The sequence below is a fragment of the Coffea arabica genome, chromosome 10e, assembly GCF_036785885.1.
Source record: "Coffea arabica cultivar ET-39 chromosome 10e, Coffea Arabica ET-39 HiFi, whole genome shotgun sequence".
NCBI classification, from domain to species: domain Eukaryota; kingdom Viridiplantae; phylum Streptophyta; class Magnoliopsida; order Gentianales; family Rubiaceae; genus Coffea; species Coffea arabica.
The window spans coordinates 28159560-28231648 of record NC_092328.1 but is presented as its reverse complement, the minus strand read 5'-3'; the positions used below and the strand labels follow the sequence as shown (position 1 = coordinate 28231648).

The window sequence follows — 72089 nt, the reverse complement described above, 5'->3', positions numbered from 1 at the left end:
CTTCAGGCTACCCTCCGAGGCCAGGGAGTTAGGATTCGAGAGCTGGAGGCCTCGATATTGGAGGAGCAGCAGCGGACGGATGCCTTCCGCGAGCAGGCTCAGGCGACGACCGGACGCCTTATGCGAGTAGTTGCGGACATACGAGACCGGACCGGCCACATCCTGACTGAGTACGAGGCACTAGTGGATGACGTGCTTCAGGACTTGGCCGGAGAAGGTCAAGCGCCTGTAGCTCCTGGCGCTCCTGGTGCTCCTGGTGCTCCTGGGGAGGATCCAGAGGAGGATCCTGAGGAGGAGCCGGAGGAGGAGCCGAGTGCATCCTCGGAGTCTGTGGGGTCGGTGTCTAGCCAGACGACCTGTTAGGATTTAGGACTGAGGATATTTTTGTGGGATAGTTAGGAACATAGTAGGACGACACGTTTCCTTTTGTTTTTGACCTTGACGTGTCACGGTGGATGTAAATAGGGGCTTTTGTTCTATGTTCCTTGGCTAGTATAGCATTTGACTTGCCTAGGTTGGCATTTATATATGACTTGTTTGCTATGTAAATAAAGTACTTGTTTATTATGTGTTTTATTGCCTTTATTTAGCCTTTTGCAACGTGTTATACGAGCTATACCTTACCTTGTTTATATGTTTATAGTTGCCTAAATCCCAAAACATGGAGGGTAGAAGAAGTCAAACCAGGGGAACTAACCGAGGACGCGGTCCTAGTCGAGACCGTGGGGGTAGACAGGCACAAGAACCGGTACCAGAACCGAGAGAGGAAAGAGAGGCAACGGTTGAGCCACAACCTGAACCCCAGGCTGCAGGGGGAGATCAGGTGGCAACTGCCATTCAACAGATGACTAACATTCTGGCTCGGTTAGTGGAACAACAGGGTCAAGCCCCTGTACATCAACCTAGGGACCCTGATAATGGGCAAGATAGGGCCTTAGAGAGATTCCATAAGTTCTCTCCACCCAAATTCTTAGGAGGGCCAGACCCGGATGGGGCCGAGAAATGGCTGGAGGCCATGATAAATATTTTTGCTGCCCTAAACTATACAGAGGAGAGGCAAGTCCAATTCGCTGTTTTTCAGTTCGAGGGGCCAGCTAGGGCTTGGTGGAACGTAGTGAGGGCCAAGTGGGAGAGAGAGGCGACTGCATGGACCTGGTTAAACTTCGTACGGGAATTTAACGAAAAATACCTTCCACCCATCGTCCAGGAGAAGCGAGAGGACGATTTCATTAAACTCCGCCAGGGAATGTTGAGTGTAACTGAGTATGAGACTCAGTTTACAAAGTTGTCCAAATTTGCTCCCGAACTGATAGCTACGGAGCAAAGAAAAGTACGGAGGTTTGTGCAAGGACTGAATGTGGAGTTACAAGAAGCCTTAGCGGCGGCCCAAATTAATACATTCACGAAGGTTCTGGAGAAGGCCCTAAGGATAGAGACTGCTAGGGGGCAAGTGAGAAATTTCCATGCTAAGCGGAGAGGGGCACCTAGTGGAGCCCAAGGGTCAGTACGAGGTGATCGGAGCATGCCACCTGTTAAATCCGGTCGTGGGGCTGGAGGTGGACGGTTTTTGAGCACATCTAGGGGAAGTGCTCCGAGAGGAAGTGCCCAGAGGGGAGGCCAAAGCGGTAGAGGCCAAGGTAGAGGTATTCCCCAGGGAGGCCAAACCTCCACTCCCCGGGTAACGTGTGGGTACTGCGGGAAACCGAACCACACCGAGGATGAGTGCTGGAGAAAGGCTCGAAAATGCCTGAGGTGCGGAGGTGTGGATCACCAGATAGTCAACTGCCCGTTGATCAGTGACACCCAGTCGACTGCCAGGTCAAACCCAAAGCCGACCAATGCTGGAGGGGCTAGGTCGAGGGTACCGGCCAGAGTATATTCGCTGGATCAAACAACCGTGCCTGAACCAATGAATGTGGTAGAAGGTACAATCCCTGTTTTTCACCGGTTAGCCAGAATTTTGATAGACCCCGGTGCTACTCACTCTTTTGTTAATCCTGCATTTATGCTTGGAATTGATTTGAAAGTTGAAAGGTTACCTTATGACTTAGAGGTAAGAACACCTACGGGTAATCAAATTTTGCTTGCGAATGAGGTGTATAGGAATTGTGATATTTGGATTGGTGAACGAAAATTGGTAGTTGACCTCATTAGTCTAGCCATCAAGGGGTACGATGTCATTCTAGGTATGGATTGGCTAGCTCACTATCATGCTCGGGTAGATTGTAGGATGAAAGTGGTCAAATTTTGTATACCGGGGGAGGCAACTCTAAAGTTAGACGTGAGGGGTATGATAGCCTCCTCTGCGCTTATTTCGGGAATAAGGGCTAGGAAATTGCTTAGTCGTGGGGCACGCGGTTACTTAGCTTTCCTGATTAACACTCCGGGAGAAAAGATTAAGTTAGAAGACATGCCAGTAATCAGTGAATACCCGGATGTATTTCCGGAGGAGTTGGAGTCTCTGCCACCAGAAAGGGAGATTGAATTTAAGGTTGACCTAGTACCCGGAACTACTCCTATTTCGAAAACCCCTTATCGTATGGCACCTGCTGAGCTCAAGGAGTTAAAGGTGCAATTGCAAGATTTACTAGAACGAGGGTTTATTCATGAGAGCGAGTCCCCGTGGGGAGCTCCAGTGCTATTTGTTCAGAAGAAAGACGGGAGTTTAAGGTTGTGCATTGACTATCGAGGGTTGAATGCAGTAACTGTTAAGAATAAATACCCATTACCTCATATTGATGAGTTGTTTGATCAGTTACAAGGGGTTGTAGTGTTTTCTAAGTTGGACCTGCGACAAGGGTACTATCAATTGAGAATTAGAAAGGAGGATGTGCCAAAAACGGCATTCAACACTCGATATGGGCATTTTGAGTTCGCGGTAATGCCTTTTGATTTAACCAATGCCCTAGCGGCATTCATGGATTTGATGCATCGAGTGTTCAAACCTTACTTGGATAGGTTTGTAGTGGTGTTCATTGATGATATCTTAGTGTATTCGAAGTCAAGGGAGGAACATGAACAACATTTGCTGATAGTCACTACAAGAAAATTGTTCATTAGTGACAACACAAAGTCATCACAGAACATACAAATATCGTCACAAATACCTTTTATTGACGACTTTTTGATCGTCACAAAGTCGTCACTAAATCCCCGTCGGTAAAAAGTAAACAGTGACGACCTAAAATGTCGTCACTAAATAGTTCTCATTAGTGACGATTTTAAGTAGAGCATTTTTGACAAAAGATCAAGTCGTCAATAAAACACTTCCAGATTGTCGTCACTAATGACAACTATTTAGTGACGACCTGAAATGTCGTCACTAAATAGTTGTCATTAGTGACAACAATCCGAAAGTGTTTTATTGACAAATTGACCTTTTGTCAAAAATGCTCTACTTAAGGTCGTCACTAAAAAACACCGAAAGCCATTGTATATAACTATTTTACTGACAACAATTGTCGTCACTAATTAAATTGCTAGTTTTTAATATTATCAATTGCTAGTTTTTAATACTTTTGTGAAAATATTGATAATGGTTGAGAAAATTTTGTTACATTACTGCAAGTGATAAATGTACTTTTGTTCTTTTTCAAACATTTATTTTAATGTTTAATTTTGTTTAAAACTATTGTACTAGTATAGATTTGCAAGACAAAACTTAAGTTCTCAATAGTTAAAAAATTCATTACAGAGAAAACACAAAGTTGTAGTTGCAAAATGTGTATAAATTACAGATATTTTAATGTGTATAAATTACAGTTTATTTTAATTTTTAATTTTGTTTGAAACTATTTTACTAGTATAGATTTGCAAGACATAGATTTATGGGTAATTTCTTTTTTTTTTTTGCTTTCACATATTTAATTTATGTTAAATACAAAACCTACCAGTTTCCCTTTCATAAAAATATTAGTGCAACACTTTTTGAATTTTACTTACAAACATTTATGTATTTAACATAAATTAAATGATTCAGAGTGAAATGCCCATAAAGAGCAAAATATTTGTTCATGTAATGGAGGAAACCCACAAAGAGTTGGTACTTTATGGGCCATTTCTTTTTTTAAAAAAATTTAATTTATGTTGAAAAGATAACCTGCCAGTTTTCGTTTTGTAAGAAATCAGTGTAACACTTTTTGAATTTTACTTACAAACATTTATAAATTTATCATAAATTATATGTTTGAAAGTAAAATGCCTATAAAAAGTTGGTACTTTGAATAGATAATGCTCATTTGCCCATAAACTACACTCCCTGAAGGCTATTTTATTAATTACTTTGTAGTACTTTGTTATTCCTTTGCTAATACTACTTGGCATGTAGTACAAAGGATAAATCTGGCATAAATTTCTTATTCCATTGATAAAAAACCTGCCTGCCTTATAACTATTGTAATGAAAGATATATCTTTAGAGTTTATAACAAATTATTACTTAAGTTTGAGAAAATTATAAAATATTTATGCATAGTTTATCAAGATACCATTCGCAATTTCCTAATAAAAAAATAGGGGCTAAATTGTAAAAGCTAGGGTGCCATAATAGAAATAATAAAATTGGTGTATTACATATGGGGGTTAAATTGCAAAAGTTTGAGTGCCATAGTAGAATTAATGAAATTGGTGAATTACATATGGGGCTAAATTACAAAAGTTAGGGAGTAATAATAGAATTAAAGAAATCGGTGTACTACATATGGGGCTAAATTGTAAAAGTTAAGGTATCATAATGGAATTTTTTACAACATTTGGGGCTAAATCGCAAAAGTTAGGGTGGCACAGTAGAATTAATGAAAGTGACTTAGAAATAAGTACTTTAAACAGTGACGATTAATTCTTGTCACTAAATCCGAATCGGTAGAGTGACAGTGACGATATTAGAAGTTGTCACTATATAGATCATTTTAGTGACAACTTTTTCAAGGTCGTCACTGAAGACTTAGTTGCTTTGAGCAATTATGACAACTCTCCTTGTCGTCACTAGACAACCACGTTTTGTGACGACTTTTGTCGTCACTAAAAAATGTTGTCACTAATGACCATATTTCTTGCAGTGTAGTTTGTGACGAAAATAACGGGTCGTCACTAAACATTTAGTTGCTTTGATGCAATTGTGACAACTTTAGGTGTCGCGACTAAAGAAACTCCTTTTGTGACGACTTATTGTCATCACTACAAAATGTTGTCACTAATAACTTTTTTTTTAGTGATAAGTGACGACAACAAAAAGTTGTCCGTAAATAGGCCAAGCAATAGTGATGATGTTCTTAATGTCGTTACTATTGTGTGTTCTAAACACTCCCGCGCTCTTGCCAAATCTTGGCGGGAATTTACTAGTGACGACTTAGAAAAGTCGTCACAAATGAGTTGGCTCCCATTAGAGGTTTGTGACGAGTTAGAAAGTCGTCAATAAAGGATCCACTTTTGTGACAACTTTTTTTCGTCACAGAGAAAAGTTGTCACTGATGACCAATTTTCTTGTAGTACTGCAAACCCTAAGAGAGCACCAATTGTTTGCTAAGTTCGGTAAGTGTGAATTTTGGTTGGAAAGTGTGGCGTTTCTAGGTCACATAATTTCAAAAGATGGCCTTGCTGTAGACCCGGCGAAAGTGGAAGCTGTGGCCAAATGGAAGCGGCCAGAAAATCCCACAGAGGTGCGAAGTTTTCTAGGTCTAGCAGGGTACTACCGCCGATTTATAAAGAATTTTTCGAGAATTGCGGGACCCTTGACTAACTTGACCAAGAAACAAGGAAAGTACATTTGGAATGTTAAGTGTGAAGGTAGTTTCCAAGAGCTTAAGAAACAATTGACTATGGCTCCAATTTTAGCTCTGCCCAGTGGGAGTGATAGTTATACGGTTTATACCGATGCTTCAAGAGAGGGACTAGGGTGCGTGCTGATGCAGAATAGGAATGTTATTGCCTACGCATCTCGGAAGTTAAAACCGCATGAACAGAATTATCCGACCCATGATTTGGAGCTTGCAGCTATAGTATTTGCTTTGAAGAAATGGCGACATTATCTCTATGGTGTAACTTTCGAGATTTATACGGATCATAAGAGCCTTAAGTACCTATTTTCTCAGAAGGAGCTAAATCTAAGACAACGTCGGTTGGTAGAGTTCTTAGAGGATTATGACTGTACAATTAACTATCATCCTGGAAAGGCCAACGTTGTAGCAGATGCTTTAAGCCGAAAGGCTCAACTAGCAAGTTCCATAGTGGGAGAGTGGAGCCTGTTAGAAGATGTCTATGAGTGGAAACCTCGTTTGGAACCAAAGAAGGTGATTTTTGGAAATATTGAGGTGAAGTCGGCATTGATGGAGCGGATCAAAGAGGGCCAAGTAAAGGATCCAATAGTGCAAAAATGGGTGGAAAAGGTGAAGAAAGGGGAATTACCTAATTTTAACCTAAGCCCTGATGGAATCTTGAAGTTCCGAAATCGTGTCGTTGTACCTAAGGATGAGGAATTAAAGAGGGAGATTTTGGAGGAATCACACCGCTCTAGGTATACGGTACACCCAGGGAATAATAAGATGTACCAAGATTTTAAAAGTCTGTATTGGTGGGAGAATATGAAGGCGGAGATTGCTCAGTTTGTACAAAAGTGTCTTACGTGCCAACAAGTGAAAGCTGAGCATCAAAAGCCATCAGGTTTGTTACAGCCTTTAGAGATTCCTGAATGGAAATGGGAGCACATAACGATGGATTTTGTATCAGGGTTGCCACGAACACAAAAGGGGCATGATGCAATTTGGGTAATAGTGGACCGATTATGTGACGCCCTGAAAAGTACGAGTGTGAGAACCCGAAAATTTTCTAATTTTCTAGGGTTTATTTTATTTAATCGCCCGCCTTTTCTACATTTTCTTTATTAGAAAAATTCCCAAGATAAAGTTTATGAGCAAAGATAGTTTTAAAATGATTTTTCTGGTATCGGTTAGTTTTTGAGAAATTAAGAGCGTATTTTGAACGTGGGACCCGCAAGTGCAGTAAATGCATTATATTTTTGATAACTTGTTGTAATTTTGTATTAAGTGATATTATTTTACAAAGTGTTAAGATATTTGTATTGGAGAGACAAAAAGATAAGTTTTAAACCTAAAGGTGACAAGTGTCACCATCTAATTTAATCTTGGACTTTGACCATTTGACTTTACCTTTACCTTTACCAAATAAATACAAAAAAATTGATCAAAATAAGCTTCATTTTGCAAGCTTCTTGGCCGAATGTTCTTGCTCAAGAAAGAAAGAAAAGCTCTCAATTTCTTCCTTCTATTTCTTGCTCAATCTTCAAATCCAACCAATAAAACTCCAAATCATTCCATAAAATCTCTTTGCTAAGTGGTCTTGAGGTGTTTTGTGGAGTTGTTTGGAAAGCTAAGGTGATTTGTTGCTCTATCTCTTGTATGGCTAAGGTGAGTTGTGAAGAACCACTCTCCTTCCTTAATTGATGTTCAATTCATGATTGGTGGTGGTATAAGATGCACTTTTATGGATTATATCTTGATTTTGGTTGAATTGGTGAAGTTTTATAATTTTTGGGGATTTTTCTGTTTTCATATGGATATGATTATGAGGTCATGTATGATGATTGGAAATGATGTTTAATGACTCTAGGAGGTGGAAAAAGTGATTAATTACAATCAATTTCTGTTTTGGAAGGAAAAGTGGAAAACTAGGTTTCAATGTTCTTCATTCTGTCCGAATTTTTAGCTCATAGATAGAGGCCGAATTGGCCTTGGCTTGAAACATGAAAGTTGTAGGAAATGACATTTTAAAGGTTCCTACAAAATTTCAGATCAATAGGAGTAGTGCAGAATGAGAAAAGTTGAAATTACTATTGCTGTTCTGGTTTTACCCGAAATTGAGAAGTGCGTCTGTAATGGGTTATTTTGGCTGGAATTGCTTCCGAATTGGTTGTTGAGGCCTTCTGACGAAATTTATCCCTGTTTCTTAGCTTTCAGCTGGTTTTGGAATTTCTGGATTTGGACTTGGATAGTCTGTTTTATGATGTTTCCGCTAGAATGCGTTCTGTGAATCTGTTTTTGTGATTCTGGTATAGTATCTTGCATTTTTGACCTGGTTACACTCGAAACTGGGTTGAGTGACCTTCTGCAATATTGTAGCCCTGTCTTTTAGCTTCGAAACGGTGTATCTTGAACCTTCATCCGACAATCGTAGTGCCTTTGGCACCATTACCGCAAAATGACATCAAAACCTATTTTTCTGGTTTTGAGCTTAACTTTCATTTCCGGACTTTTCCCTAGCTTGACTTGTCCTAGTACTACTTGGAGCTTTCTGAATGGCTATTGGATGAACTTGTTGTTGTGTGTGTACCTTTGGGATGGAATGAGGAAATAATGAAGCCATGATGGCTGGAAAAGTTAGCAAATTCAGGGGAAGTGCTGTCCGAACTTTGAAGGGATTTGTTTGCATTGAGTTTGTGATCTAAGACTTGGATTTGAGCAAGGCAATATTATATGATGGATGATTTCTGAGCCATGGAGGTGAGTGACCCCAAACTATTGTTAAAGCTTCTTATGAAATGTTTCTTGCATTATTTACTCGACTGCATATCATGCGTGCTTGCATGTGAGTTCATGACATGTTTTGGCTTGAAATGAGTACTTGGGGAGTCTTGTGCTGAACACCAACGTCTCCTCCGTGTGTTTATGTTCATGTTCATCTGGAGCTCAAAAGGGGCTCCCTCTTAATGTTAATGTTAATGTTAAATGATCTATTTGAGCGTTGGGTGTTCAAGTGCTATGATTTCCCTGGCTCACGAGAGCACTAAATGAACATTTGATCTCTGAATCCTGACATCATCGAAATCATCGAAATGCAACATTGTGAAATATATTTGCTTAATGATTTTGCTGGTTACTCGCTGAGCTTCTAGCTCACCCCAAAAATATTTTATTCCCCTCCACAGGGCTCAAGGCGAAGGAAGGACTTGAGGTACTTGTGCACGTGACTGGATGGCCTATGTTTTGTACAATTTGGATTTGGAAATCATTTTATGTATAGTTGAGAATTGTTTCCGCTGCTTTTGTGACATGTAATTATTGGAGACTTGGATGTATAATTGTGGACCATGTGATGTATATTGGAGATTTATATTGTAATATTTGAGGTTTATTCTTGTAATTCATTTGAGGATTGTAGTGAACGACTGAGTCCCGGCGAGAGCTGGGCAGGCGGCCCGCCGAACCCTCTGGTTCGCCTTAGGGGGAGTTGGGGCTGTCACAGATTAACTAAGACTGCACATTTTCTGCCAGTGAACATGAAATATACTTTGGAGAAACTTGCTAAACTCTATATGGATGAGGTAGTGAGACTACATGGGGTACCAGTGAGTATTGTATCGGATAGAGACCCCAGGTTTGTATCTCGATTTTGGCAGAAATTGCAAGAGGCTCTAGGAACTAAGTTGAACTATAGTACAGCGTATCATCCACAAACTGATGGACAATCTGAGAGAACCATCCAAACTCTTGAGGATATGCTGAGAGCCTGTATTGTGGATTTTGGAGGAGGTTGGAGTCAATATTTAACCTTGGTTGAATTCGCTTATAACAATAGTTATCATTCCTCTATTCAAATGGCCCCATATGAAGCCTTGTATGGACGACGATGTCGATCTCCAATCCATTGGGAGGAAGTAGGAGAAAGAAAGATTATAGATCCGGCTACAATACCATGGGTTGAGGAAGCCTACGAGAAGGTAAAGGTGATCCGCCAGAGACTTCAAACAGCCCAAAGCCGACAGAAGAGTTATGCCGATCATCGGAGAAAGGATTTGGAGTTTGAAATAGGGGATAAAGTGTTTCTTCGGATTACACCATTGAGGGGAAAGATTAGAGCAGGAAAAGGGAAAAAGTTGCAACCACGATACATAGGACCTTTCAAAATACTCCAACGAATAGGAAAGGTGGCGTATCGACTCGAGTTACCAGCTAGTTTGTCTAGGATCCATGACGTTTTCCACGTTTCTCAGCTTAAAAAATACTATCCGGATCCGACTCACATTTTGCCACCCGAAGATGTTAAACTTGACGAGTCCTTAACCTATGAAGAACGACCTACTCAAATATTGGATCGAAAGGTGAAGGACCTGAGAAACAAGCAGATTCCTTTAGTAAAGGATCTATGGAAGCATCATGAAGTGGAAGAAGAAACTTGGGAACTAGAAAAGGACATGCAAGAAAAATATCCTGACCTATTCACGACGAAAGGTATGAATTTCGAGGTCGAAATTCTTTTAAGGGGGAGAGAGTGTGAGGACTCGCAAATTTCTTATATTTTCCTCAAAAATGCCTTTTATTTGGAAATTATTATTTATTAAAGCCCTACTACCCAAATCATTCCACAATGAGTGTAAATAAACCTAGAAAGTAGAGTTTCACTTTTGGTTTCAAGATTGGGGCAAAATTAGGGTTTTCGCGATTTTTCGCCGGATGAATTTTCGGTACGGAGCAAGGATCAAATTTGGTGATTAAAAGTGACTTTTAAGTGAGAAATAATATGTGATTAGGAGCAATGATATAAGGTTAGTGAATGGGAAGTAAAAACCCTAGTACGTGTGTTTTTAAGAAAAACGGCGCGAACCGACGGGTACCGCGCACTACCGATTGAACGCACCACTTGACCACCACTTTCTTACCACATGAGCTCATTAATATTTGAGCAAAATATCTCCTTAATTTCCAGCTAGCCTTGACCGAATTTTGGGGCTGAAAATGCAAGAAATAAAAAGAAAATTTTGCTTGGTATTGGTAGTGACAAGTGTCACACCATTAAGGGTTTCTTGACCAAGACAATTTGTCTTACCTTCTTATCACCTTGGGCAGCCTTTCTTCTTCATTTTTCTACTTCTTGGCTGAGAGAGAGAGGGAGAAAAACCCAAGGGAGAGTTCATCATTTCCTCTTGAAATCTAGTCATCCAAGTGAGAAGAAAGAAAACTAAACCGATTAAAGTGTTAGTTGTGGAGTTGGGAAGCTAGGGGAACTAAAATTTTCCAAAGGAGGTGGAGTATCACTCTTCAAGCTTGTCTTTGAGGTATAAGATCTGATCATGGTTCTTGTTTTTTAAAATTTTGGTTTAAGATGTTATCTAGTTCATGTTTTGGCTTGATTACAAGATATGCAAGTTGTTGTGATGATTTTGGATGATATATGCAAGTTAGGGTTTAATAAATTTCTGCCTAGACTTGTTGTACAATGGGTATATGTTGTATATAATATTATATAAGGGGCTTTGGTAGTGTTGGAAGCAAGAAAATGAATAGATTGTCATGAAATCCCAAAAATTCCAGATTTCTGGAATTTCATGTTTACATTCTGCCCGGTTTTATTAGTCATAGTTAGAGGCTGAATCCGGCTTGTCCTAAAACATGAAAGTTGTAGATAATGGTATTTTATAAGTACCTACAAAATTTCAGCCCAATCGGAGCAATGTAGTTTGTGAAAAGATGAAAATACCCTCGCTGTTCTAGGTTACATTCCAGAGTTCCGCGTGGACAGTTTAGTCTATTTGGTTGTGTTTATTCACTATAATCCGTTGGGATTTAGCTATTTTCCAAAACATAAAAGTTTTATTATTCTGTCTTAGCTTTTAAACGCCTCCAAGAACACCTTAATCGGACCTTGGTAACCTGAGATATGACAATTCCAATGCAGTGCGGTTAATTAGCCGACTAGTTGGATTTTGGTTCTGTAAATTAGGAATTTGACTAGGTTGTATTGGAAACTGGACTAAGTGATCTTCATGAAAATTGTAGCCCTGTGTCTTAGCTTCGAAACGGTATAAGTTACGCCTCAATCCGATAAGCGTATCCTCGGATGTGTTATTTCCGCAACCACACGTCAAATCTGTCTTTTGCTAGATTACATTTCCGCACTTGTTATCACTTTGATTTTTGTTCTTATGTTGTTATGAGCCTATGGAACGGCTATTTACTTGAATCTATGATATGTATGACTTTGGGATTGGCTGAGGAAAAATAATGAAGCCATAAATGGCTGGAAAATTAGGTAAACACAAAGGGCATGCTGGCCAAATTTACGCTTGAGGACTAGAAAACTATACTTGCAACTTGAGTAAAGGTTAGAAGTGATTATCACTTGAACTATCGAGCACCTTTGCTACTTTGTTTATCGAGGGTTATACGTTAGGACTTGGCCGAACTTGTACTCTTAGGAAAATGATATGAATCACTATGAAACCGTTTTACTTGCACTTTTGACTCAAAAGTCATCTCCAAGCAAACATGTTATCAAATTTTTCAGTTTGAAAAGCGAGCAACTATTTCACGACTATTTCTCAAGTGAATTTCAATTTCTTGATTCTTAATGAACGAAACGCTTAAGTTTCGAACCTTAGTCGATTTTCAAAGTTCTCAAGTTAAGTTTTATCGCAGATTTGGACTCCAAACCCGGAGTACCACCCAGACACGAGCACTAGAGGCACTATTTTGGTGAGTGCTTCCAAATATCTGATTGAACTCGATATTTGCCATTTATCTTTGATCAACGTGAATACGTGATATATATGTGATTTGATAGAGCAAGGGTGTACTTTATCGCACTTGCCCTATACAAATTTGTTCTTGTTTATCGACTTTACTTGACTTGCTCTACATGCACATGAATTATATTATGCCTGGAATTCCAGAAACCCTGTGGCTAGTTAATCGAGTCGAGCCGGCAAGGGCCTGGTCGATTAGATAACAAACCCTGAGTCACTAGTAAGGTCGAGTGGAGTGTTATCTCCTCGGCAATTCGGTATACTCGAGTATTACCACCCGTGCTTCGTGTGGCGTGCGGGCCCGGAGAAGGGGGTTGATTGGTGGACGGAGACTGGCGAGAAGTGGAGTTTTCTTTCTGGACTAGTTATTACTTGAAAGTTGACGGAGTGTCAACTACTATTTAATCAAGTTGGGATGGAGCCGTGACATGAGCAACTGTATCTTTACTTGTGAACATGATCCACACATTTCTTGACTACTTGAAGTATTATCTCTTTACTTGAACTTGTTTGCTCGCTATTTCACTATTACCTTGTTATTATCTTGTTTGCTGGACAATTTGATATCTGGAACATCACTGAGCTTTGGCTCACCCTATTAGTTTTGTTTTCCTTACAGGGGTACGAGTGACGCGTGAGACGTGTAATGACTAGCGTAGTCTAGTTATTTTGACTTTTGACTTGTACTCGCGCTATTCCTCGAATAGAATGTTTTGTTATGGGATTGTATATACTTTGAACCGTTTGGGTATATTGAGGCTTTGTACCTTGATTTGGTATCAATATAAATTATAAGTTTTAATTGCGATGTTATTTATGGTACATGGATGTATGCACGCGATTCGTTTTAGATAGTGAGTGAGTCCTGGCGAGAGCTGGGCAGGCGACCCGTCGAACCCTCTGGTACGCCTTAGGGGGAGGAGGGGTCGTCACATGTACAATCCATGAGGGTTACTCCTTGACTTTGCCTGCTTACACTTTAAACATTTATCACAAATGTTAGCAATGTCACGCCTCATTTTAGGCCAATAGAAGTGTTCATACAAAATGTCAAGAGTTTTATCAATGTCGAAATGACCCATCAACCCTCCGCCATGGGCTTCTCTAACAAGTAATTCCCTAAGTGAACAGTTGGGAATACATAGGCGATTTTCTTTGAACAAGAAACCTTCATGCCTATAGAACTTTTGAAATGCAGCATGTTCACAAGCTTGAAACACATTAGAAAAATCGTCATCATGTGCATACAAGTTTTTAATGTGCTCAAAACCAAGTAACTTAGTGCTCATGTTAGTGATCAAAATATACCTCCTAGACAATGCATCCGCAACGATATTATCTTTCCTCTTCTTATACTTAATGATATATGGAAAGGAATCAATAAATGCAATCCATTTCGGATGTCTTTTATGCAACTTACCTTGACCCTTAAGGAATTTAATTGATTCATGATCAGTATGTATCACAAATTCTTTAGGCATAAGATAATGCTGCCACACTTCAAGAGCACGCACAACAGCATACAATTCTTTATCATAAGTAGGGTAATTAAGAGCTCCCCCACTCAACTTCTCACTGAAATATGCCAAAGGTCTATTATTTTGATGTAAGACAGCCCCTATGCCGATCACATTCAACTTCAAACGTCAAATCAAAATTAAGCAAAGCAAGAATAGGTACTGAAGTTAACAAATTCTTAAGCTTATTAAATGACTCTTCTTGCTCTTTTCCCCATTGAAACCCCACATTCTTTTTAATTATCTCATTCAAAGGTGTTGTAATAGTACTAAAGTCTTTAACAAATCTCCTATAGAAACTTGCAAGACCATGAAAAGACCTTACCTGAGACACATTGGTTGGAGTCGGCCATTCCAAGATGGCCTTTACCTTGGCGGGATCAACACTTATGCCATTTGCACTAACGATATATCCAAGAAAGTTAACTTCAGGAGTGCAAAAGACACATTTTTTCATGTTAGTAAATAGCCTATTTTCACGCAAGGCACTTAAAACAAGTCGCAAATGCTCAACATGCTCATCTAAAGACTTGCTAAAGATCAATATATCATCAAAATAAACAACAACAAACTTCCCAAGAAAATGCCTTAAAACATGGTTCATTAATCTCATGAAAGTACTTGGAGCGTTTGTTAAGCCAAAAGGCATCACAAGCCACTCATAAAGACCATACTTTGTTTTGAAAGCAGTTTTCCATTCGTCTCCTTCCTTTATCCTTATTTGATAATAACCAGATCTTAAATCAATTTTAGTGAAAAAGATTGCTCCATGCAATTCTTCTATCATATCATCTAACCTAGGAATATGACGACGATACTTAACAGTAATTTTATTAATTGCACGACAATCTGTACACATTCTCCAAGTCCCTTCTTTCTTAGGTACTAAAATGACTGGAACTACACAAGGACTAAGAGATTCACGAACCTGTTCCTTTTCAAGGAGGGAATCGACTTGCCTTTGGATTTCCTTTGTTTCCTCCGGATTTGCTCTATAGGCTGGTCGATTTGGTAGAATTGCTCCAGGAACAAAGTCGATTTGATGTTCGATACCTCGAATTGGAGGTAATCCTTTCGATAGTTCCTCCGGAAACACATGATACGAACGGCACCAACCTTGTGATGCAACCCGTACAGAAAGGCTAGGATCTAGAAGGCGATACTCACATTGAAGACAAACGAATGCAGCGGAATCACCTAAATCCATTCATCATGTGGTCAACGAACCTCGGTATTGGTAGAGGACGCCACAATCTAGCGCTGTCCTAGATTGATATGTCGAATTGAATACCAAAGAAATGAATCTAAGATATTCAAGGATGCTTCAATGAAGTTTTGAGAGAATCCTCAAGTGTTTTTATTAATCATCACAAAACTGAATAATACAACCGAAATTGACCTATAAATACTAAGATAATTACTATGACTAATGGGCCAAACTACTCACTACGTGGCCCACATGGCCTAGCTCATTGACCCCAGGGCTAACAACGACTAAGGTCCAAACCACGAGCTAGTTGGACCTCTTTATTACACTCTACTAAACTAATAATGGGCCATGGACCCCTTAGCCGAATCGTGGGGCTTCTAATCTTCAGTGATGGTCGAAACTAGGACAACAAGCCTAGCTTCATTGAGGCCCTCAATGGCCTTTGGCTCTCCACTCGACTCTCGAGCTGCACGAACCAATGTTTGTAGTGTCTTATTTAACCTCTTCGTGCGAGCTCGTGTCATAGGCCCCAATGGCACCTTCATTTGCTCCACTTGGATAGCTCTCTCGACCTCCTCATCATTCCCCACCTCTTGCGAAAGATTTGACCTCAAATCGACCTCATCATCGGCAAGATAGGGGCTCAAATCAGCAACATTAAAAGTAGCCGAGACATTATACTCACCAGGAAGATCGAGCTTATAGGCGTTGTCATTGATGCGCGCCACAACTTGGAATGGTTCATCTCCACGGGGTAGCAACTTGTTGTGAATTTGGACAGGGAAACGCTCCTTGCGCAAGTGTAACCAGACCCAATCACCTGGTTCAAACACTACGCAACGACGACCCTTTTTGGCATGCTTGAGGTACTGCTGGGTTCGAGTTTCAATGTTGGCCCTCGCCTGCAGGTGCAAAGCCTGGACAAACTCGGCCTTCTTCTTGCCGTCAAGGTTAGTATGCTCAGACAAAGGCAAGGGCATCAATTCCATGGGTCAAAGGATTAAAATCGTAAACAATTTCAAAAGGAGGAGAAAACTGTGTAGGACTATGAACTGTACGGTTATAAGCAAACTTGACATGTGGTAAACACTCCTCCCAAATTTTGAGATTCTTTTTAAAGATGACCCTGAGTAAAGTAGACAATGTGCAATTAACGACCTCAGTTTGGCCATCGGTCTGGGGATGACTGGATGTAGAGATTAACAACTTAGTCCCCAACTTCCCCCACAAAGTTTTCCAGAAATAAGATAGAAACTTAACATCCCTATCATACACAATAGTTCTAGGCACACCATGCAAACAGACAACTTCCCTAAAGAAAAGATCAACTATGTGAGTGGCATCGTCCGTCTTATGACATGGAATGAAATGAGCCATTTTAGAAAATCTATCAACAATGACAAAAATGCTATCATGACCCCTTTTACTCCTAGGCAGGCCAAGCACAAAATCCATTGAAATGTCAACCAAAGGTTCCAAAGGAATAGGTAGAGGTGTATACAAACCGAAGGGTTGAAACTTGGACTTGGCACGGTGACAGGTAATGCAGCGTGACACTACTCGCTCCACGTCCCGCCTCATGCGTGGCCAATAGAAATGTTCCTGTAGAGCACTCAAAGTCTTGGTGCCACCAAAGTGTCCCATCAAATCGCCTCCGTGAGCTTCACGGGTTAGTAACTCACGAATAGAACATAACGGAATGCACAATTTATCATTACAATACAGGAATCCATCATGGATGAAGAACTTACCTTGACCCGACTTTGCACAAGACTTGTAGATATCAGAGAAATCAGCGTCGGTGTCATAGAGTTCTTTGATAAGATCAAATCCAAGGAGTTTAGCATTGAGTAAGGCAATCAAGGCATACCTCCTGGATAGTGCATCGGCAACGACATTGATCTTGCCAACTTTGTACTTGATCACATAGGGAAATGACTCCACAAAGTTAACCTACCGTACATGTCTCTTACTCAACTTGTGTTGAGACTTGAGATGCTTTAACGCCTCGTGGTCAGTGTGGATGATGAATTCCTTAGGCCACAGGTAATGTTGCCATGTCTCCAGTGCATGAATCAAAGCATAGAACTCCTTACCGTAGGTGGAGTAGTTCAAGGCAGCACCATTCAACTTCTCGCTAAAGTACGCGAATGGTCTTCCCTCTTGGATCAACACGGCTCCAATTCCTACACCAGAAGCATCACACTCAACCTCAAAAGTTTTATCAAAACTAGGTAAGGACAATAAGGATGCATGTGTGAGCTTGTGTTTAAGGAGTCGGAATACCTTCTCCTGAGCTTCCCCCCCACTCGAACTTCACATCCTTCTTGATAATGGCGGTCAGAGGGGCAGCAATAGTACTGAAATCCCTCACGAACCGGCAATAGAAACTTGCAAGGCCGTGGAAACTCCGAACTTCACTCATGGTCTTGGGCACGGGCCACTCATTGATGGCTTGGACTTTGCTCTCATCCACTCTAATGCCCTGTTCACTAACCTTATAACCAAGGAAAACAAGCTCATTAGTGCAGAAAATATATTTGCCAAGGTTAGCGAATAACCTCTCCCTGCGCAATACATCAAGAACAGCTCGTACATGGGCTACATGTTCCTCAGGACTCTTACTGTATATTAGAATATCGTCAAAATAAACAACAACAAATTTACCTTAGAACGGGCGAAGCACATGATTCATAAGGCGCATAAATGTACTAGGAGCGTTAGTCAAATCAAAAGGCATAACTAACCACTCATACAGACCATACTTAGTCTTGAAGGCCGTCTTTCACTCGTCCCCTTCCTTCATTCGAATTTGATGGTAGCCACTCTTAAGATCAATCTTGGTGAAAATGACTGTACCATACAATTCGTCAAGCATATCATCTAAACGAGGTATAGGGTGACGATACTTAACTGTGATAGCGTTGACGGCACGGCAGTCTACACACATCCTCCAAGTGCCCTCTTTCTTTGGGACGAGGATGATTGGAACTGCACATGGGCTCATGCTCTCTCGAGCCCAACCCCTATCTAAGAGATCATCTACTTGCCGTTGGATCTCCTTAGTCTCCTTAGGGCCCATCTTGTAGGCCGGTCGGTTTGGCAAGGATGCTCCAGGAACAAAATCGATCTGGTGCTCGATCCCTCTGAGTAGAGGAAGTCCACTTGGGATCTCGTTTGGGAACACATCCTCAAATTCCTGCAACAAAGAAGAGATTTCAGGAGGTAAGTCATTGAGGGCCTCATGAGAGAGTAAAATCACCTCTTTGCAATATAAAACATAGACAACTTGCTTGGACAAGAGTAATTTGCAAACTTCCCTGTTCTTAGCAAGCAAGGCAGGCCGCTTCTCTAATCGACCAGATGTACCAGGGGTGGATGTCCTCTCGGCCGGTGCTTTAATGATTGCCTTAGGATCGGGTGACTTTTTAGCCACCTCTCATTCATGCTCCTGTTGCAATCGCAGTTGGTCTTCATGCACCTGCTGAGGTGTGAGAGGAACAAGTGTCATCTTCTTGTTGTGGTGCAAGAAGGAATACTTGTTGGTAAAGCCATCATGAGTAGTCTTCTTGTCATATTGCCATGGCCGGCCCAACAAAATGTGAGAAGCTTGCATGGGAACGACGTCGCAAAGGACCTCGTCCTCATACTTCCCAATCCGGAAAGGCACCACCACTTGTTTGGTGACTTTAATATCACCACTCTCATTGAGCCATTGCAAGCGGTATGGGCTAGGGTGCCTCAACGTGGGCAAAGAAAGATGATCCACCATGAGAGTACTTGCCACGTTGGTACAACTACCCGCGTCGATGATGAGGCTACATACCTTTCCCTTGATGTGACATCGTGTGTAGAAAATGTTGTCACATTGGGCCTCATCCACTCTTTTGACTTGGGTCGCAAGAGCCCGACGGGCTACTAGAGCAACACCCACTTGCTCATTAGTGGCCTCAACCTCCACCTCGGAATCTTCACCTTCATCAATCAATGGAGGCATCTCGGTGAACTCGCCCTCGTCATCAGATACGACATCTCCACTCGGTAGGACAATCATGGTACGCCTATTGGGACACTGAGAAGCAATGTGCCCAAATCCTTGGCATTTGAAACACTTGTCATGGCTTCGTGGCTTGGAGGAGTCGAATGGAGGCTTGGTGGTCGCTTTCGGTGCCTGCTTTGGTGGCTCGATTTTAGGAGTGAACTTAGACACCCCTGTACTAGGCCGTTCCCGCTCGAAGGTCGGATTGCCCCTCCAAAGAGGCACGGCCGATAAACTAGGGCTGCGAGGGTTACCCCTCCTCTTAAGTCTTCTCTCGATCTTGGATGCCTTATCAATTAACTCAGGCATATCCACGTAGTTTTACAGCTCCACCAACTCGGCGATCTCAGGTCTCAAGCCGTTAAGAAATCTTGCCATGGTAGCCTCTCTATCCTCCACATTGTCTACTCGGAGCATGGTGATCTCCATCTCCTTGTAGTATTCCTCCACACTGCGGCTTCCTTGAACTAATGTCTGGAGCCTCTGGTATAGATCACGGTAGTAATGGCTGGGTACGAACCGTTTTCTCATAGTGGTTCGTAACTCCTCCCATGTACTAATTGGCCGTTCTCTATTGCGGCGCCTGCTAGTGCGCTCTTGCTCCCACCAGACAATAGCATAATTGGTGAATTCGAGGGTTGCCAGTTTGACTTTTTGTTCATCGGTGTAGTCCTGGCACTCGAATACCATTTCGATTCGCTGTTCCCATTCTAGGTAAGCCTCTGGACCAGACTTGCCTTGGAATGAGGGAATCTTGATCTTGACCCCCTTTAATCCGTCGTCTGTTCTCCGGTAGTCCTGCTTTGGCCGACGGATGAAGTCATCTTCCTCACTATTAGAAGCCAACTCCTCGCAAGATGGAGCAACTCGATGGGTAGTGTTGGACCGAGCTTGAGAAAGCTCCAATTGGTCCATCCTCTGGTGTAGGGACTCCATAAAATCCCTAAGCATGCGTTTAAACTCCGTCATCAATGCTAGGTTGTTCAATTTGGGGTCAAATTTGGATGTGTCACCTCCGTCCGACATGATGTATGTAACCTGCAAAAAGGTTAGTAGAAAACAAATATATATTTGCCTCACTCCCTCGCGTGTTTACACTCAACGCTCGTGTATGTCACTAAAGAGCACTCTAATAATCTCACCAATGCTCTCAAAATGATGTGTGCACGAATGGTGAGATGGATGGCGGCCTTGACTGATGTGTGCACGGATGGCGAGATGGATGGCGGCCTTGACTCAAGGCTTTCATAGAGACATTGAAGCCTTGAAGTTGTCTACACATTGATCCAAGTCAATGAAGCATTTAGTCGTTGGTTTCGTTAGTTGAGTTGGTTGTTATAGTGTCATGTTTTAATTAGTCTAGTTAACTAGTGGAGTTAAGTAATTCGGCCCAACTTATGTTAAGTGATGTGTGCAAGAGTCTCGGCCCACGCAATAACCCAGTCCGAGTTCCATTGGGCCCAGTCACACGTGCACGGGCCAAGCTCTTCAAAGAATCACTCCAAGCCCTGGTTCGAGTCGTCCAAGACCAACATGGAGTTCACAAAGATATTGAGGGCTTAGAGAGAGACAATCAAGCCATTTGCACCATGATCCAAGCCCACGAAGACTCAAGTGGGCCTTCAAGAGGACCGGCCCTATAGGGCCTTAGCCTTAGTATTTGATAGATTGGATTAATTTGTCTTCGTAGCTCATTGGGCCGGCCCATCTTGGACACCAAGATGGCCGAACTCTTTGCCATTGTTTCCTTAGGTTTTCTTAGTCACTTTGGCCTATAAATAGGCTTGCTTTGTAAGGTTTTAGGGTGGTCGTTTTATCAATAAAATTGGTTTAATTCGTTCCTTCTTCTAAGAAGAGAGTTCGAGCACTTTAACTTGCTTTGGCAAGGGTTATTGAGCAATCTTGCGTCCTGTCCTCGATTGTTCATCCGACCTATTCCCCTGGAGTATTCACCTTTATCGGAGTGTCGTCTACCACCTAAATCAAATCGTGTCGTCCGTTTGATTCTAGGTCCCGCGATCCAAGCGTTGGACAACCTTGCTAGATCCTTGGGCAAACGTGCTACGTGCCTCGAAACAAGTTGATCGAGGAACGTATCAGTTGGCTTCAGAGCTTTGGTGGAGGTATCTTCCGTTATATCCGTAGTTTGTCTTAGTTTTCCTTATTTCCGCTACACTTGTCTCAAAAAAAAAAAAAATTCTGTTCGTGTGTTTTCTTGTGTTGCAAATCTGTCCGCTGTTGTTGTTGCGACCAATTCTTGGTCAAAGTTGTGCCTAATCTGTCCGTAGTTCTTGTTCTTGTTGCGCCTTTGTTAGTCACAAAATTCTGTTTGCGTCGCTTGTCAAAAAAAAAAAAGAGATTTCTGTCCGTTAGTTCTTGTCTTTTGGTCGCGTCAATTTCTGGTCAGTTGTGTGTTATTGTTGCTAGTCCCAATCTGCCCAGATTTCGTACTCTCGTGGCATCTATTCTGCCCAGCACTTAGCCATAGCCGAATCTGCACAAAAAAAAAAAAAAAAAAAGGAAGACAGCTAGGGTTTTCCAAGTTACGACTAGGGTTTGGTCTTTGTTGTGAAATCTGTCCAAATAGTTATTGTTATCCAAGTGGTCTGCTTAACTTGCCTAAACTGATTTGGGGACAAATACTTGTTGGGTTGGTGAATCTTGAAGAAAATCTACACGGCTTCTAAGATTCTTGAAGTAACATCACCATCTTGAAATTCTTGAAAGTCTTGGACAACCTTGCTAGATCCTTGGGCAAACGTACTACGTGCCTCGAAACAAGTTGATCGAGGAACGTATCAGTTGGTATATTATAGGCTAAGGGTTACTAAAACCCTAAGGAAAACAAGGAAGGGAAATTCGGCCATCTTGGGGTCAAGATGGGCCGGCCCATGCTCTACTAAATAACTAATCCAACTCTAAATAACTGCACTCTAACACCAAGGCCTAAGGCCCTATTCGGCCAACTCACTTGGAGGCCCACTTAACTCTTCATGGGCTTGGATCATGGTGTAGATAACTTGATTGTCTCCTTCCAAGCCTTCAATATCTCTATGGATTCCATGTTGGTCTTGGACAATTCGAACAAGGGCTTGGAGGGACTCTTTGAAGAGCTTGGCTCGTGCATGTGTGACTGGGCCCAATGGAACTCGAATTGGGTCATTACTTGGGCTAAGGTCCGTGCACACATCAGACCCCTCTACTTGAGAAGGATTTGTCCTCAAATTTGGATGGAAATGAGAATTCAGCTCACATGTCTCTTAGTCAGTTTGAAATTGCTCACAACCAGCCAAGAAAAACTCATGGCTTTACTCCAAGGACTCCTCTTGTTCGTATCATTCCCCTCCTCTTGAAAGCAATTTGCCCACAAATTGAAGCACGAATGGTGACAAGACGAGTTACATGCCTTCGGTGCAATCTTGTTATGATGGCTACAGATGTCATCAAATGCAAAACCCACGTGCTAAGTTGGAAAATAACCCTTGTCGAACCTTGAATCTCACAAACCATCTCCAATGTATGCTCAACTCGATCGTTTGTGGTCATGAGGTAGGGGTCCTCAAAGTGGTGTGAAGTGTATCCCATGAAATCGAACTCCGGCTCGAACACACTTGCAAGGCACCAAGGTGGATTTGGTGATGTTGGAGCTTCATGTAGAATAAGGGCAAGACGAAAATCATAATGGTCATTGAAGTACTTGTTCTTTAAACGAACCCTTGGTACACAACCATCCTCAAAATATGGAGTGTTCCCTTCAAGATAAGCTTGAATCAACTCCTCTTTGGTGTGGACTGATTTGGGTTGACATGGTTCCATGAATGGATACCAACGGGGTTTAACTGTTGAAGTTCCAACTCCATGGAGGCTTGCAAAGTCTACAATTGATTTTGGAATGGAACACACCAAGATCAGCTCAACTTGCCTTTGCTTGATCTGTATAAAAGAAGAAACACTAAACAAAGCAAATGTAAATTCGTTAGGAAAATAATAGGCCTTCACCGGGTTGCTCAAGATCAGCCCACTTTCTCTCTTTTCTTCCTTTTGACCACCTATCTCATCAAATTTTTCCATCTCTTCTTCCAGTTCAACGGCTGACCCTTTCATCTCATTGCTTTCAACTCCCTCGGGTTTTACCGCTTCAGGCACAATTCTCTCATCTAGCTTTTTCTCCATTCTATAACGTTCAAGCTCACTTTTCATGTATGCTAGATCAATACAAAGATGGTCATACGTAAGTGATACAAGTGCCAAACGATGACTATTAAGTAAGAGGGAATACTTATTAGTATGTCCGACATATTTAACTTCTCGCCTCGACATCCATGCTTTGCCCAACAACACGTGTGTCACTTGAATTGGGACTGCATCACACAACACCTCATCCACATATTTGCCGATTTGAATAGGTACAAGTGTGTGTTTAGTAACCCAAACATCACCATGAGGGCTCGTCAACTTGTACGGTTGAAGATGATCAATGGTTGGAAGATTTAATTTCTCAACCATGATAGCACTTGCAAGATTGACTTCACAACTCTCATCAATGGCCAAGCTACAAATTTTATCTTTGACACCGCAACGAGTATAAAACCAACCAAGTGATTGCGATGTGACGATGTCCAATTGCTCATCTAAGCCACGTAACGCCACTTCTTTGACTCCCTTAGGATCAGGAAGACAATGTTGTGAGTTAGCTTTTATGCGTCTTGTACTCGCCATGATGTATGAGGGAGCCTGCAAAAAGTTAGTAACGAAAAGGAATTTTCCTCCCACACACAAGCTCACGTATGTACACTCTACTCTCGTGTATCACTCATCCTCGTGTGTATCACTCAAATAAAACACTCTAAGGGACTTACCAAATACCTTTACCTATTGGTTTAGGTAGTTGAGAAATGTTGCTCGAGTCCAACAATTTGTCACCAACTTTTCCCACAAGAGTAAACAAGAGTGAAGGATGCAAGTGGATGAAATTTTGTGAAGGAAAGGACGGTTTTGGAAGGCTTGGGGATGGTGGACAGATTTGGAAAGAAAGGAAACTCCAAGAATCCTAAGATGTAGGAGTGGTTTCCTAAAGTGGATGAGAGAATATAGGAGAATATCCTAAAATGGAGGAGAAAATATAGGAGGTGTCCAAGAGTTATCCAAGTATATTACTTAGTCTCCTAACTAATTTGGAAAGCAAGTAAGAGTTGGGACTCCTAAACAGATTTGTTCCCCCCCTCAACCGAAATTTCCAGAATTCTTCCCTCCTAGAAACCCTTCCCTAAGTCGGTTACACTTCCTATAAAACTCTCTCTTCACAGCCGCAACTTACCCAAGCAATTCGGCTTTCTCTCTACTCCAAGAACAAGAAATTCGGCCCTCTCTCCTACAAGACAGGTTTGGTTCTTGTTACTCCAGAAATTCGCCTCCAATGGACTCCCAAGGTAAAGCAAGTATTGTTACTCAAGAATCTCCCAAGAAATTCACTCCTAACCCAAGGAAGCCTCGTATGGATGCAAGATCTTACAAAAAACTCTTTATACGAAGGGAAGTGCAAGTCTTCAAACCCCAAGATAAACAAGACCCTCAAGAATCCCAAAAGGTGACACAAGTGATCAAGATCCAAGGTGATCAAGATTTTCAAGAAGAGGTTGGCCAAAACTTCTGAATTCTTTTCTTTTTTCCTTGCTGTAATTTCCTGGTTTGGGTTGGAACAAGAAGTATCAAGACAGATTTGACAATAATAATAATACGGCTTCCTTCTTTGTTTCTTGTTGTCCGAATTTTTTTTTTCTTTTCTCTTACGTTTCTGTTTTTTTTTTTTTTTGGACTTAAAGACAACACAATTTCTTGGCCGAATGAGTGAAAAATCCCAGAAATAAGGTCTGTCCTCAACACACAAGAACACACCACCCTACTCCCTCAAACTAACAAGGTTTCTCCAAGACTTTCAAGAATTTCAAGATGGTGATGTTACTTCAAGAATCTTAGAAGCCGTGTAGATTTTCTTCAAGATTCACCAACCCAACAAGTATTTGTCCCCAAATCAGTTTAGGCAAGTTAAGCAGACCACTTGGATAATAATAACTATTTGGACAGATTTCACAACAAAGACCAAACCCTAGTCGCAACTTGGAAAACCCTAGCCGTCTTCCTTTTTTTTTTTTTTTTGTGCAGATTCGGCTATGGCTAAGTGCTGGGCAGAATAGATGCCACGAGAGTACGAAATCTGGGCAGATTGGGACTAGCAACAATAACACACAACTGACCAGAAATTGACGCGACCAAAAGACAAGAACTAACGGACAGAAATCTCTTTTTTTTTTTTTTGACAAGCGATGCAAACAGAATTTTGTGACTAACAAAGGCGCAACAAGAACAAGAACTACGGACAGATTAGGAACAACTTTGACCAAGAATTGGTCGCAACAATGACGTACTAAACAGCGGACAGATTTGCAACACAAGAAAACACACGAACAGACCTTATTAGGGAGTAGGGTGGTGTGTTCTTGTGTGTTGAGGGCAGACCTTATTTCTGGGATTTTTCACTCATTCGGCCAAGAAATTGTGTTGTCTTTAAGTCCAAAAAAAAAAAAACAGAAACGCAAGAGAAAAGAAAAAAAAATTTCGGACAACAAGAAACAAAGAAGGAAGCCGTATTATTATTATTGTCAAATCTGTCTTGATACTTCTTGTTCCAACCCAAACCAGGAAATTACAGCAAGGAAAAAAGAAAAGAATTCAGAAGTTTTGGCCAACCTCTTCTTGAAAATCTTGATCACCTTGGATCTTGATCACTTGTGTCACCTTTTGGGACTCTTGAGGGTCTTGTTTATCTTGGGGTTTGAAGACTTGCACTTCCCTTCGTATAAAGAGTTTTTTTGTAAGATCTTGCATCCATACGAGGCTTCCTTGGGTTAGGAGTGAATTTCTTGGGAGATTCTTGAGTAACAATACTTGCTTTACCTTGGGAGTCCATTGGAGCCGAATTTCTGGAGTAACAAGAACCAAACCTGTCTTGTAGGAGAGAGGGCCGAATTTCTTGTTCTTGGAGTAGAGAGAGAGCCGAATTGCTTGGGTAAGTTGCGGCTGTGAAGAGGGAGTTTTATAGGAAGTGTAACCGACTTAGGGAAGGGTTTCTAGGAGGGAAGAATTCTGGAAATTTCGGTTGAGGGGGGGAACAAATCTGTTTAGGAGTCCCAACTCTTACTTGCTTTCCAAATTAGTTAGGAGACTAAGTAATATACTTGGATAACTCTTGGACACCTCCTATATTTTCTCCTCCATTTTAGGATATTCTCCTATATTCTCTTATCCACTTTAGGAAACCACTCCTACATCTTAGGATTCTTGGAGTTTCCTTTCTTTCCAAATCTGCCCACCGTCCCCAAGCCTTCCAAAACCGTCCTTTCCTTCACAAAATTTCATCCACTTGTATCCTTCGCTCTTGTTTACTCTTGTGGGAAAAGTTGGTGACAAATTGTTGGACTCGAGCAACATTTCTCAACTACCTAAACCAACAGGTAAGGTACTTGGTAAGTTTTATAGAGCGACTTGAGTACTATACACGAGAGAGAAAGATACACTCAGGGAGTGAAGTGAGGATTACATTTGCACTTTCTTTGCTTGTTACTAACCTTTGCAGGGGCATCAAGCGAGACATGGAGCAACAAGCAACCACCGATCACTCCTTGTTGTTCGCCGCAATGAAGAATGAGCTAAGGTGAATCAGTGACCAACAAATGGAGACGTTACACACTCGTTTTGACGAGTTGTCCAGGAGTCTTACACGAGGCTCTCGTTCTAGATCCCACAATCGGAGTAACCACAGCACCAAAGAGGCAAATGGCGAAGATTACTCCGCTAGTGAGGATGAGGGGCGACCCGAGAGGTCTACAAGGGACACGCCCAAGAACGAACTCAAGGGGCTTAAGATTCAAGTCCCCGCATTCAAAGGCAAAAGTGACCCTGAAGCTTACTTGGAGTGGGAAGGCCATATCGAGATGGTCTTCGACTGCTACGACTACAGTGAGGAACAAAAGGTTAAGGTTGCCACCGTGGAGTTCACCGACTATGCACTAGTCTGGTGGGACCAAGTAAGGACCAATAGGAGGAGGATGGGAGAACCACGTGTCCGGACTGGGCGCGAACTCAAGGCACTGCTGCGCAATCGATTTGTTCCTAGCTATTACAATCGTGATCTCCACTCTAAGCTTCAAACTCTCACACAAGGCAACATGAGTGTGGAGGACTACTACAAAGAAATTGAGATGGCCATGATGAGGGCCAATATTCAAGAAGACAATGAGGCCACGATGGCTCGGTTTCTTAGAGGTCTCAATCCTGACCTTCAAGAAGCCTTGGAGCTCCAACATTACTTGGACATGCACGACCTTCTAGAACTTGCTATTAAGGCCGAGCGGGGGAAGAAACTAAGACGCGGCGTACGTACGTTCCAAACTTCTAACACCACTTCATGGAGGGGCAACCAACCACGAAGGGCGACCCACGAAGTTGGAAATGCGGCAGCACCAACCTCTTCTAACCGAATCCAAGGTAACACCTCTAACCGCCATTCCTATTCTACCCTTAACAAGGTTTCCGATGCATCCAGGTCCACTTCAAAGGCACCGCATGAGACTCCTAAGACTAGGAGTAGGGACATCAAGTGCTTCAAGTGCCAAGGGTTTGGACATATTCAATCTCAGTGCCCAAACCAACGGGTCATGCTCATCACTCACAATGGCGAAATCGTGTCTAATGATGACGAATGTGAGGAGATGCTCGAACTGGTCGAAGACGACTGCCTGGAAGAGGAGTCAGCTGGGGAGGCTTGCTCACCTACACGAGGAGAAGGAGGTTGCTTGGTGTCACGGCGAGTGCTAACCGCCCGCGTTAAGGAGGACGAGCAGCTACAACGCGAAAACTTTTTCTACACCCGCTGTAAGATAGGCGACAAGGTGTGTAGTCTCATCATCGACGGTGGGAGTTGCACGAACGTGGCCAGTTTGCTCATGGTTGAGAGTCTAGGACTCCCCACTACCAGGCATCCAAATCCTTACCGCCTCCAATGGCTAAGTGAGGATGGTGAGGTACGAGTCTTCAAACAGGTCCGCATTCCCTTTTCAATTGGTACTTACACTGATGAAATCGTGTGTGACGTAGTACCAATGCATGCTACGCATATCATTTTGGGAAGGCCCTGGCAATTTGACAAACACGTCACATTCGATGGAAGAGCAAATAAGTACACACTTTTGCACGATGGCAAACGTAAGGTCCTTACACCTCTCACACCTGCACAAGTTTATGAGGACCAACTACTATTGCAAAGGGAGTGTGAACAAGACCGTCAAAGGAGGAAACTAAAGGCAGTCGACCCTGGTAAAGGCTCCATGTGAGGACTCGCAAATTCCTTACATATTTCTCAAAAATTCCCTTTTATTTGAAAATTATTTGGAAATTATTATTTCATGTTATCCATGGTTCAATCACCCTAGAAAAGTGCCAATGACCATAGGAAATTAGGGTTCTCCTATTCGTTTTCAATTCAAGGTGAAATCGGATTTTTCGTGTAACCGAAGTATAATTATCCGGTACCGAGTAAGGATCAAATTTGGTGCTTAAGAGTGACTTTTAAGTGAGAAATAATATGTGATTAGAAGCAATGATAAAAAGTTAGTGAATAGGAAGCAAAAACCCTAGTACGTGCGATTTAAGAGAAAACGCGTCACACCGACGTGTACCGTGCACTACCGTTTGAACCGACCACTTGACCGCCACTTACTTGTCACACAAGTTTATTACTAATGGAGTAAAATATCTCCTCTCTCATGATGACAGCTTGGCCGAAATTTGTGGCTAAAATGCAAGGAAGGAGAGAGAAAATTGTGTGGTGGAAATCAAGCCAAGTGTTGGCTAAACTTGTGGACAGAATTTGTTCTAATTTTCTTGTCTTCTTATAAGACCAAGTGAGCTTCATTCTTCCCCAATTTTTCTGCTGCATAGCCGAGCAAGGAGAGAGGAAAGGGAGAGCAAGAGAAAACCAAAATTTCTTCTTGATTTGCACCATCCAAGTGCAAGAAACAAATTCTAAACCGATTAAAGTGTGAATTGTGATCTTGGGAAGCTAGGGAAGCTAAAATTTTCAAGAGGAAGTGAAGTGGTACTCTTGCAAGCCTTGTTTCTTTTGAGGTATGTGCTGCTTATACTTGCTATATGGATGATCTATGTTGTATCTAAGCTTAGATAAGTGGTTATAGTGATGATGGGAGCAAGAAATCAAGAAAGGTTCCATTAGAAATCAAAATTCCAGATTTCTGGAAAATTTTCCCCCTTTTCTGCCCGATTTTATTGCTCCATGTTAGAGGCCGAATTTGGCTTGGAACAAAACATGAAAGTTGTATAGAATGGTATTTTATATATGCCTATAAAATTTCAGCTCAATCGGAGCAACGTAGCTTGTGAAAAGACGAAAATACCCTCGCTGATCTAGGTTACTTTCCAGAATTCCGCGTGGACAGTTTAGTCTCTTTGGTTGTGTTTGTTTACTATAATCCGTTCAGATTTAGCCAATTGTCAAAACATGAAAGTTTTAGTACCCTGTATTAGCTTTTCAACGCCGCCAAGAACGTCTTAAACGGACCTCGGTAGACTGGGATATGGTCATTTGAATGCAGTGCGGTTAATTGACCAACTAGTTGGATTTTGGATCTGTAAAGTGGGCATTTGACTAGATTGCACTGTAAATCTGACTAAGTCATCTTCATGAGAATTGTATACATTTGTCGTAGCTTTCATATGGCTTTGGAATTATTGGATTTGGAGTTATGTGTGCGGAGATTAGAGTGGATGAATCTAGACTACCACAGTAAACCTCGAACTAGAAAATCTGGGATCATTTTGATAAATTTGACCTAGATACAGGGCAAACTGGACTGAGTGGCCTTCTTCAACATTGTAGTCCTGTGTCTTAGCTTCGAAACGGCTTAAGTTTCATCCCAATCCGATAAGTGTAACTCCGGTTGTGACCGTTATGCATGAACCCGTCAAAGCTGTCTTTTGTCAAATTGCATTTCCGCACTTGTTATTCCTTTGATTTTGTTCTTATATTGTCTTGAGCCTATGAAATGGCTATTATGATGAGTTTGTGCTGTACATGACTTTGGGATTGGCTGAGAAAAATCATGAAGCCATAAATGGCTGGAAATTAGGTAAACACAAAGGGCATGCTGCCCAAATTTTCGCCCGAAAGCTAAGTTCTATTTGAACTTGTATAATACTATGACCGTTTTTCCATCTTAAAAACATGATCCTTCTTCAATTGGAAACTCCAAATGTTTACTTACTCTTACCAAATAAAGAGGAGTGGTTTAGGATTTTCTTGAGTATTTTGTCCACGGGTCCAAATGTCCTCGTTCCACTTTAAAGTCTCTTTTTATACGTTCTACTCATCATTCGTCGAGTTTCTTTGATTGCACCTAATTGTTTGTGATAAATGAGTGGTAATATTCTTTTCATTTAATTTTAGGTTTTCTCAGTGACTAAAGATAATATCCGGAAGGATATTTTGCACGTTGTTGTGCGTAAATAGGTGAGTGTTCTATATACCCGTGTTTTCTGTGACTACCTGATTACCTGACTATCTGTTTACTCGATTTCCAATTTATGTGATTACGTGATATTCGTGAATTACATGCTCCCATGAAATCAATTTGTCTTGTTTACGTGCTAAGTGTCCACTTGATTACTTAATTATCATGAATCACATGCTATATGAAGTTGTCCATCATTGTTAGGCGAGTGTGTACTTTACCTCATTCGACCTATTCAATTGATGAATTTTACCATTTACCGTTTACCGATTTACTTGGTTACTTGTGCATGTTGTAAGCTCTAAGCTGAACTTGGGCCCCGCCTCGGTTACCGACCTACTCGAGCCAGGACTGGGCTCGGTCGGGTAGGTTGGAACCCTGGACAACCGTCGGTATACTCGAGTATTACCACTGGAGGGATAAGGTGATGGCCAGTCAACCGTGGGGATCCGGAAGTTATAAGGTGCAGAGGACCGACAAAGTTCCACCGGAACACCGTATCCTTCAGTATATGGTTACCGTGTATCATGATAATTGTTCCATGCTAAAATGCCAACATGAAATCATGTGCCATACCTTTTGATATGTTCCTTGTTTAATTACTTGTTTATTTATATAGAACCTCACTGGGCTTTTTAGCTCATACCACGTCAATTGTTTTCCTTAGCAGGGGAAGGCGAGCAAGGACGAGAGTTCTGTATAGTCTGGTTGATCTAGTTCTTTGGCCTTGTAATGGTTCTCGCCCTAGTGCTTGGCACGGGCTGGTTGTATGAGGAATGAGAACCTTGTATATTCGATGTTTGTACTTGAATGGTAAAAACTTTGAAAACTTCTGGTGTGTAGAAGTTTCTTATCTTTTACTTGAGCATCTATGTATATATTAAGTTGAAGTGGATGGGTTACTTATTGTCTATGGATGTACGCACGTGATACGAGTGACTGAGTCCTGGCGAGAGTTGGGCAGGCGGTCCGCCGAACCCTTTGGTGCGCCTTAGGGGGAGGTGGGGCCGTCACACTCCACGTCTACGAGTGAACCATCAACCAAGGGTCAAGGGAGCACACCTAGGGGTATACATGACAAATCACCTACCGCACCTACCACTAGGAAGCACAACATGATTATTAAGGCTAAAGATGTTAGAAAAGTGGTGAACTCTAATCAGCCTATACTTCTCATGATTTCCAAGCATGTGCTCTTGGATGTTGCTGAGCTCGACAAGGCGTTGCCTGCGAGCATAGTTGCTCTTTTGCAAGAATTTGAGGATGTTTTCCCTGACGAGGTCCCTGATGGCTTACCACCCATTCGGGGAATTGAACACCAAATCGACCTCATTCCTGGAGCACAATTGCCCAACAAACCTGCTTACCGCATGGGCCCTGAGGAGACCAAGGAGCTTCAAAGGCAAGTTGATGGCCTCTTAGGTAAGGGTTGGGTAAAGGAAAGTCTAAGTCCTTGCGCTGTGTCTGTGATACTTGTTCCCAAAAAGGACGGTACTTGGCGCATGTGCACTGACTGTCGGGCTGTGAACGCTATCACTGTCAAATATCGTCATCCCATTCCTAGACTTGATGATATGCTTGATGTGAGAACCCGTAAAACCCTAATTATTTTCCTAGGGTTTATTTCCTCTTAATTGCATGTTTTCTGCATTTTCTGGCTTAGAAATATTTTCTTAGTGGATTTTATGAGCAATTATAGTTTTAAGATGATTTTTCTAGCATTGGAGAATTTTTAGAAAATTAAGAGTAAATAGTGGATGTGGGACCCACTAGTGCGAAAAGTTTGGAAAAATTCGGCCAATAAGGTTAAGTTTCGGATACTGTTTAAAATTTATCGGGTGTTAAGAGATGAGTAGAGTGTGTGAAGTGATTGATGTGAGAGAGAAAAGAAAGATAGGAATGCATTTAAGGAGGTAACAAGTGTCACCTTCTCATTTGATGCCTTTTAAGAATTACTATTCACAATTTTGACTTTTTTGACCAAAGGTTAAATATCTCAAAAAATTGCACAAAATTCACCATTTTTGCACCCTTGATGGCCGGCTCTCTCTCTCTCTCAAAGAAGAAGACAATTTCCTAACTTTCAAGCTTCCATAAGCTTTAATCTTCCATGAACAAAGGCTTAGACTAGATTCTACTCCATAAAACCTTATCTTCTAGTGATAGTAAGTTGTTTGGTGAACTTTGTTTGAAGCTCTAAGGTGGCCAACATCTTCCTCTCTCTTGGTTCTTGGTAAGTGAAGCTTGAAACACCCTACTACCTCTAATAATGCTTATTTTGTGCTTAATGGGGGCATGAGTGAAGGAATATGTGATTTACCCCTTGATTTGGCTTGTTTTGGTGAAGTTTTTAATTTATTGGGAATTTTTCTGGTTTAATTGGATTATGATGGTGTGATTGTTTGTGATGATGGGCAATGGACTATAATGGCTCTAGTGGATGTGAAATGTGGTTAAATGCAATCAATTTTGGATTTGGTGTGAAAATGGAAAGTTAGGGTTCTTAATTCTCCAATTCTGTCCGGTTTTTGATCATAGGGCTAGAGGCCGAATTGGACTTTGCTCAAAACATGAAAGTTGTAGGTATTGATGAGTTTAGTGTGCCTACAAAATGTCAGGGCAATTGGACAAGTGTAGAGTGAGTTATGCCATTTTTACTGTTGCTGTTTTTGGTGCACAGAATGTCCGAACTGCGATAGTAATTGCCTGTTTTGACTGGAATTGGTTTGGATTTTGGAGTTGGTGTCTTCTGATGAAATGTAGCTGGATGTCTTAAATAACTTATGCCTTTGTAATTTCGGCATTTAGACTTGTATGGACTGAGATATACCTATTACAGTTTTCTGTGTTTTGCAAATCTGTTTTGGTAATTCTGGTTTGGTATTTGGCACTTTTGACCTAGTTGTGCTAGGATTTGGACTGAGAGGCCTTCTACATTGTTGTAGCCCTGTTTCATAGCTTCGAAACGGTGGGTCTTACACCCCTAACCGATAATTGTAGTGAGAGTTGTGCCATTACCGCATTATGACGTCAAAACCGGTTTTCTTATCAAGGCCAACATTAAAGCCTTTCTTAATTTCTGGTTTGCTTTCATGCTTGTATATGTTTATAAAACCCTATTGGGGTTGTGAATTGGTGTTGTTTATGGCTCGGTATGGTTTCTTGTTTTATGATATTGTGAGCTATGGAACGGCTCTTGACATGAAATGCTTATATGTGTGTTGTTGGGTTGTGATTGAAGAAAAATAATGAAGCCTTATGGCTGGAAAATTTGGTAAACACAAAGGGCATGCTGCCCGAATTTTTACTCGAGATTTAGAAAACTATATTCTCGACTTGAGTAAAGGTTAAGTATTTAACCCTTGAATTTCCATGCATGAAACCCTATTGGGCGATAATTGGTTTGACTTTATGACTCGTTATCGAGTCTTATGGTATTTGTTTACATGTTCTAGGGCGTGACGATAGCTCATGACATTCTCCTGACGGAAGTGCATGAAATAGCACTTAATTGATTGGTGAGTGTACTACTCACTTGTGTGCTATTATATGGCTTTGATATTTGAACTTGAGATGTTGTATGTTAATGGATTGATGTGAGAGTGTACTTTATCACTCTCACTTATTGTTTCACATGTTATTGAAAAGTTATTGGAAAGTTATTGGAAAGTTATATGAACTGATAGATGAAATGAAATACATGACTTGATATCGATTGGACAAGTATCCAACGACTACAAATGTTATCATTGAGCTCAACCCCATTGGTAGTTGATTGAATCGAGCCGACAAGGGTTTGGTCGTGACAATTAATGAGCCTTGGGTAAAGTTATAAGGAATCTTGTAGTATGAGAGACTCTTGATTCCGGTATACTCGAGTAATACCACAGTGCAAGTGTTTGGAGTGCGGGCCCGGTAGGGGGATGTTTGGTGGAAGGAATGGGAGAGAAGAGGAGTCTACAGTTGGTTACTTTTCAAACATTGACGGAGAGTCAATGAGACCGATCAAGAATTCAAACGAGGAAAAGGGCTCTTGAGAGCCACCCGTATCCTTTTATCCTCATTATTAATGTGTGGCTTTATTTATTTTGGTAAATTGGACTGTTAAACTTGATGTATCCATGAATTTGGTTGCTTGAGTTGTATTCTCACTGGGCAATTAGCTCACCCCGTTCCTTTTGTTTTCCTTACAGGAATATGACTCTTTTGGAATGAATTTTGATAAATGGTTGCCAAATGAACTAGATGAATGACTCTTTTGTATTGTATATAAAATGGGACCCTAAATGTATCATTAGGGCCGTTTTCACTTTTGTTTTGGCAAACCATATATGTAGCGACTTTTGTATCACTTTTAAATGTCATTTTGGTTTGTAAAGGCTAAATGTTATGTGGTTTATGTAATTCGATGTTTGGTTGGGTTCGGACGAGTCGGTTACTATTCATGGCCGACTCCGGGTTTCATTTTCTTTTATTTTGGGTTATTTTGCCCTTTTGCCTTATTTGCGCGCGTTATAAGTTCCGGAACGTGAAAGATCGCTCTATACTGCACCGTTAGTCCTGGCGAGAGCTGGGCAGGCAGTCCGCTAACCTCTTTGGTTCGCCTTAGGGGAAAGTGGGGCTGTCATAGGTGGTATCAGAGCCACGTCGCGTGGTCTCTGCGCGAAGTGAGACTGGGCCAAGTGGTGTTGTGGTCCTAATTTCATGAATATGTTTAAGTGCTCGTTTGAGCATAAGTTATGAACCTTGAAGTGTTATAGGTCTTTAATCTTTCTCATGGTATTTAAGGACCCTAGATAAGTATGTCGGACAGGAATTTTGATTTGTAGATGGTTTACTCTTGGGACTGGCCAGCTCGAGATGTGAACTATCTTATTTCGGATTTCCGTGCCCGAGTACCCCAGAATTGAGGTGATGTAAGCTACTAGGTATTTGAACCCTGTGTTTTGGAAACAAGCCTTGTATTTTGGAAACGTGAACAGGCTTTGTCTGACTAAAATGAGCACAAGAGATCAATGGACATCTAGTTTGGATAGTAAGTGACGTGAGAGACCAGACGGGCTGGTACTGGGATGACTTTTCGACTGTATATTACTAAGTCTATATTTGCTTACTTGCTTATCCGTCTTTTAATATAACGTGTTATATGCGATATGTTATTGGTAGTCAATTTATTGCATTCATGCATGGAAGTACCCTTTTGGAAAAAAAAAACCCGCGGACATGGTCATAGCAGTGACACAAAACGAGACCAAGAGTCAAAGAGAAGAAAGGGAGGAAACAACACCTGAACCGAACGTGGACCAAGAGTGCTACTTGTAATTAAGACTTTCTTATGACCCATTGTTTTGCCGACAGGCTACCATCTGAGGTCCAGCAACTCTGTAAAATGGCACGTAGGGTTGAGATGTATAATGAAATCGGGGGTCTTCGAGACGAAATAGAAGTCCAAAAGAACCTAGTCGCATACTGGGAAGGGCGCTGGAAGCACGAGTATACAGAGAAAATTGAGCTCCTGCACAAAAACTTAGAGCTAAAAAGGAATTATGAAGGGATTTCCGAGGAGGCCCTGGAAAAGGCTCAATGCATCAAGAATGCAAAGGTGCAAGTGAAAGCTTCCCAAATACGGAAAAGGGGTGCAGTGGGTAGCGTGAGTGAGGAACCTTCTAAAGTACAGAAAGTGAACCAGTTATTCGGGCCGCCATGGACAATGGGGGCGGTAGATAAAAGATTTGTCAATGAAAGCCAAACCAGACAGGGGGAGATTTCTCCGAAAAGCAAAAAGATGACTTTCCACTTGACTTGTGACTATTGCGGAAAGGCCAATCACACTGAGAATGATTGCTGGAGAAAGGGGAGTAGATGTCTGCGCTGTGGGAGCATCGAGCATCGAATTGCATATTGCCCGATTAAAGTGCTGAAAAAGAAAAGAACTCAACAACCAACCCATACCGACCCTGCACCGTCAAGTGGAGAAGGGACTGGAATGAAGAACCTCGTTTCTTCTGACTCTGAAGACGGAGAAGGTACAGGCCATTGGTTACTTTAAATTTGAAGGAAAATTTCGAGGACGAAATTCTTTTAAGGGGGGGAGAGTGTGAGAACCCGTAAAACCCTAATTATTTTCCTAGGGTTTATTTCCTCTTAATTGCATGTTTTCTGCATTTTCTGGCTTAGAAATATTTTCTTAGTGGATTTTATGAGCAATTATAGTTTTAAGATGATTTTTCTAGCATTGGAGAATTTTTAGAAAATTAAGAGTAAATAGTGGATGTGGGACCCACTAGTGCGAAAAGTTTGGAAAAATTCGGCCAATAAGGTTAAGTTTCGGATACTGTTTAAAATTTATCGGGTGTTAAGAGATGAGTAGAGTGTGTGAAGTGATTGATGTGAGAGAGAAAAGAAAGATAGGAATGCATTTAAGGAGGTAACAAGTGTCACCTTCTCATTTGATGCCTTTTAAGAATTACTATTCACAATTTTGACTTTTTTGACCAAAGGTTAAATATCTCAAAAAATTGCACAAAATTCACCATTTTTGCACCCTTGATGGCCGGCTCTCTCTCTCTCTCAAAGAAGAAGACAATTTCCTAACTTTCAAGCTTCCATAAGCTTTAATCTTCCATGAACAAAGGCTTAGACTAGATTCTACTCCATAAAACCTTATCTTCTAGTGATAGTAAGTTGTTTGGTGAACTTTGTTTGAAGCTCTAAGGTGGCCAACATCTTCCTCTCTCTTGGTTCTTGGTAAGTGAAGCTTGAAACACCCTACTACCTCTAATAATGCTTATTTTGTGCTTAATGGGGGCATGAGTGAAGGAATATGTGATTTACCCCTTGATTTGGCTTGTTTTGGTGAAGTTTTTAATTTATTGGGAATTTTTCTGGTTTAATTGGATTATGATGGTGTGATTGTTTGTGATGATGGGCAATGGACTATAATGGCTCTAGTGGATGTGAAATGTGGTTAAATGCAATCAATTTTGGATTTGGTGTGAAAATGGAAAGTTAGGGTTCTTAATTCTCCAATTCTGTCCGGTTTTTGATCATAGGGCTAGAGGCCGAATTGGACTTTGCTCAAAACATGAAAGTTGTAGGTATTGATGAGTTTAGTGTGCCTGCAAAATGTCAGGGCAATTGGACAAGTGTAGAGTGAGTTATGCCATTTTTACTGTTGCTGTTTTTGGTGCACAGAATGTCCGAACTGCGATAGTAATTGCCTGTTTTGACTGGAATTGGTTTGGATTTTGGAGTTGGTGTCTTCTGATGAAATGTAGCTGGATGTCTTAAATAACTTATGCCTTTGTAATTTCGGCATTTAGACTTGTATGGACTGAGATATACCTATTACAGTTTTCTGTGTTTTGCAAATCTGTTTTGGTAATTCTGGTTTGGTATTTGGCACTTTTGACCTAGTTGTGCTAGGATTTGGACTGAGAGGCCTTCTACATTGTTGTAGCCCTGTTTCATAGCTTCGAAACGGTGGGTCTTACACCCCTAACCGATAATTGTAGTGAGAGTTGTGCCACTACCGCATTATGACGTCAAAACCGGTTTTCTTATCAAGGCCAACATTAAAGCCTTTCTTAATTTCTGGTTTGCTTTCATGCTTGTATATGTTTATAAAACCCTATTGGGGTTGTGAATTGGTGTTGTTTATGGCTCGGTATGGTTTCTTGTTTTATGATATTGTGAGCTATGGAACGGCTCTTGACATGAAATGCTTATATGTGTGTTGTTGGGTTGTGATTGAAGAAAAATAATGAAGCCTTATGGCTGGAAAATTTGGTAAACACAAAGGGCATGCTGCCCGAATTTTTACTCGAGATTTAGAAAACTATATTCTCGACTTGAGTAAAGGTTAAGTATTTAACCCTTGAATTTCCATGCATGAAACCCTATTGGGCGATAATTGGTTTGACTTTATGACTCGTTATCGAGTCTTATGGTATTTGTTTACATGTTCTAGGGCGTGACGATAGCTCATGACATTCTCCTGACGGAAGTGCATGAAATAGCACTTAATTGATTGGTGAGTGTACTACTCACTTGTGTGCTATTATATGGCTTTGATATTTGAACTTGAGATGTTGTATGTTAATGGATTGATGTGAGAGTGTACTTTATCACTCTCACTTATTGTTTCACATGTTATTGAAAAGTTATTGGAAAGTTATTGGAAAGTTATATGAACTGATAGATGAAATGAAATACATGACTTGATATCGATTGGACAAGTATCCAACGACTACAAATGTTATCATTGAGCTCAACCCCATTGGTAGTTGATTGAATCGAGCCGACAAGGGTTTGGTCGTGACAATTAATGAGCCTTGGGTAAAGTTATAAGGAATCTTGTAGTATGAGAGACTCTTGATTCCGGTATACTCGAGTAATACCACAGTGCAAGTGTTTGGAGTGCGGGCCCGGTAGGGGGATGTTTGGTGGAAGGAATGGGAGAGAAGAGGAGTCTACAGTTGGTTACTTTTCAAACATTGACGGAGAGTCAATGAGACCGATCAAGAATTCAAACGAGGAAAAGGGCTCTTGAGAGCCACCCGTATCCTTTTATCCTCATTATTAATGTGTGGCTTTATTTATTTTGGTAAATTGGACTGTTAAACTTGATGTATCCATGAATTTGGTTGCTTGAGTTGTATTCTCACTGGGCAATTAGCTCACCCCGTTCCTTTTGTTTTCCTTACAGGAATATGACTCTTTTGGAATGAATTTTGATAAATGGTTGCCAAATGAACTAGATGAATGACTCTTTTGTATTGTATATAAAATGGGACCCTAAATGTATCATTAGGGCCGTTTTCACTTTTGTTTTGGCAAACCATATATGTAGCGACTTTTGTATCACTTTTAAATGTCATTTTGGTTTGTAAAGGCTAAATGTTATGTGGTTTATGTAATTCGATGTTTGGTTGGGTTCGGACGAGTCGGTTACTATTCATGGCCGACTCCGGGTTTCATTTTCTTTTATTTTGGGTTATTTTGCCCTTTTGCCTTATTTGCGCGCGTTATAAGTTCCGGAACGTGAAAGATCGCTCTATACTGCACCGTTAGTCCTGGCGAGAGCTGGGCAGGCAGTCCGCTAACCTCTTTGGTTCGCCTTAGGGGAAAGTGGGGCTGTCATAGGTGGTATCAGAGCCACGTCGCGTGGTCTCTGCGCGAAGTGAGACTGGGCCAAGTGGTGTTGTGGTCCTAATTTCATGAATATGTTTAAGTGCTCGTTTGAGCATAAGTTATGAACCTTGAAGTGTTATAGGTCTTTAATCTTTCTCATGGTATTTAAGGACCCTAGATAAGTATGTCGGACAGGAATTTTGATTTGTAGATGGTTTACTCTTGGGACTGGCCAGCTCGAGATGTGAACTATCTTATTTCGGATTTCCGTGCCCGAGTACCCCAGAATTGAGGTGATGTAAGCTACTAGGTATTTGAACCCTGTGTTTTGGAAACAAGCCTTGTATTTTGGAAACGTGAACAGGCTTTGTCTGACTAAAATGAGCACAAGAGATCAATGGACATCTAGTTTGGATAGTAAGTGACGTGAGAGACCAGACGGGCTGGTACTGGGATGACTTTTCGACTGTATATTACTAAGTCTATATTTGCTTACTTGCTTATCCGTCTTTTAATATAACGTGTTATATGCGATATGTTATTGGTAGTCAATTTATTGCATTCATGCATGGAAGTACCCTTTTGGAAAAAAAAAACCCGCGGACATGGTCATAGCAGTGACACAAAACGAGACCAAGAGTCAAAGAGAAGAAAGGGAGGAAACAACACCTGAACCGAACGTGGACCAAGAGTGCTACTTGTAATTAAGACTTTCTTATGACCCATTGTTTTGCCGACAGGCTACCATCTGAGGTCCAGCAACTCTGTAAAATGGCACGTAGGGTTGAGATGTATAATGAAATCGGGGGTCTTCGAGACGAAATAGAAGTCCAAAAGAACCTAGTCGCATACTGGGAAGGGCGCTGGAAGCACGAGTATACAGAGAAAATTGAGCTCCTGCACAAAAACTTAGAGCTAAAAAGGAATTATGAAGGGATTTCCGAGGAGGCCCTGGAAAAGGCTCAATGCATCAAGAATGCAAAGGTGCAAGTGAAAGCTTCCCAAATACGGAAAAGGGGTGCAGTGGGTAGCGTGAGTGAGGAACCTTCTAAAGTACAGAAAGTGAACCAGTTATTCGGGCCGCCATGGACAATGTGGGCGGTAGATAAAAGATTTGTCAATGAAAGCCAAACCAGACAGGGGGAGATTTCTCCGAAAAGCAAAAAGATGACTTTCCACTTGACTTGTGACTATTGCGGAAAGGCCAATCACACTGAGAATGATTGCTGGAGAAAGGGGAGTAGATGTCTGCGCTGTGGGAGCATCGAGCATCGAATTGCATATTGCCCGATTAAAGTGCTGAAAAAGAAAAGAACTCAACAACCAACCCATACCGACCCTGCACCGTCAAGTGGAGAAGGGACTGGAATGAAGAACCTCGTTTCTTCTGACTCTGAAGACGGAGAAGGTACAGGCCATTGGTTACTTTAAATTTGAAGGAAAATTTCGAGGACGAAATTCTTTTAAGGGGGGGAGAGTGTGAGAACCCGTAAAACCCTAATTATTTTCCTAGGGTTTATTTCCTCTTAATTGCATGTTTTCTGCATTTTCTGGCTTAGAAATATTTTCTTAGTGGATTTTATGAGCAATTATAGTTTTAAGATGATTTTTCTAGCATTGGAGAATTTTTAGAAAATTAAGAGTAAATAGTGGATGTGGGACCCACTAGTGCGAAAAGTTTGGAAAAATTCGGCCAATAAGGTTAAGTTTCGGATACTGTTTAAAATTTATCGGGTGTTAAGAGATGAGTAGAGTGTGTGAAGTGATTGATGTGAGAGAGAAAAGAAAGATAGGAATGCATTTAAGGAGGTAACAAGTGTCACCTTCTCATTTGATGCCTTTTAAGAATTACTATTCACAATTTTGACTTTTTTGACCAAAGGTTAAATATCTCAAAAAATTGCACAAAATTCACCATTTTTGCACCCTTGATGGCCGGCTCTCTCTCTCTCTCAAAGAAGAAGACAATTTCCTAACTTTCAAGCTTCCATAAGCTTTAATCTTCCATGAACAAAGGCTTAGACTAGATTCTACTCCATAAAACCTTATCTTCTAGTGATAGTAAGTTGTTTGGTGAACTTTGTTTGAAGCTCTAAGGTGGCCAACATCTTCCTCTCTCTTGGTTCTTGGTAAGTGAAGCTTGAAACACCCTACTACCTCTAATAATGCTTATTTTGTGCTTAATGGGGGCATGAGTGAAGGAATATGTGATTTACCCCTTGATTTGGCTTGTTTTGGTGAAGTTTTTAATTTATTGGGAATTTTTCTGGTTTAATTGGATTATGATGGTGTGATTGTTTGTGATGATGGGCAATGGACTATAATGGCTCTAGTGGATGTGAAATGTGGTTAAATGCAATCAATTTTGGATTTGGTGTGAAAATGGAAAGTTAGGGTTCTTAATTCTCCAATTCTGTCCGGTTTTTGATCATAGGGCTAGAGGCCGAATTGGACTTTGCTCAAAACATGAAAGTTGTAGGTATTGATGAGTTTAGTGTGCCTGCAAAATGTCAGGGTAATTGGACAAGTGTAGAGTGAGTTATGCCATTTTTACTGTTGCTGTTTTTGGTGCACAGAATGTCCGAACTGCGATAGTAATTGCCTGTTTTGACTGGAATTGGTTTGGATTTTGGAGTTGGTGTCTTCTGATGAAATGTAGCTGGATGTCTTAAATAACTTATGCCTTTGTAATTTCGGCATTTAGACTTGTATGGACTGAGATATACCTATTACAGTTTTCTGTGTTTTGCAAATCTGTTTTGGTAATTCTGGTTTGGTATTTGGCACTTTTGACCTAGTTGTGCTAGGATTTGGACTGAGAGGCCTTCTACATTGTTGTAGCCCTGTTTCATAGCTTCGAAACGGTGGGTCTTACACCCCTAACCGATAATTGTAGTGAGAGTTGTGCCACTACCGCATTATGACGTCAAAACCGGTTTTCTTATCAAGGCCAACATTAAAGCCTTTCTTAATTTCTGGTTTGCTTTCATGCTTGTATATGTTTATAAAACCCTATTGGGGTTGTGAATTGGTGTTGTTTATGGCTCGGTATGGTTTCTTGTTTTATGATATTGTGAGCTATGGAACGGCTCTTGACATGAAATGCTTATATGTGTGTTGTTGGGTTGTGATTGAAGAAAAATAATGAAGCCTTATGGCTGGAAAATTTGGTAAACACAAAGGGCATGCTGCCCGAATTTTTACTCGAGATTTAGAAAACTATATTCTCGACTTGAGTAAAGGTTAAGTATTTAACCCTTGAATTTCCATGCATGAAACCCTATTGGGCGATAATTGGTTTGACTTTATGACTCGTTATCGAGTCTTATGGTATTTGTTTACATGTTCTAGGGCGTGACGATAGCTCATGACATTCTCCTGACGGAAGTGCATGAAATAGCACTTAATTGATTGGTGAGTGTACTACTCACTTGTGTGCTATTATATGGCTTTGATATTTGAACTTGAGATGTTGTATGTTAATGGATTGATGTGAGAGTGTACTTTATCACTCTCACTTATTGTTTCACATGTTATTGAAAAGTTATTGGAAAGTTATTGGAAAGTTATATGAACTGATAGATGAAATGAAATACATGACTTGATATCGATTGGACAAGTATCCAACGACTACAAATGTTATCATTGAGCTCAACCCCATTGGTAGTTGATTGAATCGAGCCGACAAGGGTTTGGTCGTGACAATTAATGAGCCTTGGGTAAAGTTATAAGGAATCTTGTAGTATGAGAGACTCTTGATTCCGGTATACTCGAGTAATACCACAGTGCAAGTGTTTGGAGTGCGGGCCCGGTAGGGGGATGTTTGGTGGAAGGAATGGGAGAGAAGAGGAGTCTACAGTTGGTTACTTTTCAAACATTGACGGAGAGTCAATGAGACCGATCAAGAATTCAAACGAGGAAAAGGGCTCTTGAGAGCCACCCGTATCCTTTTATCCTCATTATTAATGTGTGGCTTTATTTATTTTGGTAAATTGGACTGTTAAACTTGATGTATCCATGAATTTGGTTGCTTGAGTTGTATTCTCACTGGGCAATTAGCTCACCCCGTTCCTTTTGTTTTCCTTACAGGAATATGACTCTTTTGGAATGAATTTTGATAAATGGTTGCCAAATGAACTAGATGAATGACTCTTTTGTATTGTATATAAAATGGGACCCTAAATGTATCATTAGGGCCGTTTTCACTTTTGTTTTGGCAAACCATATATGTAGCGACTTTTGTATCACTTTTAAATGTCATTTTGGTTTGTAAAGGCTAAATGTTATGTGGTTTATGTAATTCGATGTTTGGTTGGGTTCGGACGAGTCGGTTACTATTCATGGCCGACTCCGGGTTTCATTTTCTTTTATTTTGGGTTATTTTGCCCTTTTGCCTTATTTGCGCGCGTTATAAGTTCCGGAACGTGAAAGATCGCTCTATACTGCACCGTTAGTCCTGGCGAGAGCTGGGCAGGCAGTCCGCTAACCTCTTTGGTTCGCCTTAGGGGAAAGTGGGGCTGTCACACTTGATGAACTCGATGGTGCCATTATTTTCACCAAAATAGACTTAAGGAGCGGCTATCATCAAATTCGGATGAAAGAAGGCGACGAGTGGAAAATAGCCTTCAAAACCAAACATGGTCTCTATGAGTGGCTAGTCATGCCTTTTGGCTTAACTAATGCCCCTAGCACCTTCATGCGACTAATGAACCATGTGTTGAGACACTTTATTGGCAAGTTTGTCATTGTTTACTTTGATGACATCCTGATCTATAGTCATAGTGAGCATGAGCACCTAGAGCATGTGAGATTAGTTCTTGAGACACTTCGACAGGCGCATCTTTACGCCAACCTCAAGAAGTGCACCTTTTGTACTAACGAGCTTGTGTTTTTAGGCTATGTGGTAAGTTCGCAGGGCATCAAGGTGGACAAATCCAAGATTGAGGCCATCGAGCAATGGCCAACTCCCACGTCCGTCCCTGACGTGCGCAGCTTTCTTGGATTGGCGGGCTTTTACCGGCGCTTTGTCAAAGATTTTAGCACCATTGCCGCCCCGTTGACCGCCGTGATAAAGAAGAATGACAAGTTCCACTGGGGAGAATCACAAGAACAAGCATTTCTCGCCCTCAAGGACACACTCACACATGCACCTGTGTTAGCATTACCAAATTTTCACAAGACTTTTGAAATTGAATGTGATGCTTCTGGTGTAGGTATTGGAGCGGTTCTCAAGCAAGACAAGAGGCCTTGTGCCTTCTTTAGTGAGAAACTGGGGGGAGCTGCATTAAACTACCCCACGTACGACAAGGAGTTGTACGCTTTAGTGAGGGCTTTGGAGACTTGGCAACACTATCTTCGCCCTCGGGAGTTCGTGATACACACTGATCACGAGTCATTGAAGTACCTCAAGGGACAACCCAAGTTAAGCAAGCGACATGCCAAATGGGTAAGCTTCATTGACACCTTTTCGTATGTCATTAAGTATAAGACTGGCAAAACGAATGTAGTGGCTGATGCATTATCACGTAGACATTCGTTGCTTGCCCTTCTGGATGCCAAGTTACTAGGGTTCGAAATGGTTAAGGAACTCTACACAAATGATCATGACTTTGGTGATATCTATGTTGCTTGTGTTAAGAACCCGCATGGAAAATACTTCTTGCATGATGGATTTCTATTCCATGTAGATAAACTGTGTGTACCTAATTCTTCCATTCGTGATCTTTTGATTCGAGAGGCACATAGTGGTAGTCTCATGGGCCACTTTGGCATCACCAAGACTCTGGCCATGTTGCAAGAGCACTTTTACTAGCCTCATATGCGTAGAGATGTTGAACGCATGGTTGGTAGATGTGCTACTTGTCACAAGGCAAAGTCTAAGACAAATCCATATGGCTTGTATACCCCATTACCTATCCCTCACCATCCTTGGGTTGATTTGTCTATGGACTTTGTATTAGGATTGCCTAGATCAACAAGGGGTAATGACTCCATCTTTGTTGTGGTTGATAGATTCTCTAAGATGGCTCATTTTATTCCTTGCCACAAAACTGACGATGCATCTCATATTGCTAATCTGTTCTTCAAAGAAATTGTCCGTCTGCATGGCCTGCCTAAAACTATTGTCAGTGATAGAGATGTGAAATTCTTGAGTTACTTTTGGAAGACTTTGTGGTCCAAACTAGGCACTAGGTTATTATTCTCCACCACTAGTCATCTACAAAGCGATGGACAAACTGAAGTTGTCAATCGCACACTTGGCACTCTACTTCGGGCCTTGATTAAAAAGAATCTTAAGACTTGGGAAGAGTGCCTCCCTCATGTTGAATTCGCCTACAATCGAACTGTGCATAGTGCCACACAATACTCCCCCTTTGAGATTGTTTATGGCTTCAACCCCGTCACCTCCCTTGATTTGGTGCCCTTACCTTCCTCTGAGCACAGAAGCTTAGATGGGAAACAGAAAGCTGATTCTGTGCGCAGGTTACATGAGGCCGTGCGAGCAAACATTGAGAAGCGTACGCAGCAATACATCCAGCAAGCCAACAAGCACCGTCGCAAGATGATTTTTGAGCCTGGAGATTGGGTTTGGCTACACTTGAGGAAAGAACGATTTCCCAAGCAACGCCAAAGCAAATTGTCCCCAAGAGGTGATGGACCATTTCGGGTACTCCAACGAGTCAATGACAACGCATACAAGTTGGAGCTACCTGGGGAGTACACTGTTAGTGCAACCTTCAACGTCGCGGACCTAAGCCCATTTCTTGACGAGGAGGATCCAGATTTGAGGGCAAATCCTTCTCAAGAGGAGGGGACTGATGTGTGCACGAGTCTCGGCCCACGCAATAACCCAGTCCGAGTTCCATTGGGCCCAGTCACACGTGCACGGGCCAAGCTCTTCAAAGAATCACTCCAAGCCCTGGTTCGAGTCGTCCAAGACCAACATGGAGTTCACAAAGATATTGAGGGCTTAGAGAGAGACAATCAAGCCATTTGCACCATGATCCAAGCCCACGAAGACTCAAGTGGGCCTTCAAGAGGACCGGCCCTATAGGGCCTTAGCCTTAGTATTTGATAGATTGGATTAATTTGTCTTCATAGCTCATTGGGCCGGCCCATCTTGGACACCAAGATGGCCGAACTCTTTGCCATTGTTTCCTTAGGTTTTCTTAGTCACTTTGGCCTATAAATAGGCTTGCTTTGTAAGGTTTTAGGGTGGTCGTTTTATCAATAAAATTGGTTTAATTCGTTCCTTCTTCTAAGAAGAGAGTTCGAGCACTTTAACTTGCTTTGGCAAGGGTTATTGAGCAATCTTGCATCCTGCCCTCGATTGTTCATCAGACCTATTCCCCTGGAGTATTCACCTTCATCGGAGTGTCGTCTACCACCTAAATCAAATCGTGTCGTCCGTTTGATTCTAGGTCCCACGATCCAAGCGCTGGACAACCTTGTTAGATCCTTGGGCAAACGTGCTACGTGCCTCGAAACAAGTTGATCGAGGAACGTATCATTAAGTGTGGACCGAACTACTCTTGCTAGTGGTACGAAGATGGGCCGCAAAATCCTTGTCTAAAAAGGATTAGGTCCCTAGGTCTCTAGCCTATAAAAAGGCTCCCTTTGTACAAGCAAAGGGTTACATACTTTGATAATAAAATTTCAATTTTGTTTCTCTTCCATTATTGAGAGATTCGAATCCTTTTACTTGCTTTGGCAAGGGTTCTTGAGCAATCTCGCGATTGTCCTTGATTGTTCGTCTGGCCTATCTACTTGAGTAACCACCTCAATTGGAGTCGCCGTTCTATCGCCTTGAGTCAAGTCGTGTCATCCGTCTTAATTTTGGGTTCCGCAAACCAAACGTGGGACAACCTTGCTAGATCCTTGGGCAAACGTGCTACGTGTCTCCAAACGAGGTGATCGAGGAGCGTATCAGTTGGCTTCAGAGCTTAGGTTGAGGTATCTTCCGTTATATCCGTTTCCTTGTTCATCTAGTTCGTCTAGGGTTTGATATTTCCGCTGCCTTGTTTTAAAAAAAAAAAGATTCTATCCGAAGTCCTTGTTGCGTCGTTGTCGATTCAATTCTGGTCGTGTGATTGCATGTGTTGTCCGAAGTGGTCTGTCCATTCGTACATTGTGGTTGTTGACAAATCTGTCCGCAACTTGTTCTCGGTATTGAGTCGTTAGTTGTTCTTCAATTCTGTCCGTAGTCTTGTTCGTTGTTTTTGTGTCAATTCTACCGTGGTTTGTGTGCGCTTGAAACGTACAAAATTCTGGTTGGAGTTACAAGCCTGTTTTGGTCCGTTGGTTGTCGCTTGGGCAGCAAGAAAAACCAACTCTTGCGGCAGCTAGGGTTTGCGTCCTTCACTAGGGTTTCGTACATCCAATCTGTCCAAGTTGTTCGTGAGTCATTGATGTGTGCACGGGTCTCGGCCCACGTAACGACCCAGTTCGAGTTCCATTGGGCCCAGTCACACGTGCACGGGCCAAGCTCTTCAAAGAATCACTCCAAGCCCTGGTTCGAGTAGTCCAAGACCAACATGGAGTGCACAAAGATATTGAGGGCTTAGAGAGAGACAATCAAGCCATTTACACCATGATCCAAGCCCACGGAGACCCAAGTGAGCCTGCAAGAGGATCGGCCCTATAGGGCCTTAACCTTAGTACTTGTTAGACTGGATTAATGTGTCTTCATAGCTCATTGGGCCAGCCCATCTTGGACACCAAGATGGCCGAACTCTTTGTCATTATTTCCTTAGGGTTTTTAGTCACTTTAGCCTATAAATAGGCTTGCTTTGTAAGGTTTTAGGGTAGTCGTTTTATCATAAAAATTCAGTATTGTTTTCTCTTACATTCGAGAGTTACAATTCCTTTACTTGCTTTGGCAAGGGTTTTGAGCAGTCTTGCGTTCTGTCCTAGATTGTTCTACCGACCGATTCCCCTGGAGTATTCACCTTCATCGGAGTGTCGTCTACCGTCTTGAATCATATCGTGTCGTCCGTTTGGTTCTAGACCCCGCAATTCCAAGCGTTGGACATCCTCGCTAGATCCTTGGGCAAACGTGCTACGTGTCTCGAAACGTGTTGATCGAGGAACGTATCAGTTGGTATCAGAGCTTTGGTAGAGGTATCTTTCGTTATATCCGTAGTCTTGTCTTAGTTTTCCTTATTTTCCGCTGCCTTGTTTTACAAAAAAAAAAAAAAAAAAAAACACAAAAAGGAAAACCGCGGCTACGGTTTTGTGCGGCTAGGGTTCTTGTGGTTGCCAAATCTGTCCAAGTGTTTAATTGTTTAATCTAAGTTGTGTTAGTTAGTTTTCTAAACTGATTTGTGGATCAAACTTGTTGGAGTTGTGAATCTTGAAGGAAATCTACAAGATTTTTAGGTTTCTTGAGTTTCTTGAATTTAATCTTGAAGTTCTTGGAAGTTCTTGATAAAATCTTGGAGTTTTGGGGCTGTTGGGTGAAGTAAATTAGGGCCTGACCAAAATCTGGGTTTTGAACCCTTTCGGCCAGGTGTAGTTCTTTTGCCTAGTTAAAAAAAAAAAAAAAAAAACAGAATCAAAAAGAAAAGATAGAAGAGCAATCGGGTGGCACAACAAGAAGCAAGGGGAAGTCGAATTTTATTGCCAAGATCAGTTTTGTTTACATCGTGCTTGTACCCAAACAGAAAATTCGAACAAAAGAAAAAGAAAAGGAAACAAACTCAAAAGTTTTGGCCAACCTCTTCTTGGGGTTCTTGATCTTGAGTCTTGGAAACTTGAACCACCCTTCGAACAACTTGATCACCTTGAGCCTTGAACACTTGCACTTCCTTTCTTATAAAAAGTTTCTTGTAAGATCTTGCATCCACACGTGGTCTTCTTGATTGAGGAGTGAATTTCTTGGGAGGTTCTTGAGTAACATCACTCGCATGCCCTTGGGAGTCCATTGGAGCCGAATTTCTGGAGTGACAAGGACCAAACCTGTCTTGTAGGAGAGAGGGCGAATTTCTTGTTCTTGGAGTAGAGAGGGAGCCGAATTGCTTGGGTAAGTGTGCGGCTGTGAGGGGAGGTTTAATAGGAGACAATAGCCGACCTTGGGAGGGGTTCAAGAAGGAAGAAATCTGGAAATTTCAGTGGTCCAATTCTGGTTTGTGTTGTGAGCATAGTGGGCTGCTGCTTAAGAGGGTTTATAGGGTTTCTCTTAGCCGACTTTGGGAAGGGAATAAGAGGGAGGAATTCTGGAAATTTTCGGTTGAAGGAGGGAAGAAACCAAGCTGTTTTGAGAAGAATTAGGAAGTTGCTTAAGCAAGGTCTTCAAAGGAAGTTTCCAACTCCAACTTGTTTTCCAACTTAGTTTAGGAGACTAAATAACCTACTTGGATAGCTCTTGGACATCTCCTGTTTTTTTCTCCTCCATTTTTGGAAATTCTCCTACATTTTAGGAAACTACTCCTACATCTTAGGATTTCTTAGAGTGTCCTTTCTTGGCAATATTTTCCAAATCTGTCTACCGCCCTAAGACTTCCAAAACCGTTCTTCCTTCACCACAATCTCATCCAAACCGTGTCCTTCACTCTTGTTTACTCTTGTGGGAAAAGTTGGTGACAAATTGTGGGACTCGCGCAACATTCCTCAATTACCTAGACCAACAGGTAAAGGTACTTGGTAAGTTTCGTAGAGTGAATTGAGCACTACACACGAGCGTGAGGGATATACTAAGGGAGTGAGGTGAGGATTATATTTGCACTTTCTTTTGCTTTTGCTTGTTACTAACCTTTGCAGGGGCATCAAGCGAGACATGGAGCAACAAGCAAACACCGATCATTCCTTGTTGTTCGCCGCAATGAAGAATGAGCTAAGGCGGATCAGCGAACAACAAATGGAGACATTACACAATCGTTTTGACGAGTTGTCTAGGAGTCTCACACGAGGCTCTCGTTCTAGATCCCACAATCGGAGTAACCACAGCACCAAAGAGGCAAATGGCGAAGACTACTCCGCTAGTGAGGATGAGGGGCGACCCGAGAGGCCCACAAGGGACGCGCCTAAGAACGAACTCAAGGAGATTAAAATTCAAGTCCCCGCATTCAAAGGCAAAAGTGATCCTGAAGCTTACTTGGAGTGGGAAGGCCGTATCGAGATGGTCTTCGACTGCTACGATTACACCGAGGAACAAAAGGTTAAAGTTGCCACCGTGGAGTTCACCGATTATGCACTAGTCTGGTGGGACCAAGTACGGACCCATAGGAGAAGGATGGGCGAACCACGTGTCCGGACTTGGCGAGAACTCAAGGCACTAATGCGCAAACGATTTGTTCCTAGCTACTACAATCGCGATCTTCATTCTAAACTTCAAACTCTCACTCAAGGCAACATGAGTGTGGAAGACTACTACAAAGAGATCGAGATGGCCATGATGAGGGCCAACATTCAAGAGGACAATGAAGCCACGATGGCTCGATTTCTTAGAGGACTCAATCCCGACCTTCAAGAAGCCTTGGAGCTCCAACATTACTTGGACATGCACGACCTTCTAGAACTCGCTATCAAGGCCGAGCGGGGGGAAAAAGCTAAGACGAGGGGCACGTCCTTTCCAATCTTCTAACACCACTTCATGGAGGGGCAACCAACCACGAAGGGCGACCCACGAAGTAGGAAGTGCGGCGATACCCACCTCTGCTAACCGATTCCAAGGTAACACCTCTAACCGTAATGCCTACTCTACACCTAACAAGGTGTCCGATGCATCCAGGTCCACTTCAAAGGCACCGCATGAGACTCCTAAGGCTCGGAGTAGGGACATCAAGTGTTTCAAATGCCAAGGGTTTGGCCATATTCAGTCTCAGTGCCCAAACCAACGGGTCATGCTCATCACTCACCATGGCGAAATAGTGTCTGATGATGACGAATGTGAGGAGATGCCCGTACTGGTCGAAGACGACTGCATGGAAGAAGAGGCAGCTGGGGAGGCTTGCTCGCCTACACGAGGAGAGGTAGGTTGCTTGGTGGCACGACGAGTGCTAACCGCCCGCGTTAAGGAGGACGAGCAGCTACAACGCGAAAACCTATTCTACACCCGTTGTAAGGTAGGCAACAAGGTGTGTAGTCTCATCATCGACGGTGGGAGTTGCACAAACGTGGCCAGTTTGCTAATGGTTGAGAGTTTAGGACTCCCCACTACCAGGCATCCCAATCCTTACCGCCTCCAGTGGCTAAGTGAGGATGGCGAGGTACGAGTCTTCAAACAGGTCCGCCTTCCCTTTTCAATTGGTACATACACTGATGACATCCTGTGCGACGTTGTGCCTATGCATGCTACGCATATCATTCTGGGAAGGCCCTGGCAATTTGACAAACACGTCACATTCGATGGAAGAGCAAATAAGTACACACTTTTGCACGATGGCAAACGTAAGGTCCTTACACCTCTTACACCTGCACAAGTTTATGAGGATCAACTACTATTGCAAAGGGAGTGTGAACAGGACCGTCAAAAGAGGAAACTAAAGGCGGACGACCCTGGTCAAGGCCCCACTTCTACAAGTGAGCCATCAACCAAGGGTCAAGGGAGCACACCTAGGGGTATGCATGACAAACCACCTACCACACCTACCACTAGGAAGCACAACATGATTATTAAGGCTAAGGATGTTAGAAAAGTGGTGAACTCTAATCAGCCTATACTTCTCATGATTTGCAAGCATGTGCTCTTGGATGTTGCTGAGCTCGACAAGGCGTTGCCTGCGAGCATAGTTGCTCTTTTGCAGGAATTTGAGGATGTTTTCCCTGACGAGGTCCCTGATGGCTTACCACCCATTCGGGGAATTGAACACCAGATCGACCTCATTCCTAGAGCACCATTGCCCAACAAACCTGCTTACCGCATGGGCCCTGAGGAGACCAAGGAGCTTCAAAGGCAAGTTGATGGCCTCTTAGGTAAGGGTTGGGTAAAGGAAAGTCTAAGTCCTTGCGCTGTGCCTGTGATACTTGTTCCCAAAAAGGACGGTACTTGGCGTATGTGTACTGACTGTCGGGCTGTGAACGCTATCACCGTCAAATATCGTCATCCCATTCCTAGACTTGATGATATGCTTGATGAACTCGATGGTGCCATAATTTTCACCAAAATTGACTTGAGGAGTGGCTATGATCAAATTCGGATGAAGGAGGGCGACGAGTGGAAAACAGCCTTCAAAACCAAACATGGTCTCTATGAGTGGCTAATGATGCCTTTTGGTTTAACTAATGCCCCTAGCACCTTCATGCGACTAATGAACCATGTGCTGAGACATTTTATTGGCAAGTTTGTCATTGTTTACTTTGATGACATCTTGATATATAGCCGTAGTGAGCATGAGCACTTAGAGCATGTGAGATTAGTTCTTGAGACACTTCGACAGGCGCATCTGTACGCCAACCTCAAGAAGTGCACCTTTTGTACTAACGAGCTTGTGTTTTTAGGCTATGTGGTAAGTTCGCAGGGCATCAAGGTGGACAAATCCAAGATTGAGGCCATCGAGCAATGGCCAACTCCCACGTCCGTCCCTGACGTGCGCAGCTTTCTTGGATTGGCGGGCTTTTACCGGCGCTTTGTCAAAGATTTTAGCACCATTGCCGCCCCGTTGACCGCCGTGATAAAGAAGAATGACAAGTTCCACTGGGGAGAATCACAAGAACAAGCATTTCTCGCCCTCAAGGACACACTCACACATGCACCTGTGTTAGCATTACCAAATTTTCACAAGACTTTTGAAATTGAATGTGATGCTTCTGGTGTAGGTATTGGAGCGGTTCTCAAGCAAGACAAGAGGCCTTGTGCCTTCTTTAGTGAGAAACTGGGGGGAGCTGCATTAAACTACCCCACGTACGACAAGGAGTTGTACGCTTTAGTGAGGGCTTTGGAGACTTGGCAACACTATCTTCGCCCTCGGGAGTTCGTGATACACACTGATCACGAGTCATTGAAGTACCTCAAGGGACAACCCAAGTTAAGCAAGCGACATGCCAAATGGGTAAGCTTCATTGACACCTTTTCGTATGTCATTAAGTATAAGACTGGCAAAACGAATGTAGTGGCTGATGCATTATCACGTAGACATTCGTTGCTTGCCCTTCTGGATGCCAAGTTACTAGGGTTCGAAATGGTTAAGGAACTCTACACAAATGATCATGACTTTGGTGATACCTATGTTGCTTGTGTTAAGGCCCCTCATGGAAAATACTTCTTGCATGATGGATTTCTATTCCATGTAGATAAACTATGTGTACCTAACTCTTCCATTCGTGATCTTTTGATTCGAGAGGCACATAGCGGTGGTCTCATGGGCCACTTTGGCATCACCAAGACTCTGGCCATGTTGCAAGAGCACTTTTACTGGCCTCATATGCGTAGAGATGTTGAACGCATGGTTGGTAGATGCGCTACTTGTCACAAGGCAAAGTCTAAGACACATCCATATGGCTTGTATACCCCATTACCTATCCCGCACCATCCTTGGGTTGACTTGTCTATGGACTTTGTGCTAGGTTTGCCTAGATCACCAAGGGGTAATGACTCCATATTTGTGGTAGTTGATAGATTTTCTAAAATGGCACATTTTATTCCTTGTCACAAAACTGACGATGCATCTCATATTGCTACTTTATTCTTCAAAGAGATTGTCCGTCTGCATGGTATGCCTCGGACTATTGTTAGTGACAGAGATGTGAAGTTCCTGAGTTACTTTTGGAAGACTTTGTGGTCCAAATTTGGCACTAGGTTATTATTCTCCACCACTAGTCATCCACAAAGCGATGGACAAACTGAAGTTGTCAATCGCACACTTGGCACTTTACTTCGGGCTTTGATTAAAAAGAACCTTAAGTCTTGGGAGGAGTGCTTACCTCATGTTGAATTTGCCTACAATCGAACCGTGCATAGTGCAACACAATATTCTCCCTTTGAGATTGTTTATGGCTTCAACCCCCTTACCCCCCTTGATCTGGTGCCTTTACCTTCCTCTGAGCACATAAGCTTAGATGGGAACAAGAAAGCTGATTTTGTGCGCATGTTACATGAAGCTGTGCGAGCAAACATCGAGAAGCGCACGCAGCAATACATCCAGCAAGCCAACAAGCACCGCCGCAAGATGATTTTTGAGCCTGGAGATTGGGTGTGGCTACACTTGAGGAAAGAGTGATTCCCCAAGCAACGTCAAAGCAAATTATCCCCCAGAGGTGATGGACCATTCCAGGTACTCCAAAAAGTCAATGACAACGCATACAAGTTGGAGCTACCTGGGGAATACAATGTTAGCGCGACCTTTAACGTCGCGGACCTATGTCCATTTCTTGACGAGGAGGATCCAGATTTGAGGGCAAATCCTTCTGAAGAGGAGGGGACTGATGTGTGCACGGGTCTCGGCCCACGTAACGACCCAGTTCGAGTTCCATTGGGCCCAGTCACACGTGCACGGGCCAAGCTCTTCAAAGAATCACTCCAAGCCCTGGTTCGAGTAGTCCAAGACCAACATGGAGTGCACAAAGATATTGAGGGCTTAGAGAGAGACAATCAAGCCATTTACACCATGATCCAAGCCCACGGAGACCCAAGTGAGCCTGCAAGAGGATCGGCCCTATAGGGCCTTAACCTTAGTACTTGTTAGACTGGATTAATGTGTCTTCATAGCTCATTGGGCCAGCCCATCTTGGACACCAAGATGGCCGAACTCTTTGTCATTATTTCCTTAGGGTTTTTAGTCACTTTAGCCTATAAATAGGCTTGCTTTGTAAGGTTTTAGGGTAGTCGTTTTATCATAAAAATTCAGTATTGTTTTCTCTTACATTCGAGAGTTACAATTCCTTTACTTGCTTTGGCAAGGGTTTTGAGCAGTCTTGCGTTCTGTCCTAGATTGTTCTACCGACCGATTCCCCTGGAGTATTCACCTTCATCGGAGTGTCGTCTACCGTCTTGAATCATATCGTGTCGTCCGTTTGGTTCTAGACCCCACAATTCCAAGCGTTGGACATCCTCGCTAGATCCTTGGGCAAACGTGCTACGTGTCTCGAAACGTGTTGATCGAGGAACGTATCAGTCATCCAAGTTGTTTTACTTGTTTTCCAAATTTGATTTGTGGTTAAACTTGTTGGTGTTTGTGAATCTTGAGAGAACCTACAAGATTGTAGGGTTTCTTGAATTTCTTGACCACAATCTTGAAATTCTTGAAGTCTTGATAACTTGCTTAGGAGTTCTTGAAGGATCTTGAAGGTTTCTTATGAGTTTGATTAGCCGAAACAAATATGGAATATTATTCTATTCGGCCAAGCTTGTGCTGTGTTTGTTCGTTATAGTAAAAAAAAAAAAATCGGGGGGGGGTACTATTCACGTTGGTACTATTCATCGTACTGTAGAAGTACTGTTCATTCGAAAAAAAGAGAGAAGAAAAGAAGAATCGGTTGGCAAGAAAACAAAGAGGCAAAAAAAAAATAATAGCAACCGAATTGTGTGGGGGAAAATTCTGATTTGCGCCATACTACTTGGAGTAGAATTTGGAACCTTCTAAAGGTTGTTACAAGAAGGAAAGGGGTTTTCCAAAAGATTTCCTAAACTAATCAGATTTGTGCAAACCTTCTTGGATAGAATTTGGAAGTTAATAAAAGTTGTTTTAACAAAAGGTTTTCTAAAGGTTTCCAAAAACTAACTTGTTTCCAAAATCAATTAGGAAACTAAGTGGACAGCTTGGGTACTTGTTTCAATTCCACTTGGACACACTCCTACATTTTAGGAACTAGGGTTTTCGTTTGATTCCTTTCACACTAGCACTAGTTTCCATTTCTGTCCGCCACTAGAAAGCTTCCAAACCGTGCATCCTTGTTCCATTTTGCATCCCATTTGTGTCTTGTTTTCTTGGTTACTCTTGTGGAAAGTTTGGGGAACAATTTTTGGATTTTTGCGCGGCATTTCTCAACTACTCAAACCGGCAAGGTAAGGAATTTTGGTAAGCTTATTTGAGTGCTTTGAGTGATACACGAGTGATGAGCACATACACGTGAGCTTGTGTGTCGTGAGGAATCTCTTTTTCTTTGCTAACCATTTTGGCAGGTCACGTAATCATGCCTAGGGGAGTTGCCTCTTACTCATACAACCAAGAATTCTTGGAGAATGATCCTCTCAAGAGGAGGGGTTCCAAACGGCCTACTCCCAAGCACTCTAGTTCCATGGAATCTAGTTCACAACATGAGTTTCGTTCACTCTGGGAGGAGATGGAACGTTACCGTGCTTCGTGTGTATATGAAAGGTAGAATGAGAAGGAGCAAAGAACTTTGCGCAGAGCATCTAAATCAAGGTCAACCTCAAGCAAACGAGATTCATCTAAAAAGTACCTTGACAATCAAGACAAGGAGTTCGAGAATTCTTGAATTGAGTCAAAGCTTCGTGAATCAAGCGATGATTTTCGAAACCAAACTAAAGCATTGGATGATTCTATGATGGAAAGAATTAGCCAAGTGCTGGATTCACACTTGGAGCAACTTAATCATGTGTCAACCGGTGCTAATAAAGGAAAATTTCATTCTAGTTCCTCGTTGATTGAAGAGCCAAATATGAATGAGTTGCAACCGAGCCATGAACATGAGCTAGACAATGAAAATCAAACCTCATGTACAATGAGTGAGCAATGGCCCGAGAAGGACGGAGTGGGAAAAGGCAAGAATAATTTGGCCTTAGTGAAGAGTAAAGAGGAGGGGTTGACCGTGTTTAGAAAGGCTGAAAGTGTGAATATTTTGTTTGCTAACTGGCTAACATGTGTTTTGTTTAGTATCTCTTCGTTTGTGCAGATTAAACAAAGCCAAGTAGAGTTGGTCATGGCATGTTCCATCCCGAAGTCACTTGGACACTTTGTGAGTTTCAATTCATGGAACAATGCCCATTCAAACCTGTCCACACCATTGGAGGATTCATTCGAGCTCATCTTAAAAGGGAAATTCCAGATTCTACTTCTTGTTGCTCTTATGTAGGCGTTGATGAGAAGTGTAAAGGACTAGCACTGGAATCTCAAGTTGAATCAATTAGTGGAAGGAATATTGAAGTGTCAAATGGAGTTTTCTTATTTAAATCTTGTTCTACACCTTCTTACCATCTAGCTAATAATGTCCCATTAGTTCTTTACCCGATTTCTGAATTGTTTCAAGTTGAAGGTTATTTTGATTTTGTAGGTTGTAACGCTGTCCAAAATTGCCCAACTATGATTAAAGACTTGCTGTGACGACCCCACCTCCCCCTAAGGCGTACCAAAGGGTTCGGAGGACCGCCTGCCCAACTCTCGCCAGGACTCACTCACTCGTATCACATGTATACATCCATAGACCATAAATAACATCACAATTCAATCTTATAATTTACATTGATGCACAATCAAGATACAAAACCTCAATATACCCAAACTGGTTCAAAGTGTATATAATCCAGATACAAAACATTCTATTCGAGTAATAGTGCGAGTACAAGTCAAAAGTCAAAAACAACTAGTCTACGCTAGTCTTTACATATCTCACGCCTCGCTCGTACCCCCTGTAAGGAAAACAAATGGAGTGGAATGAGCTAAAAGCCCAGTGAGATTCCAAATAGCAAATTGACCATTATTTATAAGTACAAGTTTTCGATATAGCAAAGTAACGAGCATGAAGAGTTCATAAAAGTGAGCAATAACACGTCAAGTGACAATCTCAAAATGAGCGAGTGTAAAAGTTTTTCAAAATAAACAATAATCCAATAAGCAATAATCATTCCAAAGCATAAGGATACGGATGGCTCTCAGGAGCCAACTTCCATTCATCATCAGGAGCTTGATCACGTAGTAGTTGACACTCCGTCAACTTTCAAGTAACGGAACCAATCCAGTAGAGCACCACTTAACTACTCTCCGTCCACCATTCAAACCCCCTACTGGGCCCAAAATCCTCAAGAAACACGGGTGATAATACTCGAGTATACCGATTAGTCGAGGAGATATCACTCCACTCGACAAACATGAGACCCAGGGTTCGTTACCCAATCGACCAAGCTCTTGCCGGCTCGACTCGAGTAACTTGCCGCAGGGTTTCTGGAATTCCAGGAAGTGCGCACAACATGAACAAGTATATCAATTCAATTTCAACAATAAACAAGTATATATCAAATAAGGGCAAGTGCGATAAAGTAAACTCTTGCCCGATCAAACCAATCATATATCATTTTATCATATTGATTAAGTATTGGAAACAAGTGTCCAGTTCAATCAGGTATTTGGAAGCACTCACCAAAATGAAGTGCCCTAGTACTCACGTCTGGGTTATACTCCGGGTTCGGAGTCCAAATCTGCGATAAAACTTTGTTTCAGAACTTTAAAATCGACTAAGGTTCGAAACTTAGACGTTTCGTTCAATAAGAATCAAGAAATGGAAATTCACTTGGAGAATATTCGTGAAACACTCGCTCGCTTTTCAAACTATATAACTTTGTAACATTTATACTTGGAAATGCCATTTGAGTCGAAAGTACAAGGAAAACGTATTTCGAGTAGTCATGATTGTATTTCTCAAGGATACAAGTTCGGCCAAATCCTTACTTATATACCTCGGTAAAAGAAGACGCAAATATCCTAGATAGTTCAAGTGGTAATCACTCTTAACCCTTACTCAAGTTGCAAGTATATTTCTCCAGTCCTCGAGCGTAAATTTGGGCAGCATGCCCTTTGTGTTTACCTAATTTTCCAGCCATTTTGGCTTCATTATTTTTCTCATTCAAACCCAAGTTTATACACAACACAAATACATTTCAATAGCCGTTCCATAGGCTCAAGACAATACAAGGACATAAATCAACTAATAACAAGTGCGGAAATGAAGTTTACAAAAGACAGATTTGACGGGTTTTTGCGGAAAGAACACATCTGAGGCTACGCTTATCGGATTGGTGTGAAACTTATACCATTTCGAAGCTAAGACAAATTCCTATAACTTTCATGAAGATCACTTGGTCAAATTTCCAGTGTAACCTAATCAAATTCCCAGTTCACAGAACTAGGTTCCAACTAATCGGCTAATTAACCATACTACATTTAAATGGTCATATCTCAGGCTACCCAAGTCCGTTTAAGGCGTTCTTTGAGGCGTTTAAAAGCTAAGACAGAGTAATAAAACTTTCATGTGTTGGAAAATGGCTAAATCAGCACGGATCATAGTGAATAAACACAGTCAATTGGATGAACTGTCCAAAACGGATCACTGGAAATATCCTAGGGCAGCGAGGGTATTTTGGTCTTTTCACAGGCTACATTACGCCGATTGAGCTGAAATTTTGTAGGAACCTATAAAATATCATTATCTACAACTTTAATGTTTTATGCTAAGCCTAATTTGGCCTCTAACATGATGTAATAAAACCGGACAGAATGGGCTAAAATTTTCCAGAAATCTGGAATTTTTCGTTTTCAATGCAACCTTTCTTGATTTCTTGCTCCAATCATCACTAAAACCACTTATATAAGCTTAGATACAACATATATCATCCATATAGCAAGTATAGGCAGCAAATACCTCAAACCCTAACTCACATATATCACCTTTAAATCATCATAACAACTTGTATCACTACTAATCCAACCACAACATGAATTATACAACAACTTAAACCAAAATAAAAGAACCAAAGCCATGGTTTAGCCTTATACCTCAACAAATGAATCTTGCAAGAGTAATACTTCACCTCCTCTTGGAATTCTTGGTTCCCCTAGCTTCTCAAGCTCACAACTCACACTTTAATCGGTTTAGAATTTTAATTCCTCACTTGGATGGCTCAACTCAAGAAGAAGGAAGTTTGTTTCTCGCTCTCTTTCTCTCCTCTCTTGTCTCGGCCAAGCAGCAGAAAAATGGAGGGAAATGGAGCAAAATGAAGGATAAGAAGGTTGGACTTTTGGCTTGTTTAAGTAGCCATGGTTGAGTGACACTTGTCACCACTAATACCAACCAAAATTTTCTTTTTCTTTCTTACATTTTTAGCCCTAAAATTCGGTCAAAGCCAGCTGGAAATAAGGAGATATTTTGCTCAAATATTAATGAGCTTATATGGTAAGAAAGTGGTGGTCAAGCGGTGTGTTCAATCGGTAGTGCATGGTACCCGTCGGTTTGCACCGTTTTTCCTTAAATCACACGTACTAGGGTTTTTACTTCCTATTCACTAACTTTTTATCATTGCTTCTAATCACATGTTATTTCTCACCTAAAAGTCACTCCTAAGCACCAAATTTGATCCTTACTCCATACCGAAGAATCACCCTTCAGAAAAACGTGAAAACCCTAACTTACTCCAACTTGAAAACGAAAAGTGAAAACCTTTACTTTCATGTACATTTGCACTTATTGTGAGGTGATTGGGTGGTAGGGTTATTATAAAATCATAATTTCCAATTAAAAGGGCATTTTTGAGAAAACGTGAGGGGTTTTACAATTCCAATGATTAAAATTAGGGTTTCGGTTGAAATATGAGAAATTTGAGAAAACGGTCAGTCACAAATGAAACTAGGGTTTTGATTAGACTTTATTTCTAGAATTTAGGGTTTCTAGTCTGTAAAACAAAACAATAGAATAAAGAAACCGTAATATTCTCTTTGAGGCTAAGCAACAATAGTATCCTAAAAGTTGGGGTATCACACTTGCAACCCGATTTCGTGCTTATTCCTGCTAAAAGTGGTGCACGTTTGTGCTTCTTCACACGTCCAAAAGCTGGTCACCACGAGCTTACTTTACCAACTCCAACTTGCGCAAATTCATACGATTCGTATGGAGTGCGTTTCACTTCATTGTTGCCACTTATGTCGGGTGATGCCCACAAATGTGTCAATCAAGATCCGAATGTTGGTCTTACCTTGTTGGTTCGTGCTTCTAGGGAAGTGCAACCCGATTGGTTCAATGTTCCACCTCCAGATAGGCAAGTTGTGCCAAATCAGCGACAACCAAGGAAGAATCATACCACCTTGAACAACCCGATTCGGGATTTCTCTAGCTCCCATGAGCATCATTATGAAGATCCTTATCTTGTGCATGAGAATGGTAAGCTGTTGCACAATTGTATGCCTATGACCACTAACTATGAGATTTATTATGTAGGTGACAATATGACAATCCATGGCCAAAGGCTGATTAGAGAGCTTTGGATTGCTACTTGGAATTTTCACGAGCCTTACACAAGCTCTTTCCTATCTTGGCACATCTCTTTGTTTGAGAGCCTCATGAAGCTGACCAAATTGCATTTAACTTGGCTCGTGACTTTTCATTTGTTCTCAACGTGGCTGACCTCCAAGCGCACTGTCGATTTGAGGTGTCATACTACTAACTCTTGTTAGTAGCAGTGCGGCTGGATCCCTGACAAATCCTTCTCAAGAGGAGGGGACTGATGTGTGCACGAATGGTGAGATGGATGGTGGCCTTGACTGATATGTGCACGGATGGCGAGATGGATGGCGGCCTTGACTCAAGGCTTTCATAGAGACATTGAAGGCTTGAAGTTGTCTACACATTGATCCAAGTCAATGAAGCATCAAGTAATGTTAGTCGTTGGTTTCGTTAGTTGAGTTGGTTGTTATAGTGTCATGTTTTAATTAGTTGGTCTAGTTAACTAGTGGAGTTAAGTAATTCGGCCCAACTTATGTTAAGTGTGGACCGAACTACTCTTGCTAGTGGTAGGAAGATGGGCTGCAAAATCCTTGTCTAAAAAGGATTAGGCCCCTAGGTCTCTAGCCTATAAAAAGGCTCCTTTTGTACAAGCAAAAGGTTACGTAGTTTGATAATAAAATTTCAGTTTTGTTTTTCTTCCATTATTAAGAGATTTGAATCCTTTTACTTGCTTTGGCAAGGGTTCTTGAGCAATCTCGCGATTGTCCTTGATTGTTCGTCCGGCCTATCTACTTGAGTAACCACCTCAATTGGAGTCGCCGTTCTACCGCCTTGAGTCAAGTCGTGTCGTCCATCTTGGTTTTGGGTTCCGCAAACCAAACGTGGGACAACCTTGCTAGATCCTTGGGCAAACGTGCTACGTGTCTCCAAATGAGGTGATCGAGGAGCATATCACAAAACCTCTTGATAGCTTACCTTGAAGAAATTAGAACTCCTCCCCGGTAAAAAATCAACTTCCAATTTTGGATCACGAGAATGTGGCAATCCTCCATTGAATAGGAATGATTGACTCGAGAGACAATAAAATGGACAGACTCAAATGAAAAGAAAGGGATGACTAAGACACGGACAGCAATGAAGACAAAAACTCGACCAAAAAGAAAAGAAAATACTCTTTTTTTTTTAGATGCAAGCTGCCTTGCTTGTTTAGTAGCTCCGAATGGCCTTCCAAAAAGAAGGGATGGGCTGCGGCTATCTACCTAAAATGTAGGAGAGGTGGCCGAAAAGAAAAGAAAAGACAAGGTTAAGGCAACTCCTAAGAAGTAGGAATAAGTAGTGGCTAAAATGTAGGAAGGAAATCCCTAAAGAGTAGGGAAAGTGGCGGCTGGAATGTAGGCTAAAAAGTAGGAGAAAATGTTGCTAAAGTGTAGGAAGGCAATCCCTAAAAAGTAGGAAGAGTGATTCTTAAAATGTAGGGATGTGTCTTGATTGGAGCTCAAACAACTTTGGCAACCAAACAAGATTAGGAAACCAATCAAAGATAGCAACCTAATCAAGAACTTTGGAAACCAATTGCAATTAGGAAAATACAATCAAGGATCACGGCTGGTTTAGGCTATTTAAACACAATTGGCGTGACACTCAACCCGCAAGACAAGTTCAATTTCAGCTTCCTTAGGCACAAAACACACAAGGCAGATTCGGTGTTGGCTCAAGAACAAGAACTCAGAGATGGACAATCAACAAGGTGACACCAATAACCCTCCTCAGGCTCCCCCCCCAACGGGTTACACAAGATGTCCCCAAGAAATTCACTCCAAAACCAAGGAAACCCTTTACCACCGCAAGAGAGTACAAGAAATTTTTCACTAGGAGAATGAAACAAGTTCCTAAGACTCAGGTGTTCAAGAGTTTCAAGAAGTAGTGGACCAAAACTTTTGATTTTGATTTTGTTTTTGCTTTGTAGTTTTGGACACATTATGTAAGCTTCGACTAGTGGCAATAAAATTTTTGAAATTTCTGACTTGGCTAAATCAATGTTGCTCGCCGTTTTTTTTTTTTTTTGAACAACTGTGAGAACCCGTACATTTTCTTATTTTCTAGGTTTTATGTTAATTAATTGCATGTTATTCTGCATTTTCTTTATTAGAAAAATTTTCTAGGTAATTTGTATGAGTAAATATAATTTTTCGATGATTTTTCTAGTATCGGTTAGTTTTTGAGAAATTAAGAGCGTATACCGGACGTGGGACCCGCTAGTGCGGAAAGTTCGGAAAAATTCGGCCAGTTAGATTAAGTTTTGGATACCGAGTTTATTTTAGCAGGTGTTAAGAGATAACTAGAGGTTACTAAATGAGTTGGTGTGAGAGGGACAAAAGGATAGCCATGCATTAATTGGAGTGACAAGTGTCACTTGGTGATGCATTCTTACATTTGACCACTATTCACCATTGTACCAAATAAACCAAAAATTGACCAAAAATCATCTTCATTTCAAGCTTCTTGTGGCCGGCCATCTTCAAGGGAAAGAAAGGAAAACCTCTCCAAATTTCTTGCTCCAATCTTGCTCAATCCAACAAACCAACCGATTAATCTTGAAGTTTCTCCATAAAAACCCTTAGTTTAGTGATTGTGAGGTGATTAGTGAAGTGGTTTGGAAGACTAAGGTGCTAAGTTGTCTCCTTTCTTTGGTTGATAAGGTGAGTAGCTAAGGAACCTCTCTTTTCTATCTAATGATGTTTAATTAGTGGCTTGTGGTAGTCTAAGAGGTGATTTTGTAGGCTATTTCATGATTTTGGTTGAGATTGGTGAATTTTTCTCTTTATTCATGATTTTTCTGTTTTTATATGTTTAATATTGATTGGCCATGGATGATGGTTGGGAATGATCTAGAATGAAGTTAGGGTGCGTAAATTGTGCCTATTTGCGGAAAATTTCCGCTTTGAAAGGAAATTTCGGAATTAGGGTTTCAATTAACCCCATTCTGCCCGGTACTGTTTCTTCTAGTTAGAGGCCGAATTAGCCTTGGATTAAAACATAAAAGTTGTAGCTAATGATGTTTTATAGTTTCCTACAAAATTTCAGCCCAATCAGAGTAATTTAACCTATGAAAAGACCGAAATACCCCTGCTGCCCTGTTTCTGTCCGAAACTGATAATCCGTTTCTGTAATTGGTTAGTTTGACCGGGAATACTACTGATTTGGTTGTCAATGTCTTCTTAATAAATATAGCCTGGTATCGTAGATTTCAGATGGTTTTGGAATCACTTGAATTGGAGTTGTATGTGCTGAGATATGATTGAATGAATCAGGACTGCTAATTGAACTGCGAACTGGAAAATCTGGGGTTGTTTTGGTAAATTTGACCAAGATACATTGCAAACTGGACTGAGTGGCCTTCTTCAACATTGTAGCCCTTTCTCTTAGCTTCGAAACAGTGTAAATTGCACCTCAATCTGACTAGTGTCGCTTCAGTTGTGTTAGTTCCGCTAAGCAACAGCAAATCTGCCTTTTGTTTTCCAACCTAAACGTCATTTCCGCACATGTCCTAGCTTGATTTGGTAATCATCTGAAATTGAGCCTATTGAGTGGCTATTTATGTTGTGTGTAATGTTGGGATTGATTGAGGAAAATAATGAAGCCATAAATGGCTGGGAAATAGGTAAATACAAAGGGCGTGCTGCCCAAATTTTCGCTCGAGGGCTAAGTTTCTATTTGAACTTGTATATTTTTTGTTTGGAAAATACTATGACCATTTTCCATCTTAAAACATGATCCTTCTTCAATTGGAAACTCCAAATGTGTACTTACTCTTACCCAAATAAAGAGGAGTGGTTTAGGGTTTTCCTGGGTATTTAGACCTCCTTTTTTTCATGAATTTCATTAAGACCTTTAGTGTATAATATCTACTTGAATATGAGATGATTTTGAACCATATAAACGATTCCGAAAACAGTATTTCTTAGCCTATGTAGTTGGATTCCGACTTGTCTTTAGTTTGGTTTTACGTTTGGTCTACGAAACCCTAATTATTCTTGTCCACGGGTCCAAATGTCCTCGTTTCACTTTAAAGTCTTTTTATACGTTCTACTCATCAATTGTTGAGTTTCTTTGATTTCACCTAATTGTTTATGCTAGATGAGCTGTAATATTCTTTCTCGTTTAATCTTAGATTTTCTCGGTGACTAAGGATAATATCCGGAAGAATATTTTGCACGTTGTTTTGCGTACATAGGTGAGTGTTCCTTGTTTGTTATATTCTCCTTGACTTCATGACTTGTTGTTATTGTTTGATAATGTGTTAAGTGTTTCCAATGATTTCCAAAATGAATTTTCTAGGCGAGCGTGTACTTTATCGCGCTCGACCTAAATGAAACATGAAATGTTCAACGATTTAATGATTGGTACATTAGTTGTGCTTGATGTAAGCCTTTTGGCTGAACTGGGCCCTGCCCTTCGTTACCCATCGAATCGAGCCAGAAGCGGACTCGGTCGGGCGATATGGTGACCCTGGGTGTGAACGTTGGTATACTCGAGTATTACCTTGTAGGTTGGTGGAGCCTGGCCAACGTCCAGGAGGGGGTGAATGAAATGAACGATCGAACGAGGGTTTTACTTACAAAAATGCATTTTCAAATGATTGGAGGAATAAGGGGAATGACAGGAGAACGAACGAACGAACGAACAAATGGCTCCCTGTGAGCCCGTATCCTTTTAATGTATGTGTTATTATCGCTTTCCATTGTAAATGTTTCTTGAATTATTGATTATCGATGGTTAATGTATTGGCTTTGTTGTTGACTATGTGTTCGGAACCTCACTGAACTTTTAGCTCACCCCTTTAGTTTTGTTTTCCTTAACAGGGGGATGCGAGCAAGGACGAGAGCCCAGTGTAGGTTAGCCTAGTCTAGTTTTTTTCTTTTGTAATGGTTCTCGCCCTAGTGGTTGGCACGGGCTGGATGTATGACGAATTGAGAACCTTTGTATATTCGATATTTGTACTTCCTTTTGAGATAGAAATGTATATAAGTTTCGCTTTAAGTTTTGGATTGTTATTTCGTTTGATCTTGTGATTTTATTTCGGATTTGATTGAGGTTCGACTGAGTCCCGGCGAGAGCTGGGCAGGCGGTCCGCCGAACCCTCTGGTTCGCCTTAAGGTGAGGTGGGGCTGTCACAGGTGGTATCAGAGCCTGCTCCGTGTGGTCTCTGCGCGGAGTGAGCCTGGACTGAGTGGTGAATAGGTATGAAGGATTAAGTGCTCGTTCGAGCATAAGCTATGAATTGTGAATTGTTATAGGCCTTAAATGTTCTTTTGACATCTGAGGACCATAGATAGGTACGTCATGTGGAAATTTCGATTGTAGATAGTTTACTCTTGGGACTGGCCAGCTCGAGATGTGAATTATCTTATTTCGGATTCTCGTGCCCGAGTACTCCAGAGTTGAGGCGATGCTAGCTACTAGGTACTTGAGACTTGCATTTTGGGAACATGAACAGGCTTTGTCTGGCTAGAATGAGCACAAGAGGTCAATGGATATCTAGTTTGGTTAGTAAGTGACGTGAGAGACCGGACGGAGTTATTCAGCTGAAACTAGGACGATATCGCCTTTTCTTTTGATTTGCCCTTATATTATTGTTACACATGACGTTAGTTGGTGTATTTGTGCATATGATTATCTGTCTAATTTGATATGCCTTTGTGTATTTGATCATCTGTCTTCTTGATATATGGTGTGTTATGTGTGTATATGTTTAATTGTGTATTTGGTCTGCTGGAATTTGTTACTTTAGTCAATTTCCTGTGTTTATTCACTAAATTACCTTTTTGGGGGGAAAAGAAAAGAAAAGAGAGAGGGAAAACATATATATGGACGGGAGACGTAGTCGTGGACGTGAACGTGGCCGTGGGAATAAACGAGCTCAAGAGCCAAGAGAGGAAAGAGAAACAACAGCTGCACAAGAGCAAGGACCAAGGATTGAAGCCGGGGACCAAATGGCGACGGCAATTCAACAAATGACAAACATCTTAGTAAGGTTGGTGGACCAACAAGGTCAAATACCTGTGAATCAACCTCCGAACCCTGAAATAGGAGAAGATCGGGCTCTTGAGAGGTTTCAGAAGTTTGCTCCTCCGAAATTCCTTGGAGGGTCTGATCCGGATGTAGCCGAACAGTGGCTGGAGGCCATGATCAACATCTTTGCAGCTTTGAACTATACCGAACAAAGGCAAGTGAACTTTGCTGTATTTCAATTTGAAGGATCGGCCCGAGCATGATGGAACGTGATTAAGGCAAAGTGGGAAAGAGAACAAACTGTATGGACATGGGCTAACTTCCTAAGGAAATTTAATGAAAAGTATCTCCCACCTTTAGTCCAAGAAAGGAGGGAGGATGAGTTTATTGGACTATGCCAGGGAACCTTAAGTGTGGCCGAATATGAAACGAAGTTCACCAAACTATCCAAGTTTGCTTCCGAATTAGTGGCCACGGTGTGAGGCCCCAGACAGTTCTTAAGTTTGATCTTAGGTGATATTCATTATTTGTGCAGTAATTTGGGTTTTAAGGCTAAGGAGGAAACCCTAATTTGGGTTAGGATTGAAACCCTAGTTTTGTAGTAATCACAAGTTCAAGTTGGAATTAAAGTTAGTTATGCTAGTGTGTGTGTTAGTATAGGTAAGTATAGGATTTGATCTATTTTATATAGGTTAAATAAGTTTAAGAAGGTTAGAAACCCTAAATGAGTAAAACCTCTAGTGTTATAATTTCTTAGAACCCTAAGTTGGGTTTAAAAACCCTTAATATTTCCCATGACACCATGATTGTTGTTTAATTGCATTTGTGTATGTTAATACATGTTTAAGTATAGATGATTAAGTTAGTGGGGTGATTAGTAGAGGAACTAAGTAAGATTAACTAGTTGGGACTAGATTAAGTTTACAACTTATGGAGTAATTTGATAGGAAAGTAAAGGTTTAAGGGCAAGAGTGGAATAAAGGCTAAGTTGAAGTGCAAGGGCTAAAAAGCAAATAAAGCACTCTTGTGTGATTGGTTAGCTTAATAAATATCTCTCCTAAGTGGTCTTGCACCACATATTAGTCTCAAGGGCCATAACTAAGTCATTAGTTGCACAAAACAAAACAAACCAAGAGAGTGAGAGAGAGAGAAAACCGTGAGGGAGAAGAAGAAGTATTTGCTTGGTTAGGGTTAACTTGGTTAGGGTGTGATGCACTAATGGTTAGTTTAAGTGAATGGGTGCATATGAAGTTGGATTAGAAGGTGTAGATAACATGAGGTTAGTTTTGTAGAATTGTATGGTGTAATTTCATATTTTGAGAAGGGAGTTAGGAGCTGGTTTAAGGGTGTGTATTTGGCCAGCAAACTTGCATGTTACTCATAGAAACGGAATGTGAGGTTGCGGCGCGCAAAATCGGCAAAACTGGAAACCAGGGCAGTTCAGCATCTGAACTTTGGCTCCATTTTTCTTGATGTTACGTATGGATTCAGGGATTTCTCAAAACATGAAAGTTGTAGTCCATTAAGTCCTTGTTGTGCCTACAAATTTCAGCCCAATCTGATCAGTAGATCCTGAGTTAAGGCCAAAACCTTCACTTCTGTTCTAAACCCAGGATTTTGTTACGTTTCTTGATTTTGCCTCTGACCATGTTCAGTTCACTTTGATAAAGTGCGAACTGGGTGTTTAGGTCTTCATAATAAATGTAGATCTTGGTCTTAACTTCGAAACGGTATAAAGTGCATCCAAATCCGAGTTCCATAGCTTCAGTTATGACCAAAACAAGATTGGTTGTCAGAACTGCCTTCGAATTTGGACAGTTCTGACAGGGACGTTTGAACCCCTTTTTTCCCATGCTCCGAATTGATTCAGCTTTTGGTCCAAACATGAAAGTTATAGCCTCGTGAATGAGCTTTCTAATGCCTCTGGAATTTCTTGATTTCGATTTCTGAGTCGTGAGTTACGATCTTTCAAACAGGGCCTGTTTGGTAACCCGAAATGAAATGGCTGGAACTATTTTATGCATTTTGACCAATACCTATTGGGATCTGGGTTGAGATGCCAAAATAAAAGTTGTAGCCCTTCCTCGTAGCTTCAAAACGGTGTCTCACCCACCTTGATCTAACTTTCCTAGCCTAACTTTTGATCAAAACGGTTTGGGATGACAAATCTGGCCGTTTCCGTTTCTGTTTCCGTGTCCGTCTCCATGTCCGTGTGCCGTTTCCGCACTTGCATGTGCCAATTTTGCCGGGGGTGACAGGTGGTGTTCCACAGGGGGGATCAGTCTCTGCTACTCGTGGTTCCTGTGGATATTGTGGAGGGCCAAATCATACTGAAACCAATTGCTGGAAGAAAGAAGGAAAATGCTTGCGCTGTGGAAGCGCTGAACATCGGATTGCTAACTGTCCAGCTCGCCTGCGCGAGCGGAGAGGGACTCCGCCACCAACCAAGACTAACTCTCAGCAACTAGCCAAGACCAACCCTGGACAGTCGAAAGGAGAAGGAACTGGAGCGAAAGTACCGGCTCGAGTATATTCCCTGGAGCATCATCAGGTCCCTGACTCGTCTGAGGACGTAGAAGGTACGATCCATTGGGTACCTTAGATTTGATGGATTCCGCTGATAAGAAAATTTCGAGGACGAAATTTCTTTAAGGGGGAGAGAGTGTGAGGACCCGTAATTTTCTTAATTTCTAGGTTTTAATTTCTTTTAATTATACTTTTTTCCACCTTTTCTTTATTCGAAACATTGTGCAAATAAATTTTATGAGTAAATATAGCTTTTAAATGATTTTTCTAGTATCGGTTAGTTTTTGAGGAATTAAGAGCGTATACCGGACGTGGGACCCACTAGTGCGAAAAGTTCGGAAAAAATCGGCCAACTAGATTAAGTTTTGAATACTGGAATGAATTTACCGGGTGTTAAGAGATAAGTGGAGGGTGCAATTTGGTTTGATATGAGAGAGACAAGTTAGGTAGAGAGTTAATAAAAGGTGACAAGTGTCACCATTTGATTGGGCTTGCCTTAAGACCTTTCTTACCATTGACTTAAATAACCAAAATTGACCCAAAAATCCTCAAAAAAATCCTCCTTGAAGCCGGCCCTCTCTTGCTCTCTTTCTCTCTCTCTTACTCCAAGCACAAGGAAGAAAACACTTCAATCTTGTTCCAAATCACCAAAACCAACCATCCAACCTTGATTTTGCTCCATAAAACCACTTAAGGAAGTGTTGGTGAGTTGTTGTGTGAAGTTTTTTGGAAAGTTAAGGTGACCAATAACTCTCTCTCTCTTGTTTCTAAGGTAAGTTGTGAAGAACCACCCTCCTCCTTTAATTGATGCTTAAATCATGCTTAGTGGTAGTATAAGATGCAAGTTTATGGATTAATTTTTGATTTGTGGTTGAAATGATGAAGTTTTATTATTTTTGGGGATTTTTCTGCATTAATATAAGCATGATTGTGTGGCTATATATGATGATTGGAAATGGTATATAATGACTCTAGGAGGTGGAAAAAGTGATTAATTGCAGCCAATTTCTGGTTTGGAAGAAATTTCAGAAAACTAGGGTTCTTAAGGGAGCATTCTGTCCGAATTTTTAGGTCCTAGATAGAGGCCGAATTGGCCTTAGCTCAAAACATGAAAGTTGTAGGGAATAACATTTTAGAGGTGTCTACAAAATTTCAGGTCAATCGAAGTAGTGTAGAATGAGAAAAGTCAAAATTACTATTGCTGTTCTGGTTTTACCCGAATGTAAGAATTGCGCCTGTAATGGGTTGTTTTGGCTGGAATTGCTTCCGAATTGGTTGTTGAGACCTTCTGATTAAATTTATCCCTGTTTCTTATCTTTCAGATGGTTTTTGAATTTCTGGATTTGGACTTGTAGAGCCTGAGTTATGATGTTTCCGCTAGAATGCGTTTTGGTGAATCTGTTTTACGTTGTTGATGTAGTATCCTGCATTTTTGA

At 41.5% G+C, this 72089-nt stretch overlaps 1 protein-coding gene and 1 long non-coding RNA gene across 2 annotated transcripts; both read left to right on the top strand.

Moving 5' to 3' along the window:
- The first annotated feature begins 28299 nt into the window (after window positions 1-28299).
- On the top strand, window positions 28300-50841 carry LOC140015184 (uncharacterized). Its single transcript, XM_072067089.1, has 4 exons — window positions 28300-28682; window positions 31946-32456; window positions 44537-44815; window positions 50770-50841. Exons 1-4 carry the CDS (start codon window positions 28300-28302, stop codon window positions 50839-50841), a joined length of 1245 nt encoding a protein of 414 aa, XP_071923190.1.
- Window positions 28696-31775, top strand: LOC140015542 (uncharacterized). The gene is made up of 3 exons (XR_011822196.1): window positions 28696-29479; window positions 30816-30878; window positions 31550-31775. It is a non-coding gene; the product is annotated as an uncharacterized lncRNA (long non-coding RNA).
- Window positions 50842-72089: the final 21248 nt, after the last annotated feature.

Bases quoted from the DNA above. Each gene is read 5' to 3' on its own strand.
- LOC140015184 (XM_072067089.1), top strand. From the start codon at position 28,300: ATGGTTGAGAGTCTAGGACTCCCCACTACCAGGCATCCAAATCCTTAC. The intron at 28,683-31,945 runs GTGAGGACTCGC...GAGCACACCTAG, and splicing joins GACCCTGGTAAAGGCTCCAT to GGGTATACATGACAAATCAC. The intron at 44,816-50,769 runs GTGAGATTAGTT...TAACCTTTGCAG, and splicing joins AGCATGAGCACCTAGAGCAT to GGGCATCAAGCGAGACATGG.